Source organism: Apostichopus japonicus, chromosome 5 (assembly GCF_037975245.1).
Source record: "Apostichopus japonicus isolate 1M-3 chromosome 5, ASM3797524v1, whole genome shotgun sequence".
Classification (NCBI taxonomy): Eukaryota; Metazoa; Echinodermata; class Holothuroidea; order Aspidochirotida; family Stichopodidae; genus Apostichopus; species Apostichopus japonicus.
The window spans coordinates 9,121,668-9,193,756 of record NC_092565.1 but is presented as its reverse complement, the minus strand read 5'-3'; the positions used below and the strand labels follow the sequence as shown (position 1 = coordinate 9,193,756).

The 72,089-nt window shown below is 36.6% G+C and overlaps 2 protein-coding genes and 1 long non-coding RNA gene across 13 annotated transcripts in view; 2 read left to right on the top strand and 1 right to left on the bottom strand.

The window, feature by feature from the left end:
• The window catches only part of LOC139967560 (uncharacterized), a 4,143-nt gene extending 973 nt beyond the window's left edge, over window positions 1-3,170 (bottom strand). The window contains exons 1-2 of the long non-coding RNA XR_011793040.1: window positions 2,649-3,170; window positions 1-1,264 (exon numbers count right to left, since the gene is read on the bottom strand). The exon at window positions 1-1,264 is cut by the window's left edge and continues 973 nt beyond it. This is a non-coding gene — a long non-coding RNA (uncharacterized lncRNA). The remainder of the gene's footprint in view (window positions 1,265-2,648) is intronic.
• Window positions 1-18,622, top strand: part of LOC139968159 (uncharacterized) — a 63,212-nt gene extending 44,590 nt beyond the window's left edge. The window contains exon 9 of the mRNA XM_071972556.1: window positions 18,066-18,622. Within this exon, the coding sequence (XP_071828657.1) occupies window positions 18,066-18,244 (179 nt within the window). The 3' untranslated portion in view covers window positions 18,245-18,622. The remainder of the gene's footprint in view (window positions 1-18,065) is intronic.
• A 16,065-nt stretch (window positions 18,623-34,687) lies between these two features.
• LOC139967561 (heparanase-like) lies at window positions 34,688-71,865 on the top strand. Of its 11 annotated transcripts, none has more exons than XM_071971480.1 (12): window positions 34,688-34,836; window positions 38,436-38,558; window positions 39,502-39,621; window positions 40,029-40,168; window positions 41,351-41,524; window positions 43,260-43,443; window positions 45,652-45,930; window positions 49,393-49,516; window positions 53,365-53,492; window positions 54,708-54,851; window positions 57,022-57,180; window positions 71,359-71,865. In XM_071971480.1, exons 1-11 carry the CDS (start codon window positions 34,805-34,807, stop codon window positions 57,173-57,175), a joined length of 1,602 nt encoding a protein of 533 aa, XP_071827581.1. In that variant the 5' UTR covers window positions 34,688-34,804; the 3' UTR covers window positions 57,176-57,180; window positions 71,359-71,865. The 11 variants fall into 11 exon arrangements, with proteins under 11 accessions (XP_071827581.1, XP_071827580.1, XP_071827579.1 ...); XM_071971479.1 differs by having other exon boundaries at window positions 39,499-39,621; XM_071971478.1 differs by having other exon boundaries at window positions 34,697-34,965.
• The last annotated feature ends 224 nt before the right edge of the window (window positions 71,866-72,089 follow it).

Here is a 72,089-nt window from a genome sequence, read left to right as displayed (position 1 = left end):
CTTTAATGTATGTCGGCCTCTAGCTGAAAAAGAAATTTCACTCGAGAGTCGACTAAAAAATTGAAAACAGTTTTGACTCATTACATCACTAAAATTTAAAAAAAAATGGGGGGGGGGAATAATGAGGAAAGGATATTCTCAAATGGAATTTTCTACAGTTACTGACTTTATAATAATCAGGTTACTTGCTTTTCATGGAACAAATTATGGAATATTGTGCACAATAAATAATATTAGCTTAATTAATTGCTTAATTAAATAAACCTTCAACATAGTGAGTGCAGTGAAATGTAGGAACATTAAAGTAAACATTAAAATAACATGCTCGAAAAATCATACAACAAAGTTTTTTTGGCAACTAGGTGTTTGTTTAATTACATTCATAATTAGATCAGTATCATTAAAAAACATTTTTAAAAACCAAAAATCAATTAAATATTTATTTCTGGAGCCCTCCCTATTCATATAAAACTGTTTGTAAACTCCGGGTAATCAATTTAACGTTTTAGGGTATGTGTTAGTTACTCCTTAAAGGCATTGAAGATTTGTCCCAAACAGCATGCAGCCATCTGAAAAAGTTAACTTTCTGTTGCTTGCAAGTGATGTTTGTTCGTGTCGCTAAAAAAGACAGACAGTAATGAAACGTGATACCTTGATATCTTTAGCTGGACCTGAGATGTTCATCGCTGTATCGTTTATACACTGTAATGTGGGTATTGACCGTAGCTGTATGTACTGACTGTACACTGGTGTCTAATTACCGACGGTAGCAAGCTGTGTTTGTATTTTCTGGGATCGATGGCAGTGTGTAACACTTCTGTTACACCTCATTCGAAACTAGGTCAGATTACCGGCATTAGACGTTCTTTTTGCGCGAGTCTTCACACCCTTTTAAAGCTACTCCATGCTGACACACGTGGTTCCGGACTACAGAGCAATAAAAAAGTAACATTCACTCCTTGAAGTAACTCCATGCTGGCTGCCCTTATAGATGTGGCATGGATACGGACGAGAGACTTCACTTCTGTTGGTTGCAAAATTCCATACACCATGGAAGCATGGAACTCACAAAACTAGTGTTGTAGAGGGGGAGCATAGTCTATGTTAAATGTATGTTCTACGCCTCTGTCCCAGCTGGAATGGCCAGTTTATCTGCCACAATGAAGAATTGTTTGGGGTTCAATTCTGGTCCGAGAGATAGGATGAAAGGCTGTCAATATTGTCCTTGTCTGCCCTGTGCTGCACTCTCAATATCTGTGCCCTCCTGTTTGGTGAAGATAAAAATAAATGTGATAAAGGACAAGCAATATGGTATAAATCAAAACATTCTTAAAAAAAGATATGTTGAGAGGTAGAGAGACTAGACTAGAATAATATTTAGGAGAGAATGGAGAAACAAGAACATGATTGGCATTGTACAAAGGAGATATATCAATTCACGATAGGCAGCAATATGTCATCCATGGCGGGTGAGATGTGTTATGTGAAGGTGGATTCAAATTCAACCTAACATTTATGGGTTATCATGTTGATTTTGGCAGGTACATGGTTACCAAGCAAGGTTTGTTGTTAGTTGTTTTCAGAAATTTCTCTTTTTAAGGATAAATTGTTCATGACATCTCCTGATTCCATTACATCAGCATAGAAAACCAGTGAACAAGGAATATGATTTACATTTTAGCCTACTGATTTCACTAATATGTCTATCTGCTTGTAAAAGAAACTGATTTCATAACATTAGTGAATGGTAATATTACTGTAAAATCTTATAATAAAGACTGATGGCCCACTATATGTTTAATAAAATAACAAAAGCATACCAATTCTTTTCCAGTTTCCACATGATTTAAATACAATGGTAATGGTTTAACAGAATCGTGTTAGCTTCATGCTGTAATGGCTGTAGAAGTCACTACATTTTTTCAAATAATTAAGGGTGCTTACAATCTATGCATAATAGTACTGTGTTTTGCAATTTCTTGAGCATTATTATGTTCAAGTATTTGTTATGAGGTTAACCTAGCCTAGATTCATTTGGGACGATCGAGTACATATTGCAGTCCTGACAAGCGTGCTTATTCGCCCGACGATTGGGTTCATATGCAGGACAGGCGGGCTAATTTGCCCAACGATCTGGTACCGTGATAGCTTCATGCTGTAACGGCTGTAGCAGTCACTACATTTTTCAAATAATTAAGGGTGCTTACAATCTATGCATAATAGTACTGTGTTTTGCAATTTCTTGAGCATTATTATGTCCAAGTATTTGTTATGAGGTTAACCTAGCCTAGCCTAGATTCATTTTGGGACGATCGAGTACATACTGCAGGACAAGCGTGCTTATTCGCCCGACGATCGGGATGTATATGCAGGTCAGGCGGGCTGATTTGCCCGACGATCGGGTACATACGCAGGGCAGGCGGGCTGATTTGCCCGACGATCGGGTACATATGCAGGACCGGCGTGCTTATTCGCCCGACGATCGTGTTAATAGGCCCCACCAATTATAACAACAGCCTAGGCCCTATTTGCTATAGTACAGCCTAGCTAGGCCTACCTCGCGCACAAGCCTAGAATAACTAACGTTACGAACTGCCAAGCTTTTATTCTGTATTAATTGGAAAACAACAAAAAACATACATACATACCCTCGAACACTGTTATCACTTCTTCGTGGAAACCTTTATTTGTAAGAAAAGTTCTTAAAGACTCAGCCATTGCTAATTTATAACCTTTACTCTAGCTTAGACATACGGTCGTCTGTCTCGTTCATGCCTAGCTGTGTGTACGGCGTGCGTACGTACAGTACAGCGAGTACCTGGCTAAGCGAAGAATATAGTAGTATATATGTACACAAGTTGTAGCGCTCGTCGTCACACTTATTTTTGTGCGGCGTATTTGCAAGTTTTCGGATGACGTAGGCGCATTTCTGTTCTTTGATTGGATACATTTTTCAGTGGAATACAGAGACTGAAAATGGTAAGATGACATGCCACATGTGATTAGCTGATTGGTTAATAAAGTCAGTCCAAAACAGCGACTGAACGGTGTAACTGATAATACAGTCTAAGTAGAGTGTTTCTCAGTCTAAACTCAGTGTATAACACTGAAAAAAATTTCAGTCTCAAAGAAGACTGAATTCTTCAGTCTAACATTTTAAGAGAGTGTTCCCTATAGTTATATGTTATTGTCGTTGATATATTAGTTTGAACTCCTCCCTAACTTGACAAAGCAATATGGAAAAATGATATTGCTTTTTAAAGTACTAAATAAATGTCTAAAGGGAAACACATGATTGCCACTTTGCCACTGTATTGCAACAGTATTAAAAGTCATATCCCTTTAGTTTAAGCAGGGAGTTAACAACTCTCGGCTTAAGCAGCTGTTTTGACAGATTGACAGGTGGTTGTCACTGATCGGCAGAATTGATAACTTCTTATTAGTTTACTGAATGATATATACTAACTTACTGCGGGTCTCTGGTGGTGAGAATAAATCTCATTTCAATGGTTAATGGGTAAAAAATGACTTTGTCCGACTACTGTTAATCCCCACCCCCAAACCCCCCCCCCTCCAACATACAATATTCTTGAATACATTTATAAAGTAGAATCTGACACATTTGCCCTATTTGCATTTTATTTAGTAATCCATACTTTGACCTCTATTGACCCTGAGGTTCCCCCACCTTATGCACACTTCTCACAACTAATACATAGCAACGTATCTTTGACATAACAAACTTTGTTCGTGATAGAATTCCTATGATATGGTTTTAAAGACGACTTTGAAATATTGACCGTTAATGACCACCAATGACCTTTGACACGCACCAAACATAGCTGAATTCTTGTTATGCTATGAGATCTGGTACCCCTTTTCCCTTCTCGAGACCACGTGTTTTACAATTATTTCGTTGTTTATGGCGAGACTTTGATAACCATCATGAATAAAAGACTCATTATACATTCAATCTTGACAAACGAAAGATTTTTTTTTAAATTTGGGCGAAGAAAGTACATCGTCGTGGTTATTTACTAAACAATAATAATTAATACCAACATACGTTGTACAGTTAGGGATTGGTAGGTTGTGTGTAAACTTGAATGTATGATGAGGCAACAAGTAACTGTTTTTTCCCCCCATGAACCTTAGATTTCCTTTAATGATCGAGTGTGATCTAATTGTGGCAAGTTCAATGCAAATGCGTCCTTGGTAGGCAACACATGCATGTTAATATCAAAAGCTTCCGTGTTGTTGAATGCATGCAGGCTCATCATAAGAACAACCTGACCCTGTACCCGACCTAGTTTTAAAACAGTTGATTCAACTATGTATACCCCTATAAAATTCGTCGTTGTTAGACAACTTCTTTGCTCCACCGACCCTCGAAATGACAGAGGGAGAGAAATAAATCAACGTTAAGATGTTAAAGGAGTATAGGCAGCAACAACGACGAGCGAAATACACTACCGGGTAACTTACGCAATGTAAGTATAATACATACAAGTCAAAAGCGGTCACCAGTATATGCTTGAATGACTTGTGTGTACATAGGTACACGTACATGATTTCTTTGGACCCCCAACCCACCCCCTAGCCCCTACACACGCCAATACACAAATACCAACTTTGACTGTCAGTGGAACATGTGACTTTGATTTTTGAGGTAATGAATCGCAAAATCATCACAAAACTTTCCGACAAAATGGACCCTCTGTGTATTCTGTTCAACAAATTCCAGCATTTGAATGTTTTCCAACCGGTCAAAACGGACTTGTTTTTTTAATGCTAATTTTTCATCAAATGATCGATTTCTTTATGCGAATTTCTACATTAATCAACAAAAGGTCACGTTTTAAATATCAAAAGTTCACTTATTTAAGACAGCCATGGAAAAAGGGTGAAAACTATCCGCCTATCATTCACAACAATGGGTTCTTAAAATTTATGAAAAGGGGCACTTTTGGGACTTTTCACAAACCTAGGGAAGGGCCGTACCCCACCCTACCCACTTCCCTCCGCAATACCCATCACCACTGCCCCTGGATAGTACCCTTAGGCACAGGGATGCAACTGGGATCGACGACATATACACACTGAATAACACTCAACAAGTCTACGGTAGCTTTAATATCCGACACGTAAACAATGCAGTATAGAGATCAAGTTGGCAATAACAGAGTGTGTCGAAGTTGATATCTGTAAAAATTTGAAATTATAAATGTCACAGTATTTGTTATCAAGTTTCCCTTTTTCCTTAGGACAACCTTAATGAGGAAAGACGTAACAAATAGTCACTAAGATGTTTATTTTGTATGATATATGTTAATTATAACCGTAAAGGCCTCACATGAATATTGTTATGAGCTAGACTTTGTTTTTTTCGACATCATTCTGCCCCCGTTGATATATTTCAAAAATGACGTATTGCTATATAAAGGTACCATAACTGCTCTTCTTGTTTATGACGTCACTTTGTCACTTCCCCGTTTCCCTTTTCACGTCACCATTTGCATTCATTAAACCATTGCGTTTTGTTTACACTCGTATAGTAGTATTTTAATTGTTTCGTCAGACGTCATATTAAATGGGCTATCAGGCTCATTTTCAATGAAAGCGTCAATTTTTTGGTTTCGTAAACAATTAAACCAAATCGAGGTCTGCTTGATAAAAACTTGTAATTCATCAAAATAAGACGCCTTGCTAGTTTTTTTTTTCTTTCTCCATCAAATGAGTTTAAAAAGAGCGAGTTATTCTTAAAGTTTAATTGAGCTCGAAACTTTCGTTACCGGGACACGTTTTCATATTAATAGTATTAATCACTGATAAACGCAACTTGCAATTGTTTCCACTTTTTCTGATTTTTTTTAAAAGGAACCTTGATTAATGTAGCTAATTACCTACATGATTATGGCGTTATGCGTTTTGTTTTTATCTTCTTCCACTAATTAGAAATAGTAACGAAATGAAGCAGTTTCCTTTTACATGCTTATATATATCAGGTTTTCACGTTTGAGTTTTAAACCTAAACATGCATGACGAAACCATTACACTACAACAAGTTTGACAATAATGTCATAATTCTATCATAACTTGAAATTGGATTGTTTTAAAGAGGATGATCAGTTATAAATGTTAACTGTGTTTCCAAAACTCTAAGTCTATGACCTTTTTAATATCTAACACTTGAAAATAAAAGCCAACATCCATTTAGCTGAAAGTGCATCTAGACCCATGATACACTATTCCTTTGTTTTTAAAGGTTTTGGTGTAATTTTACTTGAAGTTAGAGTAACTAGTATAAGGACGAGGTCTGTGTCTGTACGTGTGAGTGGAGTAGGAGCAGGGTAGTGGGGGGGGGGGGGCTGGGTTGGGTATAGGGCGGAGATGCGTCCATAACTCTCAGTTCTCTAAACGCTTTGTTGTTATTCGCGCACAGACTTTGCTTCGAGATTGCCGAGAGTATTTTTTTTTTAACTGATCAAAATTTGTTTTAAGTTATTACCTCCACCTAACCAAGCCACACCCCTGATCCACCCCTATCTGTATGCCTCGTGTACCGTGACGTTTGAGCTGAATTATTCCGTGCATACATTGTTTCACTGAGCAGCTTGTAATGAATAGATCGATATGGTTTCTTAATGTCACGGGTGGACACGAAATCGATCTTACCGGTCACAGTAACATTTTTACCCAATTCGCGGGCCACAGTATACTTAAAGATATATGGTACACCTATCCCATTTTAACAAAAGAGAAAATATTCCATTATTAGGGATATGAACGATCGCATGTTGAAATATAATATCACAGGTACATAAATACTATAAGGTATCGTGTGCAGGCCATATAGGAACATTTAGCATACGGGCCGCTGGCTGTTCTTTGCCCACCGTTGCTTTAAATCAATTCTTAACGTTCGATTGCCTTGTTTTTGGCCATGTTATCGAATCTTTACCAAGTGCAACTGATTGTCAGAATACAATTTTTCACAATACGGGGCTCTTGATGATTAAGTAGTAATGAAAGGTTACTTAATCATTAAATATTTAAGGATTCCAATCTAAGACAAAATTTTCTTTTCTGGATTCCTTGTTTTTTTTTCTTCATATATCAAAATTTAAACCAAATTCCACATCTTTCTTCACAGACTGTTACAAACTATTTCAACAGCATAAGTAGAAGTATACACTAGTAGAATTTTCATTGGCATGAGTACGAGTATACAGGGACGAAGCTCCAAGCCCGTGTACTAATACTTCATTTTGTATACCATAGTACGCCTAGCTATGCTGGACTCCAAAATGCCCCGGGTATCAGTGCGAGTACAAAATTACGATGGTGCACCTATACGATTACAGGCGACCTAGCTATAGAAGAGTACCAATTACTGGACACATTACACGAATATATGAAAGGTTATTTGAGTGGTTAACTAATAATGAAAGTAATGAACTTTGCTAGAGGCTTTTTGTATTCAAACTTTACAAGAACACATTCACAAACGTTTGATTCTTATTTTGCACCGCAACATGCCAATACCTATAACAACATATCCTATGGATAAAAGTACGTCAGTTGTAATCTTCAATGAAAACATCCATTACTTTTGAAGATTATAACATATGTAAGGCGTACACTGCCTCGCGCGTGAAATACTCTCGCGCGCGTGTCATCATAATTATGACGACCAAATATATTTTGGCTTTCTGGCAATTGACAACTGTATAATGGAGTGCTATTTTTATGATTCTTTCGCAAACTTTTTTGTTCAATGGATCATGAAAGAAATCAAAATTCCGTTAGGTTTAACAGGAACTCATGGCACAAAAAGTGCATAGAAAGGGTTCGTTATTGGATGATAAATTTAAGTCGTTTCTCATACTGCAAGATTACGCAAACTTGACACGGAAATACGTTAAAATTGGTTAGTTCCACGTACAGCCTACGTCATAATATACATATATGGAATTGCTAAGAAAAGTCCAACATTTTATCCGCAAATATTTAAAATTCTTGTGCAACAGTTTTTGACCTGACGACGTTAAGCATATATTTGTGTGGCATTTAACCGCCTAATTCGGTAATTTTTACCTTCCTGAACATGCCGGTTTATGCAGGATTGCGCCCATAGAAAGCTAATAGGCCTATCCATTTGAGAATATTTGTCAATTCAACCGTGCAACTAACAATTTGATAATATCAGCACAGAAGTTTTCGTTATTACAGCAACAGCAACGTATATTGGCATTTCAATGCATGTCATATTTTAAGTTGAATTCTTAGCTGAGAAATATATACAAACCATCTAACTTCGACGCAATGAGTAGTGATCATTTTAGTTTATAGTGGTTTCATTTTTACTTTGATTTATTCATTTTATTAAGGGGTGAAGGGTTGGTGGTAGATACTTGGGGCTCAACTTGGGGCTCACTTTCATGATTGAAGAACAGGAATTGCTTCAACATGGCGGCACCACGAAAATAAAGGCTCCTGCATTCTTTATTGCTTACGGGTTTTCTTGGAAGTTGCACAGACCAAAACTCTATTTGGCTATATAGACCTATATTTACACCATGCGCTTTTTAATATAATAAAATGTCATAGCCTGGCGGAGAATTAATCTTTTTACATTTTTTTGCTTTCAACGTTAATGCGTTCATTTTACATGAAAAGGAGCCATCAGCCTTATTTAACAGAAAAACAAGGAAACGAGTTCTACCGTTCCGTCATCCAGCGGTTTCTGACAGCAAACAGATGGGCTTGTGTTTAGACACAACCGATATGCAGACAGGAAGCAGTAATGATACTTCGTTATGAGTAGTAATATAGAGCACATAGCCCTCGGGGGCAACCCTATTCCACGACACGAAAAAAAAAATCAAATATAATAATAGTAAATCGACAATAAGACAACAACACATTCGCTACGGAACTCGTGCGTTAAACCTATGAATATTATATTCCATGTGTAAGGATTTTTTTTTTTTTTAATGAAAAGCCTATGATCTGATTGTTATTTCCTACTCTCAATAAAAAGTAATCCCGACTTGTTAAGCCTCATCTCCCATTTCAGTTAACAAATTCCTAATTGCTTACAACGAAGTTCAACACGTTAGACTGACAATAGAGATATCGTAATAACCAGAGGCTACGGGGAAGTTAGCTGTATACATTGGCGATCACGGCACGTGGCAGGTTTTCATCGTAGGCCCTTGGGGACAAAAATTGTACGACGCAAGATAGCTTATCCAGATGGCGCACAGTTCAATGTATATCTGTACACGGGCTTGAACCGTGGAGTAAGATCCCAATAAAACTCGATGACAATATGAAGATAAATAAATTTCATAGGATAATGGGGAAAAACTAGAAACGAATTTTGACGGAAAGTGGCAGTCCCTAATCACAAATTAAATAGACTGGCGTTGAATGAAGAAAGAACGATGATTTAAGAGGGTTCTTTAGGGGAACTTTTGGGGATTACAAAATTTCAAACAGCAGGATGGTATACTTTGATTTCGAACAGACGGTTATGAAATCTAAACAATAAATCTGATTGCTAGAAGTGGTTTTCATGATTCTATATTTTTTAACTCCAAATTCAATTTCACACTTCCTTGAATCGTCTCTCTTGGCAATTTAAAATATATACTAAAATTGTAAAAATTTTGATTTGATTTTTTCACTTCATAAAATGAATAAATATTTTGAAAATGTATTAAACTAGTAAATGTATTTATGTATGTATACAATGCATGTAGGTATGTGTGCATATTGCATTGTAGATACACAAGTAACTGTCTATCTATTGTAAGTGTACATATATTAAATACAACGTGCATGATTGTTATTTTTCGGTGGATACGAGTTTAAAGATGAACACAATATTAACCTATTTAGCCTATTGGACACAACAAGACAACCCTCTACACCTCCCAAAGGCTCTATTCTTATATTCATGTTACCTCAAACTCCAAACCTACAATTTCATTTCTCGTTGCATCTTCAGCTCACTATGCGAGTCATGATAACGATTCTACTATACCTTGGGTGGAATGTTCACCCATTTTTCTATTGGTTTTGTTCTACACACGAACAATATGGTTAACATTTACTTCAACAATTTTCGTTTTGTATACTTGCATCGTCCGTTCATAGATAATCATAAAGTAGCCTCAGTTATGCAGAACCATTGTCTATGTAAGGAATGGTACGCTGATGACCCTGTTCAGGAAAACGGGAGAACATTCAGTATATGTCAGTCTTACTTTGTAAGAGAGCCATGTTTCTACCCCTTTCTCTTTCAGAAACTTTCCATTTGAAAAATGAAATTATGAATGAATAGTTAACGTTTTTCGAGAAAGAGCCTCAGGTAAATTGTCTTCCAAAATATTGGGTTTAAATGTAGCAACCATATATAACCCCATGCTCATGATCCAATCACGTGATTTACCACGCATGAGCCTAACAAAAAAGTAACGTCATAGTTTGTTGGGCTGTTTTTTTCTTGCTATGTATTTGAGGTGAATGTCCGATACGTTTCGATACCAAATCCCTTTAAAATTAAACCCGTCGTAACAAAGGAGTTCGCGTGTCCATGATATAAGCTTCATTTCCAACAGTGACGGAAATATACAGACATTTCCAAAATTCGCGATTTTCATTCTCATTCCGTTAATTCTAATATGAAGACGAATCACGAAGATTAAGGAAGTTATGGAATTATTAATTTTACGAAAAACGGTGACATGATGTACATCTTCATATCCATGGTAAATATGTTGTTACCATATTATAAGGTGTTACCTATATGCTAAGTATGCAGTTTATATCTATATATAAATATAATTGTATAGAACCATTTGTTATGATACATAAACTACCCTTTGTTTTTATCCCGAGTGAACGCGGATCCAGTGGGTTGCGGTGTACAGCCTACCCCCCCCCCCACCCCCACCTTCCCTGCCGCTCCCCTTCAGCGTCACAATAAAGTTTAAAAGTAGTAATTAGTACAAATTTGCGTTAAGAGAACCTAAATACGCCCAGAATGCACCGTTCGATGTAAAAAAAAAAAACATTCAGGGGTAGTAAAACAACAAAAAATCTGGGGTAAGGGGCCCTCCTCACCCCCTATATACATGAGAGTCGCCCTTAACGACCCTATAGGTCCATCCCCTCTTTTACAAAATACCTGATCGGCCTCTTTCCCAATACAAATGCATGGGGTTGTGTAACTTTACAGAAATAATCATATTTTTATGTTTATGAAAGATTATTCATATTTCAATATCCCGCTAGTTATATTGTCTATATACCCGGTGTCTGCCAGCAGTATATGACTCATCGCTATTAGAGGGTTATTAGACAGGCACATCAGAAGGACCCATTCAGTCATCGGTTTGAGTGAATGGTTTTCTATTTTTTCTGTTTGGATAACTTTAACACTCTGACTTGTCAATAAAAAAGACTTCTAAAACGTTTTACCAACCCACGTAATTTGACTGCGGTTTACTTTCAAGTATACTACCCGGGTCTCTATCGGTTTATCGCAGGATATTGTTTTCCTCCATCCACACGTTGCACTTTTTATAGCACTTAAAAAAAAAATTTGAAGAGATATAACAGTTATCCCGGATTTTGGTGCCATTTCGTGAGAGGAATGGAACAAATAACATTGAGAGGATATAGAGAAATATTTTTTTTTCTAATATTTTTTATTTTTTCGTCTTATTAAAGACAGAAACACAAGGTATTATCATTGACATTACCTGTGACTATTACAGAGGGCGAGAATTTCTCGTTTTTCTATAATTTGTGTTAACCTTTTTGTCTTTAATTGATCGTAGTCAATTTAATTGACAATAGTTCATTGCTTATGATGTAATTAATGAGGATCAATTGAGGATATAATTAAATTTGCTATCATATATATATATATATATATATATTTCGATGGAATTGATTGGTTGAAGAACGCGAGTCCACCGGTCCATTGGCTTTTAGGAAGCATATCTTCTTCAAGTGGATTGAACTAGACCTACATTGGAATCATTGTGCAGTCTTTAGTAATCGAACACTTTCGAGTCATGTACCTCAATGCAGATTGTTTTACTCGACTTAAAATTGATTGGTCTTCCAATCAAATCAATTTATTTAACCTGTCATCCATGTAAACGTTCTGTTTATTTTTATACAAGTTAGTAGCACGAGTTTTCTCTCTCCTTTGTTTCTTCATTTCTATGACAATATTGCTCCGATTTGTTAAACAAACACAAGAGGTTGCACAGCAGCCGAGTCTCTATGAATATTAATATAAACAGGTCAACACGAGCTGGCACTATTTTTGTGTGGATAAAGTTATCTCCCAGGATAATGTAGACAAAGATGATCTGCAATTTAATTCAGATCATTTTTGTAAAGAAAGATCGGTCACTTATAACAGGAAGATGCTATATTTGGACCAAGAAGAAGCTCCCTGACCGTATTACAACTTCATTTGACACTTTCTGATTTATTATATTTTTAAACTCTATTTAGGTTTTATTGACGTGTTTGTTGATGTTAGTATTGCCTTAGTTTAATAGGTCGTTCACTGACTTGTTATTTTGTTAATAGATGTCATTTGTTTATCCCTGTTTTTAGTCACTTTATTAAACTGCCTTAATCGTTACTTTATTCAATTTTCTTTTCATTTTTCTTTTTTCGTCTCATTTTATTTCTTCTATTTTCACAATGTGTTTTTAGTTTGGCTTTCGTGTATTCAATACATATACAGATATAGTTGTATATGCACATCAGACTTAATTGTATATCATTGGAACGACACTTACTCTTAGATTGGTTCATTCACACCTACATCTACCAGGCTGTCCATTTTTATTTTGAAAGTAGGAAAGTAGTCAGATTTTCTCGTTTCTCTCTTCTGTGAATGTCAATTATTAATCCTGATTCCGCTATATATATACATATACAATATACCTGTACACGTTTTTCAGTTGAATCTTTTTTTAATTGCCAGTTTTCACATGATATTCACCTAATTAAAATGCTTTAATTTTTATTCTTTCATTCAAGACAGAATAAAAATTAAATAGTAAATGTCTACGAAATAAATTTGGAATCTTCTGTAATAGCCTACTAGTTTTGCTTAAGTTTTTTTTTTTTTTTTCGTATCATAATTTTGTGACATGACTAGACCTTAGTATTGAAATGCCGGGGGGTCACCATCCATTCTGAAAAAGCAAGTTTCAAAAACACAAAATGTCTAGTTTCTTTGCGTCAAGACATAAGGCATGACATTTTCCACCCCAGTATAGCCGTGTTTATTCAAGTACAAGTCGCTGTTTGTTTACCCGGTTTTTTTCTCTTTACTTTCGGTTATAGTTTTGTGTTCTGCGAAATTTTAACCCATCTCTGGTTGTTATACAATCAACTCTCCTTTCTAAGGGTCTTCCAGTTTTTTAACAATCGAGGAGGACTGAGCGAAAACAAATCATTACTGCCTTTTTTTTTTATTGTATTCTAAAAGGAATATAAACCTGTCTCGAACAAATCGACAGCAGTTGACCGCGCGGTTTGATTTACTTCGTTCGTTTTTTTGTGTTAGTGTTATCGTTACACGAACGTTTGTCATATATTGTCCCTATATACCACCGAGTATAGGAAAGGAGCTGTAAATTGTCAAAAAAAGGTTCTTTGTTTTTGTAGTTCACAGAGGTGTATATATATATATATATATATATTATATTTATATAACAGGTAGCTCGATGAGTAACTGGTAAAGAATGTATAATTCGGGGGGGGGGGGGAATTACATTACTATGGAGAGTAATGTTAGCCGTGGAATTTAAAAACATTAAAACTTTGTTATAGTTTCGGACACCATATACTGACATGTAGATAAGTCCAAATATAGAATAATGGGTAAAATGTGGTAAAGGTTTAATGCAAGAAGTGGGCTTATTTATAGTGTATACATATGAGAAAAATGTTTGCATGTTGAAGATAATTATTTGTTTTAAATAATAAAAATACATTAATTCGATCTTGTTAACGCCTTTAAGCTGTCCAAAGAAAAAAGAACAAGTTTGACAATTATTTCACGTTCATCGAAAAACAGTATTTCAACAAATAAAATCAGTCCTACCGTTATTTCGTTATGCATGTATGAGCAGATCGTCCCTGTAGGATTATGAATGACAACACAATTTGTACGATCTTTTTCAGTTTATTTTATACAAGTGATGTAGGACCGTTAGTAATGTATTACAGCTTCGTTTAGAAATGGAAAAAAAGTAATGACTTGTATTCTTTCATCTCAGAAGCTAAGAAACGAAATACCAAAATGTCTCTATAAATTCGCGGTGTTCGGTTAACCTTCATAAAGAAGTATACAACAAAGTTGCAAGCGTTGTTTATTAAATGAAAAAAATAGAGACTTGTATCAAAAACTTTGAAAAAACGCTGATAGGTTAGATGATTGCCTTCATATTAATCTATTAGACATTTTGTAAACTTTATCCAAGCTTAATAGTTTGTCTTTTCTCCAGCAATGGTTCTTCCTTGTTTCTTTAAAACTCTTTACATCCACATTATTATGGCCATCTGTGTAACAATAATACTAAAATCCCACAACAAAGAAAGGAACACAAACTGCATCACCATGCAGTCTCCTATTGTCTAACAGTAATGAAGAAGAAAAAAGCCGCCAATGAAATGGACTCGTTATGTTGTCAATTTCCTAATCTATTTTTAATTTACATTTAGTTTATTACAAGTCATTATGCAAATTACCTCCGAAGGTGTCAAGTATTTCTCAGGTCTGGAGCCAAATTAGGTCTTGTCTTGTTAATGTGACTATAAATTACCGAAAGTCATTATAAAACCTAAGATGTAATTTACATAAATGCTATGATTTGGACCGGCTAACCTTATCATTAGAATAAAACTCCCTTGTATACTGAGTGCACACATTTACGTAGAAAATGTCAAAACAGTTCCTTGTATAGAACCATTGTTTTTTTTTTCATTTGTTTTAATTGTCTCTAAGTTTATTATCCCTGGTAAATATGTAAAAACTATCAACACCTTTTCCTTCTTTTTCATATTTGTTATAGTTGAAAAGTCGAAAATTTCGAACCAAAAAAATACATGTAGGGCCTATTACATGTAAGTAATTTATTGTAAAGTTATGTCAAAGAGACAGGGTTTTCTTTAAATAAGAAAATTGGTAAATAAAATTAATGCAAGCATATAATATAAGAAGGTTCTAACGAGACATAGATAATTCATTAATTAATAATTAATAAAACATTCAGTTTTATTTCAAACGTGTCAAGATACTTGATGTAAACTTCGGAGGATTCAAAGCTATAAGCAAAATACATTTCTGTCTAATTTACAATTATCGCATCACTCACGATTTCATTTTCAGCATCATTGAAAGGACACAGCGCTGTAAGTTTTTAAATTGCCTCACAGAAGAAGAAAAAACTTCGACCACACCTTTTATTATTGCATCTATGGAATATTTGAACCAAGGCTATTTTATAAGTTGTATTTATTATAATATTAACATCTTACAGTGTCATAATTAATCGTTGATAATTAACTTGTGGTTTTCCTTATAAACATACTAAAATGCTTTCAGGCAAACCTAAATTTATACGTCCTTCCGTGCATACATAATATACACTAAGAGCCGGTCCTTGGTATGTATTAGAACAGATCAGAGAGTTTTTCGTAAGTCACTTAACTGGAATGGAAACGACCATGCACGTTTTATAACTTTGTTTTATCATAATACTTCATGTCTTCAAATATTTCAAATAAATGAAGAAAAGTTTTATTACCGAAGGTCGCATGGGAAGGGGTGGAGGGTGGAGCGGAGGATGGGGGGGGGGGAGAAATACACGGGAATGAAAACAATATAAGTAGCTAACAAGAAAAAAGATAAGTTTTTAATCAAAACAATGGGAATAAATTAATTGTCCAACCTAATAGCTAGCGAGTGTTAGTCGTCATGTGTTTTAACGAAAGCATAAATGCCAATACAAATAAAACGTTAAAAATTAATATTAATATTTAACAGACTAGACTCCTTCGAATTTTTTATTTTTGGGGCTTTTGTTTTATTTTGTTTTTTGAGTGGGAGAGTGCATTTTGGGGGGATATAAATTTCTTATTCAGACAAGCTTTATCATAAAATATATATATATTTCTTCGTTAAATATGTATGTTATTCTTGTTATTGGCAACTCTCAAATGTTGTGCCAACTGTTATAACTCTATGGAAGAACGGTTTCCTTTTGTTATTATTTTTTTATTTTTTTTATAGGCTGGTTCTAAACTCATTTAATATAGTTTGTTAGTATAAAGGATCCCTTTAACTCGCGATGTGATTTAATTTTATTGTCCTCACCAACAACAAAAGGTTCAAAATTAACTCACTAAGGCAAGTAATATCTTTCTCATTAGGCATAAGTGTCTTCAATAAATTGGGGAGCAAAAGATCTTACATTTTCTTAATACGAATGCTATCCAAATCGAAGTAGTTTGATTAATCTTAATATGATGCATTGAAAGGTCAAGCCATTGAATACATACTGTCATGTCATTTGTAATATGTAGGACAAACTGGTCGCTGAATGGCAATTTGCAAATCAACGAAAATTGCATACTTTACTTATACGCCGTGGGAATCACACCCCGCTACTCATTTTAGCTCGTCCTAGTGCGAAGTGGTATAGTTGTTTACACAACAACAAATATAAGCGGTAAACAACCGATCTGTTATTTTCATTGAAGTCAATTTCGTTGGCTTCAGATTCTGTATTAAAGGTGACATACATATTTCATTATTTTTAGTTTATTTTGAATTCTTCTTTAGAAACAATCTACTATTAGCATTACATCTCTTTAACTCGACCAAAGGGGTTGCAGTGGTAAACCAATTTGAAGAGTTCTAACCTTTTTCTTTTCATAAATAAATATGATAACTAATTAAGAAAGACCGATTGTTTTGCTCTTGAATTAACAGATGAATTTCTTGCAGTCATGAAAAAAATACCATTTTGTTAGACTCACCTGTGTTGACTCGATCCCGTAGGAGACGTCTGCCCTCCATCCATGGAAACATGGAGGGTAGATGTAGGCTCATGGGAAGGGGTCTGTGGGCAGGGACACGAATAACACTCCCGTAGCAGTCTATATCGGCCCGATCAAACAACCCCCTGGACACTGCGCTCTCATAGTACGCTTTCTCAAAAGCTGCGTGGTCTGGTTCAATTTCATGATATTTTCCTTTACTTGTAAAATCGTCCTCTTTTTTAGAAGAAGGTAAGCGTAATATTTTGTCGATACCGAACGATAAATCTCGTTTCTCCCCTTCTCGTTCCGTTGTAATTTCTGCTTCGCTCTCGGCTGGTCTTCTCAGAATTGATTCTTTCTGCAGGGTCTGGGCCTCACTAGACACCACATACGGTTCAGGCGTTCCAACCTTCATTTTGTCTTTACTTTACAAGTTTTTTTTTGCTCAAGTAAACTATAAGCACTGGATAAGTCTGGACAGACTTTTACTATATTTATCTTTGAAGTTTGAAATTTTAGTGGAAATAAAAACACTATTTTTGTTCCATTTTTACCAAACAATTATCAAAGTTTTACAGAAGTCTCGTTGCTACGTCAAAGGTTTTCCACAGCATGGTCTAGAAAGGACCAGTTTTATTCGTTCATAGTTAATCGTATTTAAAAATGACTCCAAGTTTGGGTCTTGAAAGTCCAACCCCGCACGTTCAATGGTTCTGCGATATGCTCATGTCAAACCAACAGCAGTTCATCTTAAATTGGTTGTAAACCCCTTCAAAAAAGTTTTCGTACCCAAAATCAGCCTTAAACCGAAACCGTGAGAGAGCTAGTTCAAAACAAACAAAAATAATCGAAAGTTTGGCTGACGAATAATTGTCTGTTATCCAGCGTTGTATTCATTGCAGTCTATCGCGACAGACCCCCATTTACTATCATATTCTTCTTCTTTTTTTTCTCTCTTTAATGGTGGTTAGTTGACGTGCCCACTTATGGACGCAGACGTCGTATTTCTCTTGGAGTTGATTGGTCGTCTGTTGCAGCGATGACAGCTGTCGCGCATGCGCCGAACAGTCAAAACGATAAAAGTTACTTTTTTTTTTTTAACGGGCGCGCTAGGGCTGCCCATTATCTTCACGGTTGGTTTATGCTATAGCGGAACAAGGCGTCGAAAAACAAACGCCAGCCTCCACTTGGATGGGGTTTAGCCTATTTTGTGCTATCTCTTGTTTTGTTTTTCTTTTTAAGGAAGGGTATAAAACATTGTGTTGTATTTTCACATTAATAACTATACTTATCTATATTAATCTATATTTAATATAAAGTGAGGAGTATACACGTGTACTCCGGTATGTAAAATGTTACGATAATTAAATCCGTTGGCGTATCGTATCGAACGGAGTACAAAGTTTACAAAAATGAATTAGATATTCCAAACAACGCTTGGGGTCTTCTTCAATACCAACAATTAAAAAGTTATATTGATATTTGCTAACACCATTGTTGATGTATTGAAGAGATGGACTACAATGCAATAATGATCATTGATTTGAGGAGTGACATAAAACAAATTTAGCAATAAAGCGAAAATATCCTCTACTTTACAGCTTCTTCCGCGTGAAGCCACTCGCCGGTATAACAGCGAAACTAACGCCTTGAACAGAGTGATCTCCCTGGGTATAGAAGTCTCACTCTTTGAAATTAAGAGTAGATACTTTAAATAGGCCTGATGAGAGTGGCTCATACGAGGGATGCATCCCGGGGGCCGGGGGCAACTTGGGGGTCACAGAAAATGTGGAGGGCGCCTGCGAAAATATGAGAAGAAAATAGTGTATTCCATCTCATAATAAATTGAAGGAATAGTACAATGTGAAAGGGTGGGAGAGGGGGGGGGGCTGATGTTAAATCCCGAGACCAAACATGGCTATCGACCCCTCTGCGTTTAAACTTAGCTTTAAAAAATCCAGTACCTGAATGGCTGTGTTCATCATCAACTACTGTACTGTTTCATATTTGAATTATTTACTTTACATCAACTTGGTTGCTGGAGATTTTCTTCTCTTAATTCTAGGACAATTCTGAATTTCTGAAAATGTTTTTTTTTGTGAAATAGAGAGAATGATATAATCTAATTTCCATTTGTCTGAATTGGGGTATAGGTATAGATCACATTAAATTACTTGTGATCATTTGTTTAATATTCCGTCCAAGTTGTCAATAAACTCCTTTTGGAGATTATATATGTGATAAAATTGGCGAAAAATGCTTTTAAAACGTTAGTCCTTAATATGAATGCAGGCACCTGGCTGTTATACACTAGAGGAATGTTAAGTACAAAGAAGAGCAATCGATGAAGTACTGCAAAACTTCAGAATTAAGATACGGAATTGATAATGTCAATTTTATTTTCTTATGAATACGGTGATGCAAATCGTATGGTTGAAGTCCAGTAAAAGAATAAGATCATAAAGAATAAGAGGGATCCTGATAAAACAAAATGACTGGATTCATGTCATCAAACTGTTTAGGTTGAGTTTTTCTTTTATTTGTTTTATAAACATTTTTTGGGGGGGGGCGGGTCGTAGATTGTGGTCAATTATCGAAACTACTCCAGAATAAAATCGTCCCAACAATGCATTTCAATAGCTTGAATAATCAAATTTCTTTTTTTTGAACGATGCTTAATACAGGACGGTGTTTATGTGGATAAGCCAAACGAACAACGACAACGATTACAAAAATCTCTATTAGATGATCTTTCTTTATTTATGTTTGATACTATGCAATAGTGATATCCCTTATCATAACAAGTGCAGCCGATGAGGTATGTAGCCAAAACGTGGAATACTGAAAATAATAAAGAAAAAATGCATATGATTGAAAGTGTATATCATATGTTGAATTGAGCGGAACGAGCATTTATTGAGAATCGATGTTCATGTGGTTAAAACATACGATAGGTTGGGTAAAACTGCCTACAAGACTTAAAAGCACCTAGTTTGCGTCACTCTGCACAATTAAAAGAAAACAAATGATACAAATAGAGAACAATGTGTCTGACAAAACGCAGATGGTAATAAACATTGCTTTTTAATGTTTAATTAACGTTGATTCGATTATCAGGGACGTGTCCCCTCCCCCACCTTCGATCAAAAAACTGAAAGTTCATATACCAGCCCCTGCCACCCCCCCCCTCTCTCTCTCTCCTCCCTTTCTGATGCAATCCTCGTCCACCACCTTTGATCAAATACAAATAAGAATATTAATGGTGCGATGAGCTGGTAACTATATCAATAGCAATAACAATGTCCGCAATTATTTTGTTCATGTAAAGTAAGAAACGCTGTACACATCTGCTGAGATAGTGTCTTGTGAAATGATTTCAAACAACAATGCATTTTACTTTATACGCATGCGCAACGAGCTGCTGTAACTCTGTTATCGGTTCGTTAACTTTTGTCACTGTGGCTAACCGTTATATTCACACATGATCGGAATAATGTTTACACGTACCTACTACCTTCATGGTCTTCCCTTTATGATAACCCATGATGGTACCGCTATCATTAACCATTCATGCTGGTGTATCTCTAATACAACACTTATTGAGATAGGTATAATATTGTACATCACTCACGATAGTTTAGGAAGACGGGTGGGGTTCGTGAGTCAAACCACATCAAGGGACCGGCCATCTAAGGGCTGTTTGGAGAGGGTTCTGTAAAGATTTAGCTCGGGTACCCACCCCCCCCCTCCCGTGAAGTCATCATCCTAGGGCCTCGTTCTCCTGTTTCCTATTTTTAATCTAGCGGGTTTGCTTTTTTTTTGCGACAGCTTCAAATCTGTGTAACTTATTTTTATTGTCCTCAACTTGTATATATTCAGCCACATTTAGGCAACTCTTCAACGTTAGTTTATATTCTCACCTGCATGAGCTTTGCCCCCTACACTGCCCGAACATGATTTCCACCCCACCCCTCACCTCACCCCGACCCCTCACCCCACCCCTCACCCCCTCCGACTACACGCCACGACTATCGACAATACAGCAGATTGCAACACGACTAAAACAGCTGCATAACGTATATAACAATCATACACACACAGGTGATGAGAGTATCATTAAGGTACGTCAGTGTTGGCTCTTAACGTGTCATGGCCACCACCACCTTCATCGAGTTAGTGACGAACATCGTCATTTATTCAGGTATACTCGCGAAGGTGTGACCACAAACCAATCGAACATCGCTCAATTAAGATGTCAGATCTGACAGAGTTTTACATGAACAAGAACCAATTAGGGTCCATACTGAGTTGATGGGGTACCTTGATATCGATACATCTTTGTCAAGTGACTGCAATGCCAACATTTCCCCGGCGATCAGTCCTATTAAGCGTTCCCTAATACCTTCTGGAAGACATAGTCATAACTCAGACCCACTTTCGATGACAGGCTGTAGTTTTTATTGACATAATTTACCCATAAGGACTGGCTGAACTCTTCTCTTTCTTTGACTATACTTTTTGGTTGGAATCGCTGTTCAGTATCATTGCTACATAAATACGGGCTTTTATCTTATCTCGGTCTTCACGTTTCGTAATCAAACTCACTAATGGTGTTTCGACAGGTTCAGTAATGATGAACAGTCGCTTGAAGATATTTTAAACAGTCTTTGATAAAGAGGTTTATCCAATGATCTCTACCGAATTACTTTACTATATGTTACTAATATTTGCTATCATATATAAATATCACTCCATGACGTACACGCATACCATATATATCAACGAGAGAAAAAAACTAAACTATTCCATTTATGCTATTTGTTCCAAAAAACAAGTAATTCCTTGTATTCAAACTTATTTGTTACTTTCTATTAAAGCACACACATACATTTGACAAACATTTGAGTCCGCGCGCGACCACCCCCCCCCCCCCCCCCCGAACTGGTAGCGTATTGCCAATACGTCGAGATGAGCAAAGCAAGGGACCTATTTGACATGGTATAACATGAATGTATTCACCGCAGACTAGAACCGACAACGTTCACTTTTCAGAAAACAGAAATTGCGATTTCTAATCTATGTAACATATTAGCCAAGTTCCAGAATACTAACTGTAACGACATAATTATTACTCAACCAACATTGTTAGTGAATTTCGAATAAGTAAACTTGGAGATCAATCGACGTACCATTTTGGGTTGGTTACTACAGTAAAGTTGCGTATGGCTGTGTGTTTACGCGTTTATAAACAAAAAAAGTGTGACACGAACCCCTAACAGTTAGGTTGAAATGATGAACTTAATGATTGAAATGATGATGGGTGTATACCTGGGCACGGGATGTGACCTTCATGACCTATCACGTCATGGATAAGGTCAAAGGTCGGAGGTCAAAGAAAGTCAGCATTTTGGCCCCAATACCCATGTAGGATATAAGACTCGGTATTTACATCGTACAATAATTAACGTAAATTGTCAAAAAGTTCAATGAAGCTCATAGGTACAGAAAGGAGCGTCGCAACTTCCACGTAATCATAATGCACATATACTTTAACATGCTGGATGTATGAACACGAACCTCCAAAATGACGTCATCATAGTAACCATACAACCAAATTTTGGGATTTCCATCATCATGATTGATCTCTAGAGTAAGGTCAATAGGTCACAACATTGGATAAGAATTCAGCTAAAGCATTTGAGGTATGTCAGTTTGAGAAAGCATACAGCGTTTGATTGCAAGCCCTATGACTGATATTCCATGAGAATCGACCAACTTCAATTCCTTCAAAACACACCAAAATATATTCAGACAAATTCAACACAGTACTACCTATTTCAGTCTATGTTCCCAATCTGACGGGCAAGAGAGAACTCTAGCTTCTAACTGGTATCTCAACTATTGAGCTCGTTTTAGGAGAACCTTCTCCATCATTGATATGATACCTATCATGATCATGAATTATCATGAAAACATTGGCTGCAAATATATAAATGTAAATATATATATATATATATATATATATATCATAGAAATGGAGAGGTTATATATATAAAAATACTTTAAAATAAAAATAATATAGAGGAACCTTAAACTTAAAATTCCCAACTTTTTTAGTCGTCGCTCAGATGGGTTACACCCCCCCCCCCCCGTATTTTACCCATGCATCACGTTGACTATATATAGTCAATGATGGGATGTACCATCATCAAACTTGAAAAGATGAATAGGGTAAGAATTAAAATGTATAGACTATTAATACCATGGTATTTGTTTGTGGCTCCCGTAATGAACGTAGGCCTACGTATACAACCGACAACTATGAAACAAATGATTCCATTAGCAGTTATACATTTTGCTCTTGTCTATTTTCGTCTCGCCCCATAAATATTTTCTATTTGCTAGTTACAGAGCTGAACAACATCATCAACTGTCACATCGTCTTTCCTTTTACTCTTCTTCTTCTTTTTTAGTTTTTTTTCTATTTTGTTGTTTCACAGCACCTTAGCAGTGTATGATAAAGAGACAACCAATTGGGCACGTTCACCGGCTGCTGGGTCGGGATGGGTTGAAAGACGTATAGTTTAGAGTTCGCAACAACATTTCTTGTTCGTTTGTTAACATAAACTGATAACCCTTGGAATGCGATTGAACATAGATTGCTGGCTGATGGATGAAACAACGTCAAAATCCCGACGCCCATGGAACGAAACCATATCAGCTTTTGAAAGGGTGGAAAAGAAAACTAAACTTTATGATTGATGGAAGTTTATGGAGTATTTCTTATGTCACGGGTTACTATTTGGTGCACACAAAATGCGGGAGTTGTGCAAAAGTCTTGCTTCTATTACGTAATATACGTAGATTGAGACTCATTCTAAGTAAGGGTCTATGGGTGAATTCTAAGGTAAATATAGTCGTATGTCAATGTGTGAATTCTAAGGTAAGTATAGTCGTATGTCTATGTGTGAATTCTAAGGTAAGTATAGTCATATATGTCTATGTGTGAATTCTAAGGTAAATATAGTCGTATGTTTATGTGTGAATTCTAAGGTAAGTATAGTCGTATGTCTATGTGTGAATTTTAAGGTAAATATAGTCGTATGTCTATGTGTGAATTCTAAGGTAAATATAATCGTATGTCTATGTGTGAATTCTAAGGTAAGTATAGTCGTATGTCTATGTGTGAATTCTAAGGTAAGTATAGTCATATATGTCTATGTGTGAATTCTAAGGTAAAGTATAGTCGTATGTCTATGTGTGAATTCTAAGGTAAGTATAGTCATATATGTCTATGTGTGAATTCTAAGGTAAAGTATAGTCGTATGTCTATGTGTGAATTCTAAGGTAAGTATAGTCATATATGTCTATGTGTGAATTCTAAGGTAAGTATAGTCGTATGTCTTTGTGTGAATTCTAAGGTAAGTATAGTCGTATGTCTATGTGTGAATTCTAAGGTAAGTATAGTCATATATGTCTATGTGTGAATTCTAAGGTAAGTATAGACGTATGTTTATGTGTGAATTCTAAGGTAAGTATAGTCATATGTCTATGTGTGAATTCTAAGGTAAGTATAGTCGTATGTCTATGTGTGAATTCTAAGGTAAATATAGTCGTATGTCTATGTGTGAATTCTAAGGTAAATATAGTCGTATGTCTATGTGTGAGGCATATTTCAAAGGATAAGTCAGACTAGATTACTCTTTATTATTATTCTTTTCTTCAGAAACAGTTTACCCGTAGAGGCGTTAAGTTCAGCGCTTGACGATTTACTGTCAGGAATAACATTGCACCACCTCATTTCAAATAACACATTATCGTATGATATTACATTGCCTAGCATGATTGTACCTCAAATTACAAGACATGATTTGATATAATATGGCATGACATACAATCACCCGATCATAAGTACCTCCCAACCGGTCACGGTCAAACACATTATAGGGATAGTTAAACCCCATCATATCTTTAGTCATCCACATCGCATCACAAAAATTCATAACATCAGAAACACATCGAAACAGTTGGATCACAAAACATCAGTTTCCATCATGTCATGTGAAAGCATTATGCTATGAATATGGCAAAGACACAACATGACTACACGACATTACATTACATGACACTGCTCAGCATGACAAGACATGACACGTTATGCCACGACACCACGTGGCGTCTGAAATCTCAATCCCAGTGCATATATAGGATTACATCACAGCGCCTCTTATCAACTCATGTTAAAAGACAATTGACATCACATCACAAACTATTAACTAACATCGCATTCTTTAACACCAAATCATATATCATATCGCATCGTATCCTATCGTATCATATCACGTCGCTTCATATCGCATCGAATCGTGCTGCATTTCAATAGGTGATTGAGAGTTGATCATCTCGCCATGAGCTCTCTTGATAGATATATGTAAATAATACCAAGGTCATCACATCATATCTCCACAGTGGATACTGACTGTAATCACATATCCCATCCTTATTTTAATTCCGCCGTATCTTTTCAACGGGTCCGTCAAATGACATTAAGATGTCATTACCTCACATCTAATTTCGTTGCAAAGTTTGGCAATACTTTCCTGCTGGTGACATCTATCATATCTATCTATCCACCCACCCAATCGATTCATCTAAATGCCAACTAATCCATTTAGGGTACAAGTTAAGCCCTGCGTGTATACACTGTGGTTAAATCCAAAATACACATCGTGCAATCTGCGATTTGGACGACCCTCACGCGTGGGACACTCATGTAATATAAAAGTCTGACGTTTGCGTCACGGTGTAGCATATATCTCGAGCTCGTTAAATGTTTTTAAGTTAAAAGTTCAAGTGTTATCGTTCGGCGAATTCTTGACAAAATATTGGTATGAAGAATTATGAGTTGAGTTTAATCAGTTTACCTTTAACGAACCGATGAGCTAGAAGCATTACGAATTACGGGCAAATCTACCTCAAAGACGTCTATCCGATTATCGATAAGGCAGACCACACAGTTAGATATAAACCATGTGAAGAGGTGGCGCTCCTCTAACTCACTAGGTCAGAACTTCATCATTGGTGAAAACACCGATGAAACGAATGCTTCGGCTTCTTTAAGCAGTCGACCTATATACTAAAGGAGATGCCTCGTTAGCTTGGACAGTTAAGTTGGCTCAGTTGGGTTTGCAATTCGCTCAACTAAAACCACCGTTCGAGTAAAACAGCGCCGATAAAGATCATACAGTGTGTTGTTAGCTGTACAACTGCATACAACCATACAAGTCCATCGTACGATGTTGAACGAGGGTGCATTACGGTTTGATCAAACCGTTTGTTCAAACAAGGGTCATTTAAACTCCCTTTCCATGCTTCCCGCTTCATATCTCTCGTGGTCCTCCTTAGCCCTCTACCGCTACAGCATTTATACAAGTTTGATATTTTACGGTAAGAAGCTGTTTACTGTTATAAAAATAAACAAAGTACAATCATACATGGATTTATAAGCTGTTTGCTTCTGGCTTCAATTTCATTTTTACATGTGGCCATTTGCAATATCTCCTTTACCGCGATGTTTCTTCAGAAGGGCCGGCAGCAGAGCCCGGTTATTTTATTAGCGGTATGGGATGTGAACACATGGTTGTCGAAGCCCAAGCCCATGTGGGTCCCCCCCCCCCCCTTTGAAAAAGACATTTCCAAACTAAAACCTTGGTATATATAATTAGGTCTAACCGCAAAGTTATGCTAATCAAAACTTTTGAAATTTCTGCAAGAGGTTGTGGTCTAATTCTTTCCAGACTGCTTCACCAAATGGTCAGATGGCGCTATGACTGAACGTTTGGTTAATGATCGAGCGTTTCCCTGACGTCATAACCACGAAGACAGGATTTTTTGCACGTAGATATCTGTCTAATGTCAAGAGTGTGTAATTGGTAATAAAAGTGATGAGTGTGTGAGGGTAACGGTGTCGCCAAACGAATCCGTTCCTTATCTTTCTTTCATATATCATTCGTGCAAGGTATGAACTATGAATTGAAACTTAAAAAATGACAATGTCTTTTTCCTCCGTTCAGTCAAGCATAAGAGGAAGTTACACGTTTTATTTTAGTAATCATGTTTTCTTTCACCGTAAACGAGGAACAGAAAGATGGGGGGGGGGGGGGGTGACACAGGCGCAGGTATATATATATATATATATATCAGCGTCCATAGCCTAGTGGTTAGGGTGTCCGCATATAAATCGGGAGGCCCTGGTTCGAATCCCGGTGGAGGCTGGAAGTTTTTTCACTGTTCTGCATTTTCCAACTCATTACGGTTTCAATTATATATATATATATATATATATATATATATATATATATATATATATACATACATACATAGGCCTACATACATAACGATATTCAGGTACTGGCGTGCTGCAGAATTGCCAAAGTATGCATTTTTACATTTCAACTGGGAATAACGATTTTAGTCTGGCGTGATTTTCATATCGCGACATTATTTGCTCAAGGCATGTTTTGCTTTATGTATTTTTCATCACGAATAAGATTTGCTTTGAAATATTCATATTGATTCGTGACTTATTTCCCGATCTGGTAAATTTCACGTAGAAGGATATAATGATTTTGTTAGTTCATGAAAGGGGGAAATAATAAGACATTTGTATTACTATAATGTGGCAGGCCTAAGAAAACTTGATAAAATATGAAAATAATAATTTCAACACAACATGAAACGTTGACCATAACGGGGATCAGTTGGTAAGAAGTGATAAACGAAACAAAGCCTTATATTGGTATAGCTATTACGTTTAAGTAACACAACAACGTTTCATAGCGTCACGCGTAGTGTTGGGAAATAAGACTTATATTCAAAGCTTTCATTGCATCAAGGTGACTGGACATATATACATGATCACCATAGGTCAATTTCATTGATGCTCCACCAAGACGAATGGTCTCATACAGACACGTCAGAGTTTGATGGCCTCACGTTATTAGATATACGAAACGTATATCCGACATTGTTAGTGTTAAGTGTCTTCGATGAGATGCATCCGAATGTTAATATCAAGTGACGAGGACATTATTGTTGATATGTAGGTAATAATATATTCGGTAAATTTGACAATGCATGTACATTACTTATCACGTGACCGTTTGTCAAAGGTCGACGTCATCATCGATTTCTTGGCGTTACAGTAAGATAGCGTGATACCGCGTGTCTCTGATAATTCCCTGCAATTTGGCCAAAAAATAGAATTTTGTCTGAAGTTCTTTATTTTCTATTTAATTTCATGCATTGCATTGCCATGGGATTTTTTTGTGTCGACTCTTGTTCAGTATAGAACAAAATTAACCCAAACTGTAGCTTTAAGGAATCATTTTCTGCAGGAAATATATATAAATAATAACGGTGCTGTGGCCGAGTGGATAAAGGCGGTGGCATTTGAATCAATGAGGCTTAGCAATCGAGAGGTTCGGGGTTCGATTCCCAGGTCATATATAAAGTGGGTTTTTCTTCCAAGAGCAATCTACGGTTTTCCCATCTGAAATGACTTTCTAAATTGAATAGATACAAAATGTGAGTTAATGTTGAATTGGAAGCCACCCGACGTGTAAGTTATAATCCATAAACCCTTGCGGGTTTCTCCCACATGTGGTCACTTAAGGGTCGTAAAAATAACTGCTGATTATTATTATATATGAAGAAGAATATTGTGCCGACAAGAAAAGAAGAACGGGCAAGTTCTGCTTTAATGTAAGCAATCTAAATATTTGCTCACAATATAAATGCTTTTCTCCTTCTAAACCTCACATTAGTTCACAATACTTTAATGAAAAGAAACACTGATTAAAGATATTAGGAGGAATTGCCACACTTCCCTCTTTATTTAGTAAGAAACCATTCCGAAAAATCATTTTCAAAGAAAACATCTGTGTGTGGGTTATCAATTACCAAAAAAATAAAAACTTTGTGACGACAAAAAAAAAAAACGTTGCTCATTATAAGAAACGGATTTCCAAAATGGTAATCCTTATTTATCTTACCGTGAGTAAGCCCAGACAGTTATAAAATATGGCATTGCATTTCCCCATTATAATGCTATTAGATATACCACTCACCCAAGCACTAATAACGTCCACTTAAAATTTAAATAGCGTATTTAATTGACTTGCACCCTGTTCAACGATGACTTTCATTTTATTCGTTTACATGCTAAGACAAGTGTGAAAGTGGGTTTGTAGGAGAAAGGCTCTCCTTGTCCCCAAAGGACATTTTTTTTTGAGAAAACGATTTCCAGTTGCTTAAGCTTACGGTTCTAATACGAAATCGACTTTGACACAAAAAAATAGAAGTAACTTCACTTCATTAAATCATTCCTTCATTGCTCATTGAGTATTAATGACGTCGTTGAATAAACTGCCCAAAAATGCCCAAAAGGAGAGTCGTAAATAATTTATGAAAGAGATCATTTATGGAGAAGCAATTTTGGTATGTTTAATTGAATTTGATACTAAATAGTATATAGCCAAAATTAATACGTAATTAATAAGCAAAAAGATACAAGTCAATGTTGAACAGTATACAAACAACTTTGTTTATGGTTTTAATCACCATGGTGATCATATTGTATGAATATATTATCTCGTCAACCAAGGTATGTGCATTTTATTTGTGTATACACTCGCTAACTTGCTGCCCTTTAATACTTTTTTTATTACATTTTCTAGATTCATCAAAGTCATGATATAATTATAGAGATTTGCCTGAAGGAAACAGAACATGCCAATGTCATCCTTGCTTAATTGCGCGTTTTTTTTGTTGTTTTGAAAACTATAACAAAGAGAAATGTTACTCTTTCAGATATTTATGATTTAACAAACTTCATGGCAGTATCTATTTTATATATTTAGGTGTTTTCCTGCCAACTTTACAATCCGCTATCAATAAAAAAAATCCATAGTAAATGATGACACAGGTTTACCGACTGGGCCGTGTGATTTAAATAAATTAGTTAAAAGAATGTTTGCTTGCATCATTTATCTCTCGAAATGATATATGTTATAACATTATATAACATTAATAACAGTAATAACATTCACAAAGTTCATATTTTGTTTTATAGTATATCATATATGCACGTTCTTTACTTAAGTATTGATTCAAATTTGTTTTCCTCAAAGCTATAAGTGAAACAAAATTGATGTTACAACTATATGTCATACCAACTTTCCAACTTTTTCAGACATAAATTCTCCCCCACCCCCCCCCCCCCCCAAAAAAACATTTCGGTAGTGATATTTTCACAGCCAAAATGTAATCGTAAATTATAAAAGAAAAATTGAATTGTATATCAGAAACGTCACCACATGAAATGTAAAGTTGCAGCTGACATATGTGGGTATATATGTTTTATGAAAGTATATTTTCACACATGTACATGGTCAATTCCATGATAAGGTCAACATCATACCAAAAAATTTAAAATCATTGTACATTAAAATTGTATAAGTTTCCAATAAATAGAATACTTGTAGTTACTAAAAATAATTTTTTCACCCCTGAAACATCATTTGTTTGATTATGGGGTCAGTTATAACAAATGGTTCCCGTTGTAACTAAATTATGAAAAATACAGTGAAATTTCATTTTGTGCAGATTTGTACATAGTAATCATAGATATCATCAGTTTTTTGGACTAATTATATTTGCTATAGCATAGTGCTCACTTAATAGCTTCAATTTTTTTTCGACATCAAGGCATTAGACAATAGTGGTGAATTGAAAACACCCTCCATTTACTGTCACGCGAGTCACAAAATTTACTGTTTTTGTTTTTTTTCTCCTTGCCTGCACAATAGTTTTACCCCAAATAATGAATATCAAGTCTTCACATAGATACCAAAAGGATTACTGAATTTTCCTTTCCAGAAGATATTCAAATTTTGCGGAAAATCACCCTTTATGAATGTCACGCGAGTCACGTCACGCGAGTCACGTCAAATCAAGATAGTGTTTCTACCTATTTACTGTGTGTTGGACTAATTATATTTGCTATAGCATAGTGCTCACTTAATAGCTTCAATTTCATTTTGATATCAAGGCATTAGACAACAGTGGTAAATAGAAAACAGTAAACACCCTCGATTTACTGTCACGGAGTCACAAAATTGACTGTTTTTGCTTTTTTTCTCCTTGCCTGCACAATAGTTTTACTCCAAAATAATGAATATCAAGTCTTCACATAGATACCAAAAGGATTACTGAATTTTCCTTTTCAGAAGATATTCAAATTTTGCAGAAAATCACCCTTTTATGAATGACACGCGAGTCACGTCACGCAAGTCACGTCAAATCATGATAGTGTTTCTACCTATTTACTGTGTGAAAATTACAGGGATGTTATCTAGTTTGATGAATGAATCACTGATTAAACATATCATATATGCATTCCCCTTAAATTAGGCAACTTGAATAATATGGACACACATAATGCAACTAATTATCAAAATTTCATTTGAAATATCAGAATTTAAAATCATGAATATTTATTCGCAATATAATGCCTATTTTATCACCACGTTTGGAAAGTTAGCACATGTCATTGATTTTTTAGTATTATACTAAAACATAATCTACATTTTTATCTGGCAATGCCATGTGCTATGACTTGACAACCTTAAGGTCTTAACTGCTCAATCATTCCCAAAATCCTATGAGCAAATGTATCTTCTCAAATATTACACTTTTGGTTTATTCAAATATGACAAATGAGAATGGTAATTTGAATCACATTTTGATAGATCTGTTTCTTCTATAACTTTCAAATGAGTGACTTCAACAGACTAAATATTGTTATAAATATTAATTGACAAAATACATTGCCTGAACAACTGTACTACCCGTACAGTATATTACCTACTGTCTGCAGTCATGAAGGTAACTCGGGGACATTAATATCATCTGGACATTCCCAAGGGAAGTACCTTTTGGACACTTTCTAGACCAATGAATGTTATATTTCACTATGCAAGATCTGTACCCTCAATTCACTACTGCATTTGGTCTAGAACTATCCGAAAAGTGAACTTGTCACGCGAGTCACGTTTTCTTGTCACGCGAGTCACAATACATCTTCATCGTTATTTTCATGCGTTACAACTTTTTTTCAAAGTTGCATAGCAATTGAGGTAGAGGTATTTTTCAACTTCGGTATGATTATAAAAAGTGATTGGAAAAATTTTAATAAGACATAAGAAATCGAACATTTGTGTGTGCATTCTGATTTTTGCTAATAGTAACTGTCACGCGAGTCACGTTTAGTTTTTTGCCAATTTCACCCCCAATACTTGAGGTATAAATATTTTTTCTCTACTGTTGTTTAGCATTAAGGCGTACATTCACTGCTACATTAATGCTTTTCTCCCAGGTAATTTCTTTATTTGTTAAATGATATCAAATAGAGAGGAATTTGAGTAAAAATGTCACGCGAGTCACCATGGAATTGACCACATACATATTAAGACTTGAAGTGTGTGTAACTTTATTTCCTATTCAGTGAATATTTGACAACTTGAATCAACAAATGTGATTGCTCGATAATGTCGTTGTCGACAAACGTGACAAAACATTTGCAGTGCAGATTACCCATTTCGTACCTTACTTCATTAATTTCCGAAGTTAATACTACACTGGAGATTTCGTTAATCATAACAATAAATGTGTGAAAATCACATCCCAAACTATCTCTGACGAAGTCCAACAAAAATATGAAAAGTTTGATGATAAACAGGAGAGCTTCATAAAATATAAAAAAAAAAAATTGGTGAAGCTACTCATAACAATTACTAATGGCTTTGTGAAGTTTCAGCAATATTAATCTAACTTTCAGTGGTTTTATATGCATGCGATCATTCATCATGTTGCTCTCTTGGGATATTAATAACGTCATCATTACGTAATTAAAACATCTATTCTTTATGGTAGCTTGCACAATTTTCTGGCAGTAAAAATATTCCAGTCTCATCTGTAATTTTGGCAATAATGCCTTTTGAGATATAGTTACTCTAATAATTTGATGTGATTGTTATTAGCTTGTTTTTCAACAACTACAATTCGCTTTTCAAAATCACTTTTTGGCCTGTTTACTCTTAGTTCAGGCAGTTTATAAGATTTTCTCTGTATCACTTTCAGATATACTTGCATGTTCAGAACTTTGTAAGCAAGATATATCTTTGTTTTCCTCCATCGATATTTTGGTATACCCAGTCATTTTTTTAATACGTAAAAAAGGCTGGGCGAATGTATACTAAGGGGCAATTCCGAGTTACGACGTGATCGGTGAACCTGTGGTGCTTGGAACAAATTTAAGTAAAATGTTAGAAGTGCAGCAAGCATCACCTTCGTGTTTTGATGGATGGATTGATGACTTTAGGCTCAAACTTGTGATATGTTCTAGACTATTAAAAACCAGCGTTTTCAGTCCAGGCTGTATTTCTCAACACTTTAGTTTTTGAGATACGACTTATAAAAGCATATGAAGTTCATGTGACGATGAAAGTGGCTGGACTACTTAGTCCAAACACACATATAAATTGATTTGTTCCTCAAGATGCATCACAAAACTCAATGGGAAACGATAACTTACAAATGATATATATATATATATATATATATATATATATATATATATATATATATATATATGTGTGTGTGTGTGTGTATGTATATATATATATATGTATATATATATGTATATATATATATGTACCGTATATATATATATGTATATATATATGTATATATATATATATATGTATATATATATGTATATATATTTGTATATATATATATATATATATTAATGGTAAAGACATATTCCCTAGCCCATTAAATTTTGCCTTGATGTGCACTTCATGAGGATGCGTTTTTCCACTGCAAGAACGCCCACTCTAAGCTTTCTGCATTCCCCTCACTTTCTTCGGTTCACTTTCTCCCCGACCCTCAACTTGGAATTTCTGTTAACATGAAGTTAAAGTACATGTTTTCGTTTCGAGGTATCAGAATTCATAAAACAGTGGCTTAACATTAATATTTAGGGCCGCACTGAGGAGCAGACGCCATCAAAAATTTAGATCTAAAGAAGCATTGCAAGGATTTAGCACAGTTTAAAGCAGGCGCGTAGCCAGGAATTTGCCAAGGGAGGGGCGAACCTGTAGGCAAACTATCAGAGCCGTAGATTCTGCATTGAAAACTATCTTAGCATAGCGCCACCATGATTAGCGCGAAGCGTACAAGAACATTTTGGCTGAAAATGCCTCCCAGATCGTTGGAAATGGCACTTCCCAGGCCTTGTAAGTTACATCTAAGCTTGAAATTACTAGCGATAACATGAAAACATACAAAAAAAATATGCTCAAGGGGTGCGGTGTCCCCATTCTCGCCCCCCCCCCCTTGGCTACGCGCCTGGTTTAAAGACGAATATGTCTTGAAAACCAGAATAGCTGTACCACTTTGTTTTGTTTTTGCATGGACTAAAGTCGTTGCCAAAGTAATGTCCCATTTTGCGTTCCATAAAAGCGCATTTGTCCTTCGAGAGAAAGTTTGTTTACATCACTGATCTGTACATCCGGCCTATACACCGTGGACTTGCACTAGCCCTCTTGAGTATTATGTAGGGTCCATCTAGGCTCCATAGCAGTAAATGATCTGCTGGTGCTACTGTCTCAACTTAAGGTGAGGGCAAAAAGTCTAAGAAGCTCTCCAAGAATACCACGAAGTTCAAAGTGAGTCAGGAATCAGTCAGGGCAAGACTACGGAAGTAATGATGTGTTCCGTTGGCAAGTTACTTCGGTGGGCGAGGCAGTATGTGAATTAGACCTAACAATAGGCTAGGGCTGTGTTCTACTTACATGCTTAGGCCAGGCCTTAGAATTATATACTGCCTAAGAGTAAGACTAGAGACAGCCTAGTTTGGCAGCATAGACTAGGCTGATCTTGCATGTTACACAGACTGAGGCCATATTAGTGTAAGGCTTATTTTAGGTAGTTCGGGAACGGTAAGCCGGGCCTTACACTGATGACGTAGAACCGAGCGTGAAACGTGAAATAATCAGGAAAGCGGGTACTGGATAATATATGTCTTCTTTTATTGATTCTGAATAAAACTGTAACTTTAGATAATTAAAATGTAAAGAGCCCGAAGACTACAGACGTAAATATAAATTACGGAGCCTACTGTTCTACGTCCGTAGACTTCGGATGATAAACTTCAACTCCTCGATATGTCTTTATGAAACACTTAAACCCCTGATTCCAAAATAACAAATTAAGACGCGTTGCACAGGGCACACGCTCTGCCCGTGAACCCGATTGGTGTAAACTTTTAACTCACCCCTCACCAAACTCTTGATTGGTTGAGTGCCAACCTGATATGCAGATGAGCATATGCAAATGGGCACTCAACCAATTTGAACCAGTTTGGCTGTCTTCCAACCCCGAATCATTTAAAACAAAAGATAAGCTTCTAATAGCGCGTGATTTATATCCCGCCACACCACAGCGCAAACCACCAATGCGCGAGCCATGGGTGACGTCATAATAACAATAACTAGAATACGCTTCACAATAACAATAACTAGAATACGCTTCACATTAGCGGTTTGAATTCCACTGTGTACGGAGCTAGAAGATCGTATTCGCAGTGCAAACTATTTCCGTGAGCGTAGCCTGTAGATATAAACCTGATGGTCACATAGCTAAAACAATCAACATAACCTACCCTAGGTCTAGCTTGAAGTTCGGCTAAACTATGGAACTGTCCAATGTATTATTTTTGTTTAACTCTCCATTCTTGTAGCATGGTATAAGACCACAACATAAATTCTTTCTAACTAAGGTTACACAGATATATTGCTCATGTAATGCCCAGGTTTGGAAAGTGATTTTTCTGTGCAGTATGAAATTGAAACTATTTTTTATCAAGGAAAGTGATGAACAACATAAAGCATGTCACAGAATAATGAATATGCACCAAGGCTTATTTGATCTCAAACTATTCAAAAAGGGTAGCTTGGCTTCTATTACATTAGGCCTCCTGTCGTACTTGGCCTATAAAATACTAGCTAGGTGTGTGTGGGGGGGGGGGGTAGGCCTTACAGTACCTCACTGCAAATTGAGCCGTAACTCGACAAGCGACTTCATACATTCATCCAAGTTTGTATTGTCATTTTAACTGAAAACTTGTGAGCTAATTTTTTTAACTGTTACTCCTCTACACTTTCTAAATCAAAGTGACCTTAGGCCTATATGCATTGAAAAGCTAAGATTGACAAAGCATCTCTCTTCCACTTGCAACCTGTATCCAGTGAAAATCTGTAATCTCTTTTCAAAACATCCTGGCAGAGAAGGATCGCAAACTTTTTTCAAACTCCTTAAATTGTAGTATATTTTACAAAGTATAACCTATGGCATGTAGAAAATGCCTCAAGAAATCACTTAGGTGTTTGGCTTCCTCAATTGCATTAGTCATTGAAAGAAAAAACTTAAACTTGCTTCAATTTTGCCAAGGTAGTGCTTTCATCATACTGTGCATGTTTGCAATGATGATGTTGCTATATTTGGGGTTTGACTAGTCTACGACTACGAGTCACTTGCCAAACTGTCAAGTACTGTATAGTGCATTTAACTGTTTGCCAGAGCTGAAATTCTACTCGCCATAACAAGTTGGCGAGCGTATTTGTCAAGGCCTGCTGGGAAGCAATTTATGCTTCTTTGGCAACGAAACAAACTTTGGAGACCGTTTGCAACACAGGGGTATTGATCATCAGCATTTCAATTTAGCCTGTAAAAGGCAAGTTCTTTTACCAACGGTACGGTGATAAATTTGTGATAAACGTAAGACAGTAATGTATTGAACAGCCAACTAGACAAATATTTTGAAACTGCATTTAGTCTGTTGAATGCTTACTTTTGATTTTGCAAAAGTCAGGCCACTACAGTACTGTATGTATAACTTCCGCGTTGTACATGCAAGCTGTTAGGTACTGAAAGGATGTGCGTATTTACAACTGGTATGAAAAAGTTGGTCAGCTTGATAAATTACAAAACTATTTACATTTCTAACAAGGAAAATCGGCCGGGTCATAGTCAGGTGCATGGGTCTTTCATCCAAGAGCAATCTTGGATCATCTGGAAGTGACTTTTCAAATTGAAAAGATTCCAATTTGAGGTAAAATGTTGAATTGGAAGCCACCCCACGTGCAACTTGCAATCCATATATGAGCCCTTGCGGGTTTCTCCCACATTTGTGGTTCCTTAATTGTCGTAACAATAACTGCTCATTATTATTGTTTTTTTTTCTTGGGTGATAAAGATATGTTATATAAAGCAAATGCACCACATTCCATCCTCTGCTGGATTGTCTTCTGTATGTTGTTTAAATGACCTGACCTATTATGATGTTGTACAGGTTATGACACTGATTTAGAAATTCAATGTTTCAACCGTAGCAACAGAAGTTAGCCCCAACTTAAAGTGTGCTAAGTTGTCCCTGCATGTTTTTTTCTTCTTCTTCTTCTTCGGTGAAGTGATGTTAATTTGCACAATTACTGTAGGTGCAAACCTACCTATCTTCCTTATATCAGCTCAATTGTTAAAATTCATAAAACAGTGGAAAGAATGAAAGAAATGAAGACTGCCCAAATTATACTATGTAGACCTTTGTATTGAAGTTTGTGGTATTTGTATTAAAATGAAGCATAATTTGTGTAGCTGTATTGATGTCGCACATGTGAATTCCAATTGCATTGCACATTTTTAAGTAGACTGCTCTGTAATTCGTTTCAACACATTTCCACTATCGAGGGAAGATACTTCTAAAGAAATTGCCCACAATTTCTTCAATTTTTTTGTCAAAATACATAAAAAATAGATGTGTTAAGACTTTCCAAAGGCTAGATATTCAAAATTTAGGAAAAATAATTATTTGACATTTCCACTTCCACTTAGTACCACGAACATAGTAAATTACATAAATTTCTGCAGGGTTACACACTTTATATGACAAAATCGTCCTGTGAACACAACAGATATTCACTTAAAACTTCTTTCTTTACTTCTTTGGCCTAATTTATACCAATGGTAGATACCTAATGTATGACCGAGAGAGGTTGACCCAGATTGGACCTCAAAAGACTCAAATAAATTGAGCCAATTTGATAGATTTGTTTCCGTTTTGCACAGCAGGTAACATCGCAACCCAGTGGACAGTTGCGAATATCGTACCTGTGGAATGAATAGTAACGTACTGTCAACATTTTTGCATTTTTTGACAGCATGAGAGCTTGCACGATCACGCAGATCTACATACGAAAAATGATGGAATGTCACAGGTTCTGTTTCATTATCCTTGCTGTTTGTACCTTCAGTTATGGTGTTGTGTCAACAGAAGTAGAAAGGTAAGGGTCGTATCCTTTCTTTGTAGTGCTATGTTTTGTGCTATTCATTTACTACACATTTTCCTTTGTTTCCCCACACACATACAGTACTAGAAAGACCTAAATGGACACTTGTACAGTAGTTAATTGGTACCACATCTTCCTCTGGCTCGCTTTCTCGCTGAAACATTCATCTAGACTAAGTCGAACCGTTCAATGTGTGAGAAAGGTTTGAAAGCTGGTCGAAAGTACAGGAACTTTTGGATACCTTTAGCATTTTCACCATGGCAGATATTGCGGGCAAGAAAAGGAGTCTGATGAACAAAATAACTAAGTCCTGTGCATACCATCGAATAATAATAATATCTGGTATTGTATAGCACAGGGTTGTCCAACCTTTTGCAGAGGAGGGCCACATGGAATGATTATGATGAAGGAGGGGGCCGCATGAACCCTACGCTCGATTTTCGATTTCAAGGCAACAAATGTGAGCACTGCGTGCGGAGCGCACTGATTTATTTTCCTTCATGATAAAACAGATGAATAAAGTTCAGCCGCCCCCCCCCTCCACTGAGAGAGTGTCACACAAACTGATCTGTATGCAGTTTTTTGGACCCAGAAGGTTCGAATGACTGATTATATAAATCAATAAATCTGCTCACTAAAATTTCGCACAGTAGAGCATCGCTGGCGGGCCGGACGCAACCCTGCGGCGGGCCGGACTGTGGCCCGCGGGCCGTAGGTTGGACAACCCTGGTATAGCAGTATGCTACACAGTCATTGTCAAATTGTGCCATTTGTTACAACCAAGATTTCTTATTTTAAACTGATTTAAATATCGATGAGTTGAAACAATTGGTAATATAGCTCTGGGCTTTGAACTTTTTGTAGTTTTTAATTTGTCTTTGTTGTTTTCTTTTGTGCTATTTAGTTTTAATTTATTTTATATGTTTTCTTCCAGTAGACAACCAACTCCAGTAACAGTCGATGTTGATTCTTCAAGGGTACTCTTCCAAGTTGATCCACGGCTGTACTCATTTGGGTTGGGCTGCAGCCTTCATTATAAAAATCACTATAATTTAAGGTTTGTACTCTAGCCATTCATCAATCATAAAACAGGTGGAAAAACTTTCTCTTGAAGAATCATTGCTGTTATAGTTTGCATTACTTTGTTGATGATTTTGTTGTCTTTATACTATGATCTTCACAATGGTCTAATTAAATTCCCATCTAGAACATAATTTTGTTCTTCATAAACGTATATGTATATATAAACTTCAGTAGTAATGCCAGCAGGAGAATTTTCAGCTATAGGCCTACTGCCCGTTCCACACTGTTATTTGAAGAATAATCCAAGACAAAAATGGAAAGCTTTTCTGTCACCTATAAATATTATTTTCCAACCTTTTTGTAGGATGTTGAGATGCCATTTAATAGCAAACTTGCCCCCTAATGTTCCTTTTCTTATTGGTTTTCATGTGTACTTAACAGCTCTCCCATTCTCAGAAGTCTTTCAAAAGAATTAGCTCCAGCATACTTGAGACTAGGGGGTACTTATTGTGACTTTCTCACCTTTGAGGGAGAAGCTCGTGAAGAATACAGCAAGACGTTCAGCAACAAGACTTTGACAGGTCAGTCAGATGATGTAGGAGATTGTTAGCATACAATGTAAAATAAGATGTCATACATACACAATGACAAAGAATGCTTATGATAGCCCATATGATATGAACTTTCAACCCCTTCCCCCCCCCTCCCCCTCCCAAAAAATAAAAAAATGTGACTACCAACCTGCCCAGGTAACACTTTACTGTGGGCAGTATATTTTTAACAATTTATCCTTTGAAACTTGGCAGGCACATGGTTTGTTATTGAAGAAAAATGTTTTTATAGAAATAACAAATAATGGTGTAAAATTGTCATATGCAGCTCTAAAGGGTTCTTCCACAGAAACTTTGTTTAACTTAAGTATCTGGAACTTGGGATATCCAGGTTCCAACAAAAGTTATGGAATGTGCACTATGGGAATCTCCAGCCACAGCCTAAATCAATAGAGGGCGCCACTGTCATATGGGTCCTTTCTAGTTCTGGGAAATGTGACAAACTGCATTCCCTAATTCACACATAGTGTGACATATTCCAGCTAAAATATATGATCTTTACCACTCATAATTGGCACATTTTAGCAACAAAAAAGTTGCTCACCATTCAGTCGGTAACTTAACACACATCTGGTCATCAACCAATCAGAAAGCTTCTTTGAGGTATTTTTGATCATGTACGCTAAACTGAGGGTTAGCTTAAAAGAGCCAGTATAGTTGTATCCAAAGGCCCCAAAATGGAATGTACTGGACATATACCTGTGAGTTCTTCAAATAATATTTGAAGATGAGATCTTTTGCAGCTTATACGGCCCCTAGCTAATGTAATCTACTGTTAATGTTTAAGAGTTGCCCAAACCTACTGGTTTCGACAGGAAATAATGATTCGGGAACCAATTTATTCTGAGAAAGTTTGTATATATTCCCAAATTTTTTAATGAGTTAAGATACCTCTTTTCCCCCTTACATGCTCAATTCAGTATGACATTGAGTTACTACCATTGGACTACACGAATGGTAATTGTTAACTGCAATTTGGTATCCAAATTTTACGTTTCTTTGATATTGTTTTATTCTTTTTGATAACAACAATGTTTATAGCAAAAAATGAAGATTGTCACAGGATAAAAATTCTTCTCCAGCAAATAATGGTTTATTTCATCTTCATTTCTGTTTTGTTAACAAAAATTAATTACTTTCACTCCTCGCCAGGAGAAATGTGGGATGAGCTCAACAGCTTTGTGGAGGATGTCGGATTTCAGCTGGTCTTTGATATCAACGTGTTACTTCGGACACCCGAAAACAAATGGGATCCTTCAAATCTAGAACAACTCTTGGACTATAACTCCAAGAAAGGTCACAAAGTCAACTTCCAACTAGGAAATGGTGAGTCAATTTAGTATCAAGTGGACCATATAATGATGGCTATCGTAATGGTCATTTAATGACGGTACTAACATGTTGAATGCTCTTGATTAGGTAACCACTGCAAGCTTCGCTTTATGAAAAGATTTTGTATTCCATGCTGAAGGCAAGAGGGATCTGTTCTATGGTGAGGGTGTGTCAGTGCCCTGGTGCATGTATGAGACGCCTTGGCTTGTAAACTACATTGTGGATGAATGATCTTCATATTTGCTATGTAGATGCACCTTATAGCGTACAACAAATCTATTGAAATTGGTGGAGGTCAAAGTCTCAAGTTAAGTTTCAAGGTCACTTGAGGTCAACAAAGGTCAAAGTCTAAAACCCTTGTAAACAACACATTTAACTCAAAGAGGGAAGCTTCCATAAATTTCAAACAACTTAATATGTAGATCCAGCTTGGTATTTAAATTACAAAAACCCTATTGAAATTGGTGGTCCAAGATCATTTTGTGGGCAACAAAAGTCAAACCTTGGAAAATTGTAAACAAGATAACTCATCAAAAGTGGTGGAATTCAAAGGTCATTTGAGGTCAGTATATAGCAAAGTATGAATAGCTTAACAACAAGATAATTTGGAAACTATTAGCTCGGATGAACCTCATAATGAGTTTGTGGATGTGCCTTTAATATTGAGTACAAGGACCCTATTGCAATTTGTGGAGGTTAAAGATATTTGAGATTAATATACCTCAAAGCTTGAATAAATAGCTTGTAATCAAGAAAAGCTTGAAAAAATGTTCATATATGGTTTGTAAATCTACCTTGATTAGTACAATAACCCTGTTGTTCTTGTGTGTGTGTGTGTGTGTGATCAAAGGTTATTTGAGGTTGACAAGAGTTCATTGGCTGAAAACCTTTTTATCAGAAGAACTCCAAAAGTAAAACTTGTATGCATGTCATACTTGGTGAGTTGCTCCACCTCAGTAAGCACTAAAGCCTTCTTGGCAGTTTATACTAATTGTTGTCATGTGAAATTTGGCAAGGAATCATTCTAAGCTGGTTGGATCTCTGGTTATATTTATTATGATGCATTGTAATTTTGTAATTTAGAAAAAAAGTAATTTCAGTGCATCCCTTGTAGGAGATGAATTTTTCCATGTCGCTATAAAGGCTATTTGTGTAAAGTTTTCAAGTGACCAAATGACTTACATTCTTATTAGTTTTTATTTGTTGAAAGACTTAAACTTAATTTGAGAATCAATAGGTTTCAAAGAATTGTCCGACTACACCAAAAAATGGGGAAACAAAAAGTAAGCCCCAGGCAAAGATAAACAGTTTGTCTTTATTTGCCGACATTGTATGATCCATTGAATGTCTCTATATGGGTTGATCTTTTTAAGGACAGGTAATTAGAAATATTCTCATTAACAATATATAAACACCCAATACCATTTTCCCTAAATAATTATAATTTGTGTCAGTGTGACCTTTCTAAGAAAGGATGTGATTTGACTGATAAAACCTTGTTGAATCAAACCAAAAGTAATATGTAGCTCCTATACTGCTGTATGTAAATCTAGACATGTTCACAGAGGTAGAACACATGCATTGCAATAAGGTTTTCACTTCAATTGTCGATCTTACAAAGTGTTGCTTTTAGCTGACAATCTTTCAATGATCTTTGTAAATTGTTGTTGGTCAAGCAGTCTAAATGTTTTGTATACTTTTACATTGAGCACTTTCTATTTTCCTGTAGAACCAAATGCATTCAGGTTAATAGCCAACATAAGCATCACACCAGAGGCACTGGCAGATGATTTTAAGACGTTACGAACAATCTTGAAACAAAGAAAGTTATATCAAGAGTCCTTGCTAATTGGTCCTGATACAACCAGTCTGGTGAAGCACATGAATAGTGATGCTAAGGAGTATCTGCAACAGTGAGTACACTTACAAGGGTACAGTAGATGAGTACATTAACAAGGGTAGATGAGTACATTACCAAGGGTAGGTGAGTACATCAACAAGGGTAGATGAGTACATTAACAAGGGTAGATGAGTACATTAACAAGGGTAGGTGAGTACATCAACAAGGGTAGATGAGTACATCAACAAGGGTAGATGAGTACATTAACAAGGGTAGGTGAGTACATCAACAAGGGTAGATGAGTACATTACCAATGGTAGGTGAGTACATTACCAAGGGTAGATGAGTGCATCAACAAGGGTAGGTGAGTACATTAACAAGGGTAGGTGAGTACATTACCAAGGGTAGATGAGTACATCAACAAGGGTAGATGAGTACACTAACAAGGGTACAGTAGATGAGTACTTAACTAGGGTAGATGAGTACATTAACAAGGGTAGGTGAGTACATTACCAAGGGTAGTTGAGTACATTAACAAGGGTAGGTGAGTACATTACCAAGGGTAGGTGAGTACATTACCAATGGTAGGTGAGTACATTACCAAGGGTAGATGAGTACACTAACAAGGGTACAGTAGATGAGTACTTAACTAGGGTAGGTGAGTACATTAACAAGGGTAGGTGAGTACATTAACAAGGGTAGATGAGTACATTAACAAGGGTAGGTGAGTACATCAACAAGGGTAGATGAGTACATTACCAAGGGTACAGTAGATGAGTACTTAACTAGGGTAGGTGAGTACATTAACAAGGGTAGGTGAGTACATTAACAAGGGTAGATGAGTACATTAACAAGGGTAGGTGAGTACATCAACAAGGGTAGGTGAGTACATTACCAAGGGTAGTTGAGTACATTAACAAGGGTAGGTGAGTACATTACCAAGGGTAGGTGAGTACATTACCAAGGGTAGATGAGTACATTACCAAGGGTAGATGAGTACATCAACAAGGGTAGATGAGTACATTAACAAGGGTAGGTGAGTACATCAACAAGGGTAGATGAGTACATCAACAAGGGTAGATGAGTACATCAACAAGGGTAGATGAGTATAATAACAAGGGTAGGTGAGTACATCAACAAGGGTAGGTGAGTACATTACCAAGGGTAGGTGAGTACATTACCAAGGGTAGGTGAGTACATCAAGGGTAGATGAGTACATCAACAAGGGTAGATGAGTACATCAACAAGGGTAGATGAGTACATCAACAAGGGTAGATGAGTACATCAACAAGGGTAGGTGAGTACATCAACAAGGGTAGGTGAGTACATTACCAAGGGTAGGTGAGTACATCAAAAAGGGTAGGTGAGTACATTACCAAGGGTAGGTGAGTACATCAAAAAGGGTAGGTGAGTACATCAACAAGGGTAGGTGAGTACATCAACAAGGATAGATGAGTACATCAACAAGGATAGATGAGTACATCAACAAGGGTAGATGAGTACATCAACAAGGGTAGATGAGTACATCAACAAGGGTAGATGAGTGCATCAACAAGGGTAGATGAGTGCATCAACAAGGGTAGATGAGTACATCAACAAGGGTAGATGAGTGCATTCACAAGGGTAGATGAGTACACAAACATGGACAGTAACAATGGTGTAAGTACAGTAACAATGATGTAAGTACAGAATCAATGGTGTAAGTACTGTAACAATGTTGTAACTAAGTACAGTAAAGGCGGTTTAAGTACAGTAACAAAGGAGGTAGACAGTATCGTCAACAGTGAGTAGCATTTTACTGTTATATTTTCGACAGTGTTCTATGAATCATATCTCTAGGCATTGGCATGTTAAGTGGATGCACAGAAGCACACTCACCAAAAACCGAGTTATCCCCATGTTCCAATGGATAAGTATACACATTTAAACCTGTCTGTTGCCTACAATGTTAAGTACATACAACTATACCCGTGCAGACCTGAGCTACCTCTATATTTATTGGGGAGTTAGTATTGAATTCATTATACCTAGCTCCAATGCATATTTAGTAGGTATTTAAAGCTATCCCTGATCCTCAGAGATAACTTGAAAAACATCTCAGATCATTTGCCACATAACTACAGTCATTTGGTTAGATCTTTATAAGGTAATGTGTATGTAAAATCAAATATATATATATGTGCAGTAGTCTGACCCATGAAATATCAGCATAGCTTTGATATTCCAGTATTTGACTGACCACCTCATACTCCTCACCAATGTCCATTTTTCTCTTGGTCAGATTTCTTGACAATATTGGGGATGCCGTTGATGTCGTTTCAACTCACTTCTACTACAGACCGCTTTCGAAAGCAGAACCCGTAGTGAATATTTTCACAGATCCTTCAGTATTAGACCAATTCCTGAAAAACACAGTAGCTTTCAAGGAACTCGTCGAAAGACATGATCCACCAAACCGGCCAAAACTTTGGTATGGAGAAACTGGTCTCCTTCCAGGAGGCTTTTTCACTGTTGGAGGGTCTGGGATGAACTATTCAGATCGATTTATTTCTGGCATGGTGTAAGTAAATCATCATTTCATTCAACTTTGTGTTTCTTTCAAACATGTGTAAAATGAGGGTATAGAGACCTGATAAAAAAAAGGTGTCAACAAATTTTAAAATAAGTAACCTAAAATCTTTTTCATCAGAACAGTGATGTCATGTCTGCATTTTGAGGGCTCTACCAACCGCTTTGGAGCTATTCAGTCCCGAGTTCGGACCTAGTTTATATGTGGCTTTGTATCTATTCTTCAGGGTGCATGAGGAGGACTGGATGGTGATAATAGTAGTAGTAGTAAGTTGAGTTGGTCTATCCGACATGCTCAGTGATTAACCTCTGCCACGTATCACGATCTTGCGCAAGGTTTATTGCTTCCTCCAATTGTTAATATTAACGTCCTTAAATTGCAACTTTATTTTTCCAAGCAAGGTAGTCACAGGCCTTCCTACTGGTTTAGCAGTATGTCTCAATGCTTCTCTTAAAGCAACCTTTGCTGGAGCGTCCTCCTGGGGTCTTGCTACATGACCGAAAAAATCTCAATCTTCTATGTGCGACTATGGATGACCAAGGTGTTTGGTTGGTTTCATTGTAGAGCTCATCGTTTGATAACCAACTGTTATTGGTCCATCTAATGTTGAGAATATTACGAAGTAGTCTCCTTTGAAAAGTGTCAATTTTGCGATCAAGATCCTTCGTTGTGCCCCACAGTTCGCAATTGTACAAAAAAATACTCTTTAATAAAAAAGCCTCCAAAGTCCTAAGCTTAATATTCCGGCTTATGTTTTTGCTTTTGAAAATACTTGACAGTGTGTTGAAAGCACCGTTGGTTATACCAATTCTTCGGTCCCCAGCAAGCTTCCAACATATTTACACTTCTTCCAACTTTCATTTCCTTTTCTTGTGATTGATGGTGATAATGGAGTGTGAAAAATCTCTCATATTTGTCATTGAGAAAGAATGCTTACAGCTTTCTCTGTAGATGGATTGAAACTACTAAAACCTGATCTTTTTTAAGTTCCATATATGACACCTACCATTTTCATATCCAGAAAATATGACCTCTGTTCCCCTCTTTTCTCACGAAAGTTATAGTGGATATATGAGAGGAGGGGGATGAGTAGATGCTGGGAGAAGGGAGAGGGACATAAAAATCAGTCAATAATACCAATTAGTTTTACTCAAACAATCTGTCAGGAAGGAAATGGGTGGGGAGGGAGGGTGGACATAGCTTGGGAAGCAGAGAGATTAGTAAATAAATGTTACTATAATAAAAACAGGTGCTCAATAGGGAAACATTCAATATTGGTTTCTTGTGATTGGTTACATGTGATATTAAAGGGAGTGAAGACTCGCGCAAAAAAGAAACGTCTAATGCCGGTAATTTGACCTAGTTTTGAATGAGGTGTAACAGAAGTGTTAGACACCACCATCGATCCCAGAAAATACACACACAGCTTGCTACTGTAGGAGTTAGACACTAGTGTACAGTCAGTACATAAAGCTGCGGTCAATACCCACAGCACAGTATACAAAAGATACAGCAATGGACATCTCAGGTCCAGCTAAAGATAACAATTAAGGTATCACGTTTCATTACTGTCTGCATTTTGTAGGGACACGAACAAAACGTCACTTGCAAGTAACAGAAAGTTAACATTTTCAGATGGCCACACGTGGTTTGGGGCGAGTCTTCATTGCCTTTAAAGGACAGGACAGTCTTGACCTTGATGGTGGCAAAATCGCGATCAGTCAAAGTCTATCAATTATTTTCAACGTTACAGAGTTGACTAGTATCGTTGTCAGTCGGGCAGAATGCAGCAAGCTTTACTCTGATTCAATTTCAATCTTATTTTGAGTGAAACTAGGTAGGTTTGGCAAACGATGTAAACTCAAAAAGCTGCTTTAAGGTGTTGTAAACTACATGTCAACTGTACGTTACAGAAACACTATTATTTGTGGAGAAACCTAACTGGTATCTGCACAGCGATCCACCACAGTTTTTAACTTTCTATAGATATGAAATTAAATTACTTGAGGGCAGCAAACTGTTTCTGTTAGTTATGACCATGGCGACCTGTGTTTGGGTTTAATTGAATTGTTATGGAATGAAACTTTTCACAAGTTTGCCTCCTCTTCTGGGAAAAGCCTAACATTTAGACCATTTTAGTGAACAGCAAACGTTTGGTTCTTGAATCATAACTACGTGTTCTGCATTTGATGTTGTTATAACTTAATCATGGCTCATTGGTTTGCAATTAATGTTGGACAAAAAATGACCTACTGAAGCCTATTTTGGAAATCTTCATTTTACAATTTCAAATTCAGTATTTCAGATGGAAAAAAAGTTGCGAGGTACTCCTGGCCGATTACCAAATATTGCCTTTTTTTTAGTTTTTTAGAACGAGCTCTTGTCTTTATGCATGTTACTATTTTTAGCTCATACCAGCATGCTGGTGTGAGCTATTGTTACAGTGCGGCGTCTATCACTCTATCCGTCAACAATTGGTAAAACCGCTCCCACTCGCACAGTGTTTGATGGAATTTCATGAAACTTGGACACAAGGACCATTGGGTATAGGGCCATCAGAGATGGTCCAAAATTTGGGGTCAAAGGTCACCTGTGGGCCGTAATGGGCCATTTTGTGGAAATACGCAAAATGCTTCTTCTCCTACAGATTCCATGGTACAATGTTGAGGGTTTGTCACGATAGTACTATGGTAGTTTTACCTTCAGGGTGTTCATGAATTTGAGATCAAAGATCAACTAGGGGTCTTTTGTGGCCCGGGCCGCGGCCCTATATTTTCAAATTGCTCCTGTTCGTACAGTGTATGGCCAATTATAATGAAACTTGGTCACAATGTTCCTCAAATGGTCAAAAAATTTTGGTCAAAAGTTAATTAATTACAATTAATCCCCATTGTTTAAAAAAATCTGAGCCTTCACTTCTTGCCAAAGCTCCTTTAATTTGTCTCCCAGTCTCTGCAGTGTTTGTTTACATTTGTGGTTAAGCTCTGCAGAGGCTGTTAGTGGAATTAAAGCAGGACTGGGAGTTGTTATTAACTGTTGAACTGTAAGCATGAGAGCCCTATAGCCAATCAGCACTTGCCGATTCTTAGAAGTCTTTGAGCCTGAGGTATGTAGGCAGCTTGTGAAGTTATGTCTTGTAGGGAGTGCTTGTTATGTCTGCTAAGGTAGAGGGGAGAAAGTTTAATAGGGTAGGTCAGTGGTATTGTTTGAGAGAGTGGGTAAAATAGGATTTAAAGGGGAAAATAGGAATTATAGCCAGTGGTGTGGCCAGGATTCTGCTAACGGAGGGGGGGGGGGTATCCCTCACGGGCCCAAAATTGGTTTTGTGGGCCCTACATTTTTCAGCTCGAAAAGGTATGAGCTTCTGCACCATTGGTGCTCTAGTATTAAATGGAGTTAATAAACTATGAAGAAACCATTGATGAGGTTTTGTTTTGTCCTTCTCTCTTTCAGGCAACTAGACAAGCTGGGTATCTGTGCATCACATGGCATTGAAGTTATGGTTAGACAAACACTTCTTGGGCCAGGTCATAGAAATGGTAGAAGGCTCATAACTGATGATTATGACCCAAATCCGGTGAGAGTCCTAATAGCATCTTCTTTATTTTAACATTTAATGCAAAACATTATTTCTCTCACAAGAAGTATACAACGAGTAGTAGTGCAAGTTGTTGTTCACGGGTGTATGTGTGTGCGTGCGTGGATGGGTGTTGGCAAAAATGGAAAACTGCTTTCTTTGCCAAATGGATTTCAGTGTTTTAGAAAACCGCAAAATAATTGTCCCTATTCTTGGTGCACCTTCTACCAGCCTGCTTGATTTCTGGAGTGATGTGAAACCAAAGAGAGAAAACCTATAGCAAACTGCTTATCTATTGAACAAAGCATGTGTAGGTTAATATGTCAAAGTTCGAAGGCATGATGTTTCATTCCTAGCAAGGCTGACAGGATCTTCTCCAGGGGCTAACTGAAGCCATAACAGACTATAAACTAAGAACATTATGTACAAAAAAAACTGACAGGGAAATGTTAGACATTGTAAAAGAGCAAAAATATCTACCGCTAAAATGGGATTTGAACCCTTGACCTCTGGGTTACGAGCCCAGGCTCTACGGACTGAGCTACCTAACCTTTAGTTGATGACAATCCCTATATAGCCTCTGTTTACTAGTGGCGGGGGTGGGAGGGAGTCTGAGACCACAGTGCCAGGGATTAAGCCCCAGTTTCATTTGATACATCCCAGAAAGCAGCAGGTGAGGGATTTGAAGAGAAATTCAGCTTTTTTTCCCAAATAGAAAACTGAATTTCTCTTCTTTTCCTCCAACACATATATTTCAAGGAGGTTTGATAGACAGTATATCTTGGACAATAGAGCAAATTTAACTCAAGAAGGGAAGGTGACACCAATTTCATATTTGATGTGTGGAAGTACCACATTAAGTTAAAGAAGCCTATTGTTTATAGTGGAGGTCAAAGGTCATTTGGGGTCACCAGGGGTGAAATTGTGAAAACATGTAAACACGATATCTCCTGAAGGAAAGCTTGGACTAATGTCATATTTAGTCTGTAGTTGTGACACATTGAGTTCAAGACCCTTATTATTTTTGGTGGAGTTCAAAGGTCATTTGGCATTACCAGGGGTCAAATTGTGGAAATCTTGTTATACTTGGCATGTGCATGAATCATATTGAGAAGAAGTTTATTGATAGCATGGAGGTTAAAGGTCATCTGAGGTCATCAGATGTCAAACACTGAAAACCTTGTAAACACTTTATCTATTAGGAAGCAAAGAGATTTAACTTGAGATATATTGTTTACAAGTGGCATGCGGATGCTTTATATTGAATAGAAAAACTCAATTGCTTTTGGTAGAGGTCAAAGGTCATCTGGGTCACCAGCAGTCAAACTCTGGAAACCATTTAAACATGATACCGTATCTCATGGTAGAAATCAGGACATTTATATTATATAATAGCTATTTCTGGTGAATAAGCAGAAGTCTATTGCAATGAAGCAATGGAAACTTCAATGCATTTTTGCATTCTGGTTAAGAAAATCTGAGGTTTTCCTTTGGACAAGCTTGCATACACGTTGCTTGTCATACGTGCGTGTGGCCGTGAGGTAGAAAGCATGCGTGGTCGCGGCCACCAGGGTCTGTACTCTGTAGTGTATGAAGTATAAGGTACTGTACGTAACCATTAGTGCATCCGTACAGTATGCACATACAGCTAAAGTGTAGGATTTTCCCCTCATTACAGAGTGTAACAAAATGTGATTTATTGCTTATGTTGTTTCTAATATGAAATGGAGGGGGATACCAACAAGCTTCTATCATTTTGCAGGGGTGGATTTTTATTTGAAAGAATAGGAATTTTCCAAGTTTTGTTTGAAGTGTTGAACACTTTCGGAAAATAAGCTAGTCGCCCGTCGGACAACCTGAGCAGGGTTATGTTGTCAGACGTCTCGGGCGATCGGACGATCGTTTAAATTTGACCCCTGGGACAGCTGATAAACCTTCAGTTTTGTTTCATGGTTTCTTTCAATGCTTGTAAACTTCTTACCAAAGGAGTTACACCGTTGAGCAAGACATGTAGTATTCTGACCTACATCTGCTCCCCTCAATCCTAACAGGCTGATCTGTATGCTTACAACCATTTTGTTTGCTCCTAAAATGCAGGGTCACTTGCCAGTTAATGCAGTACCAAAAAAAAAAAAAATTGTGTCCCACAAATTTAAGCTGATGCTTTGTATTATTCTACTCATTGGCACACTTGGAGATTTGATATTTTTGTGAAGTAAAGTATTAACAGATAACATGTTTATGTAGATTTTATTTTCTTTATCGCACTTTTGTAATTAACTTGCCAGATTTGTAGCAGCTTAAAATCATCAAAGTACAGCTTTAAAGTTACTCAACTTTATTGATAATATTTTAGTTGTTTAAAGAGGCCATGACACGAAAAATCCAACAAATCGAGAGTAACTTCCTCTGAATCTATGAGAAAATCTATGTTCAAAACTATCCTCATCACCTTGAAAACCTCAAGGACTAATTATTAATTAACGTTTCAATATTCGCATCCGAAAATAGATATCTGAAAATGCGATTTCACAACAAGACAATGATGACGTCATGTCAGGAACACAAGTGCCAAGCCCAGGCATGTACGACGATCATACCGTTCCATATACACGCACATTTACACTGAGAGAACAACCACTGTATTACGCTATATCGCTACAAATTTCAAGTTTGTTTTACAACTGTTGTAAACTATCCGAGAGAAATGCTTGTCCGTTGTGTTGTATGGGGCTGCATAAATATCATAACCCATGCAATTAGCCTTCATCCATGGCTGAAGGACGAAAAAACACGGTGATTATGACCAAGTTAGTGCAAAACACCAGCGCCAATTTCACTGGGCCTAGCCAGTATACAGCTCGGTATGTAGCGAACACTTCACGAAAGCATACGACGATCCCTCCTTTTTTTATGAAATAAAACAAATGGGCTTTAACGGGTCGACATAAAGGAGTTGTTCATCTGTCAAGTATTCCACATTTAAAACTCCGAAGACCAGATTGGAGAACAGGAAACCTCCAATGTGGCAAGTGGCGATCCTTGTACATGTATGAATACATAGCCAACACACTGTACATATGGGTTGTAAGTCACCGTAACACAACGCACAATACGGTTTAGGGTATTCCGCGAATTCCAACAACACATGCACAGAATGGACTGGAATTTGTTGTTAAATGCTTCGTTAATAAATTCTTACCACGTTGTATGTTCCTTGCGATAGTTCCGAACGGGTTTCTTCTTCGATATGTTGTGGAGCTTCAATTTCGGCTCGTTTAACAGGCTCGAACTGATACGGTTCTAACACCTCAGGTCCACCCTCAACGTACAGTTCAATATTGGCCTGATCATCGCCTTCACTCTCTGCTTCGAATATGAGAAAGGGCACTCTAATTATAGCCCAATTTTACTGCCGGGTGAAGAACCACGATCAATTTGAACTTCGGTTGCTGCATTTGGTTCTAAATCTGACATTCCACGGGAAATTTTCGATCTGATTTCGCGCCGACTTGTTATCGACTGTTTTGTGTATTTATGTACACTTGTCGTACTGTAAGTATGATATGTGTTCGGAGGAATCAGCGAGTGCCGAATCGTGTTCATAACATGACGTCACATGACGTCATGAGGTTAGGAAAATTTTCGCCGAACGAACTTTTCAAGCCCGAAGAGGGTAAATTAAATCTCAATTTTCGAAGGGAAAAATCAAGTTTTTAACTGGCAGAATTGTTGATATATGTTCTAGAGAGCATGCCTAGATGGATCCCAAAAAGACAGGACGTTGAAATTTTTGTGTCATGGCCACTTTAACAAGTACCGTATGTATGGAAATCATTGATTTGCAGGACTATTGGAGTGTGGTGTTGTACAAACGATTGGTTGGAGTCAAGTCACTGAAAGTTACTAAATTTGCAGCAGATACTGATGGAATCAACAGAGTTAGACTCTATGCTCATTGTACCCAGACTGATAGGTAAGTCTCATATATTGGCCTATAAATCATTGAGTTAATTTCTTAACAAAGTTTCAGTTACCTGATGCAGGCGCGTAGCCAAGTAGGGGGGGGGGGCGAATGGGCAGCCGCCCCCCCTTGAGCATATTTTTTTTGTATTTTTGTATGATATCGCTAGTAATTTCAAAAGAGAAAATGCTAAGATGCAACTTACAAGGCCTGGGAAGTGCCATTTCCAGCGATCTGGGAGGCATTTTCAGCCAAAATTTTCTTGTACGCTTCGCGCCAACTCATGGTGGTGCTACGCTTAGATAGTTTTCAATGCCGTTTCTACGGCTCTGATAGTTTGCCTACAGTTTCACCCCTCCCTTGGCAAATTCCACGCTACGCGCCTGACCTGATTTTACTACCATGATGATGTTATTAATGATGTTATGAAAAGAAGGTCTTGACTAGCAGACAAATTATTTTAGTCAATTTTAAAAATATTTCTCATACATCCGAACCTCTAAGCTTAATGCTTTATGATAGTTTGTTGTTGTTCAATCATACCAAAACTTATTATTTCATATTTGGTTGAGCTGAAGGTATGATCTCGTCTGTTTAGTTATAGTCATTCCCAGCTAAGTGAATCACTGTAGCACTGGCTTACATATCTGCACTTTTCTCATTGGTCCTTCTTTATAATCCAACAAAGTTAATATAAAAAAATATTTAAAAATTGATTTTACAAGGTATTTTCACCGCATTATTTGACATGGGAGTTTATAACTCAAGCTAATGACTTGCATTAATTATGGAAGTTGACAATTTTTAGGATGTCCTCAAAACCTGATACTTAACAAATGATAATAAAAATAGCTTGAAATTGTCTGAAATATTTCATAAATAATTAATTATGTATAACACTGAACAAACTAAGGAAATGATAGCAACATGACAGTTCTGTCTTCTGTCAAAAGTTTTTTCTTTTTTGCTTTTTCAACGTCCTTTTCCTTTTGTTCCAGAAGCTAGCTTGGGTAGTACTAATAAAGCGAGCCGAAAAAGAAGATTTTAGCAGTTTCTTGTCATTACTTGGAACCAGCCTGTTATTTTGTCATCATTGTTATTTTATTTTAATATCAAATAGAATAAAAAGATTAACTGAAACCAACCAGAAAAGCTGCTGGGTGAGGAAAGCAAGTCTGATATTATTTCTAGGGATATGAAATGATGCTTTGCTTCTCTTTGTTTCAGGTCAAAGTATGGATACAAACCTGGTGCTGTCACAGTATTTGGAGTTAACTTTAGTCAGCAAAAACCGGTTCAATTGTTATTTAACTCTAACAGTGTTGACCAGTTTCTACTCACACCAGCCAGGACTAGTAATATTACATCAAAGTGAGTATTTTGGGGGGTTTCTCTTTCAGCATGTATGTTGGATGAATGCAGATGCCTCAGTTGTAGCCTGGTATGAATACACCCCACCAGAACAGAAACGATGATGGAGTAGAAGTGCTTCCCTGACTGATGGTCAAAGTGTGGGCATAGATATTCCAGTTACCCCCCAGCCCCCCCATCCCCACCCAGTGAAGTAATTTCATAGTAGGTTTCACCATTTTTGCTTTGCTGTCCAACTGTAGAATATCCTTATGTATTCGGGCCATATATATTATTCCTGCGATGAATTCATTTTCCCTGCCTGAAGAAGCTCAGACAGGATTTTCCCCCAAACCCCCTGCCAGATGCACCCCCTGCTCTTACATATGTCATAGTCTGTTACAGGTTCAGTGTATATCTCCTGAGCTTCTAAAGTGTACATATATATGGTACTTTTATTTCTGACAACATTTACAGTATTATATTTGAAACAGTATTTATGAAACCGTGACAAACTTTACAACAAAGATGATATTAATAGTAATTCGTCTAATTCTGACAATATTTGTTCAACTCAATTATATTTAGTATCAAAAGCAGATGTTTTACTGGAGAGAAATTAGCACCCTAAAGAGGAGTAACTTCATTTGAAGTGTAAGTGGAGTGCCTGACACAGCTCGGGTACTTTTGTAGAATAATTGTATCAAAAGTCAAAAAAGTACAGCTTCAATGCTAAATGTTGAGGTTAATCTAGTAATAAATTATATATGAGCTGATAATGAAGTCAGTAAGTGAAATTCAGGAAGCAAAAGTCAGTTAAATATACAGATTTCATGATGAGTGGTACCGAATAGTAACAAGCTGGATTCATGGAAGAATGCATTAACAGAGTATTTTGTGTGAATTAAGGCCATTTAGAAATTCAAATTGACCCATTGCAACATCTTTAAGCCTCATTATGTATTCCATTGTAAACATGAACTAACTGATCCCTGACTAAAAATTGAATTCTGTTTCTTTCTTGTTTCTTTGGGTACTATTGTGTCATTAATAATCGCAAAATCATGACAATGCACTCTCGTTCAGGTTGTTTTGAACATCTATTGTGACACTAGAGCATGCAATGAAAAAATATTACGTTTTGAGACATTACATATTTACTTGGAACCACACATCTCATGAATGACAGTGGTGCTGAATTTCCTACATCACATCTAGGTCGTACCGTCGGTACAATTCTTGAAAACTTGAGAAAAAATATCTGTACTTTAATTTGTGATTGTTTGAAAAGAATTTGCATATTCAAACTTGATGCACAGGTTATGCTGATACTTTGAGATCATATACTGACCACTTGGCGTTTAATTTGAGACCATATACACACCAGTTGGGGTTTGATTTGAGACCATATACTCACCATTTGGGGTTTAATTTAAGACCATATACTCACCATGTGGGGTTTGATTTGAGACCGTATACACACCAGTTGGGGTTTAATTTAAGACCATATACTCACCATTTTGGGTTTAATTTAAGACCATATACTCACCTTTTGGGGTTTAATTTAAGACCATATACTCACCATTTGGGGTTTAATTTAAGACCATATACTCACCATGTGGGGTTTAATTTGAGACCATATACTCACCATTTGAGGTTTAATTTGAGACCATATACACACCAGTTGGGGTTTAATTTGAGACCATATATAATCACCACTTGGGGTTTAATTTAAGACCATATACTCACCATTTAAGGTTTAATTTGAGACCATATACTCACCATTTGAGGTTTAATTTGAGACCATATACTCACCATTTGAGGTTTAATTTGATACCATATACTCACCAATTGGGGTTTGATTTGAGACCATCTACTCACCTTTTGGGGTTTAATTTGATACCATATACTCACCATTTGGGGTTTAATTTGATACCATATACTCACCATTTGGGGTTTAATTTGAGACCATGTACTACCAATTCGGGTTTAATTTGAGACCATATACACCATTTGGAGTTTAATTTGAAACAAATATACTCACCATTTCGAGTTTAATTTGAGACCATATAATCACCATTTAGGGTTTATTTTGAGACCATATTCTCACCATTTGGGGTTTGCATATCTCACTGTTACTTTTCCCTAATCCTTTCTGCAACCTATAATTCTCCATTCTTTTCATTTCCAGATACATTGCTCTCAATGGTCATGAACTCTCAGCGATTGGGGGCGCTATTCCTGATTTGCCTCCCCAACAAGTCTCAGCGAAGCCTCTCTTTCCTGCTGGATCGATGGGGTTCTTTGTTCTGAAAGATGCAGGGTTTAAAATATGCAAAACCTAAAGATGGTAAGGTGTAGAGGCAGGGGAAGGGGAGGTTTATCTTTGGTGGTGGGGGAGGCACAAATTTGGAATGAATGCATTCAACAAATGGCACATGGCACAGAATTTCCTTAAATCTCTCAACAAAACAGTTGGTACCAATAAAAATCCTTGTTCATTACGAAATGGAAATATTGTAGCACTGAGTACTACTAATTTAGGAAAAGGGGAACTTTTGAAGTTTTTCTCAAAACAGGGTCACATACCACCACCCCTTCCCCACCCCCTTCTCCTGCCTCTCTGCTGCCACTGGTATGGTGTGGGTGACAATAAACTTTGAAAAGTAGGTGTGCTCACCTGAGCCATTGGATGAGTCATGAGAGTGTGTACTGTATAGGTAGCTCTTGAAGATTATTTCTTCAATCGTTGTTGACAAATTTCCCCTCCAGGCAATGAGAACCCAAAGATAGAGATTTTATTAAGCTCAATTATTTGAAACCCCTTTTTTTCCCCTACACAATGAAATTTTGCACAAGCTTTGAACACTGCAACGTTATCATTTTCGTAGGTCTGCCACAAAATAAGTTTCTACTATAATAAATATCTATAAGCAACAAATTAACAGAAAACTGCTGGTTTCAGTTCTGAAAATATGTCATCATTAATTTAAAGTTACAGAAAAATGTATATAAACCAAACATTATTTGATATTTCAGTACTTAAGTGATCTTTACACATGGTTCGATTTTTTTTTTTGTGCGTCTGTAAGTACTCTTGTATTTAACATCGCATTATATTTTTAGATGATGTTTTTTTTCACATGGAACATCTTATTTATTTTTGAAATAGCAAGAATATAATAATCTGGTCATCAAATTGTAATTGTAGCTTGATCAGGAATTTGTGAAAATATTTTTGAAAAAGTTCAGACCTTTTTGGCTGGGACAACTGTTGATTAGTTTAATTTTTTGGTTACTTGGCTGTTGGGAGTCAATTGGCTGAATGTGTTTGGAGTGGGTGGGTGGATGTATCTGTATGATTGTCTAGTCTGTACGCACAATATGTCAAGACGGTTTACTATTGTGTGAAAGTAAGTGGGCCTGACGGTTCAATCCTAGCAGGATCTTATTCAGAGGCTGAATGACAAGTAACAGAAACTACAAGGGACAAGATACAAGCACAGAATACAGATAGGTTAATGAGCATGGTGAATGCAAACAAGATTCATGTAAAGAGGATCAGTTGTGTACAAGGTGTTACACTTGACATGTGTCTTTCAGATAAATGGTACAGGTCCTTAATGATGGTGGTGAGGTCAAAAGGTTGTAGATATGAAAATGTGAAATCTCTATACTTCAATGATCATAACGTGAGAATGTTTTGTACATGTATAATAGGTTGGCCTAATGTGCAGCAAGTCTACTGATTGTTAATGAGGTCAAATGTCAGTTGAACAGAGGGCAGAACTTGAAAACCTTGTAAAACATGATATTTCAAGAAGTGGATTGTATACAAATGTCATACTTAGAATGTAGCCCTTTTGAATCCAGCCTTATGTTTTTGGTGCAGGTCAAAGGGAATATGAGGTCAGAAGACATTACAATTTGAAAATTGTCAAAGCTCTGTAGTTGAAGCAGTTTGGAGTAGGCTTTTATGCACAGTAGTTCGCTTTATAACATGCAACAAGTTAAGTTTTGGCAGAGGTCAAAGGTCATGTGATGTCAATGTTGGTCAAAATTTTGTAGACCGGACATCTCAAGAAGGGAATTCGACAAGTTGTTTTGGTGGGAGTCAAAGGTCATTGGAGTTTGACAGACTGAAAATTTAAGTTATTTAAAATGTGGCCTTTACTCTATTGTACCAAAATTCCTCAAGGAACAATACAACATGGTCAAAACATCAATATTGTACTGGACTAAACTTATGATAACTCGGCGGGTGTAGGGAGACTAAGGACCAAAATAAATGATAATATCCTCCCAGGTCCTTTAGTTTTACCGTTTTGTGTAAGTGTTGCACAAACTGGGTATAATGACACAAAAAGTGCAGGATTTAAACATGGAAGATCATACAATATATTACCAGTTTAATCTGATACTTTGTTATGTGAAAATTAACTTTTTGTAGGGTCAGGTCAGTTGGGAATATTCTGCACCTGTACCCCTGTAAGTTAGTCTGTCGTTAATTTAAATATGAACAAATACCAATCGCTTGTACAGCATCGTTGCACAAATAAAAAAAAACAGGGTCTTAGGTTTAGCTTATTTTATATATAGCCTAATATAGGGTTTTGATTCTGGTAACATAAATTAACAAATTATACAAATATAGAAGATATTGTTATATAAAATAAGAAGAGAGCATGAAAGTAGAACAGGAATAAAAGAAAGAATTAAGCTAGAAAAGTTGTCACTCGGTGAAGTGAATTGAATGTGGGGAAAAGTCATCAGTATACTTCCCGGACCGGCATACGTATAGAGTTAACAGTCAATTATACTAAAGGTTTCCTTTATTTTAGAACAAAATCTATTTACATTACAAAGGGCTCTAAGGGTAAATAAACAGCAATACAATGATACTGGATTTATAGAGTTAAAAGTCAATTATACTAAAGGTTTCCTTTATTTTAGAACAAAATCTATTTACATTACAAAGGACTCTAAGGGTAATTACACAGCAATACAATAATACTAGAAGATATTGAGAGCAAGTGTTCTATGCAAAGTATTCTATTGAAAATTATCTTCCATTTTCCTGTTTATTATATTTTTACTTTAGCCAAGCAGTTGATAAATATATGCACATTACTTAATTTCCATTTTTCTGTTTGTCTTTTTCATGCCACACAAGTCAAATTATTCGCGACTAGATAAAGATCTAACTTTTCCACCAATAAGTTTGTGGCTTGGTTAATATATATATATATATATATGTATGTATATATATATATATATATATATATTTTATATTTTTACTTCAGCCGAGCAGTTGATTAATATATGCACATTACTTAATTTCCATTTTTCTGTTTGTCTTTTTCATGCCACACAAGTCAAATTATTCGCGACTAGATAAAGATCTAACTTTTCCACCAATAAGTTTGTGGCTTGGTTAATATATATATATATATATATGTATGTATATATATATATATATATATATATTTTATATTTTTACTTCAGCCGAGCAGTTGATTAATATATGCACATTATTTAATTTCCATTTTTCTGTTTGTCATTTTCATGCCACACAAGTTAAATAACGCGCAAATAGATAAAGATCTAACTTTTCCACCAACTAGTTTGTGGCTTGGTTAATATATATATATATATATATATATATATATGGCTGGTTGAAAGTGATTTATTTGTGCCAGATGACTCACTACTTTACCAGATGTTACAATTGTTAGGTCATTGGCGTAGTACTGTATGCGTGTGAGGGCGGAGCGAGGGGGGGGGGCACTGGGGATGATAGTAAAGGTCATCATCATGTAGAGGATACTGTATTTTCTTGGCGTTATTTCTTCAACCAATCTTCATCTTCCGTTTTCTTAATTAATTTAGAGTGGAGGGAATAATTCAGGACGGGAAGTCCCTTAATTCCGATTCATTCCCATGGTCTACAGACGTAAAATCGAAATGTCGTGCACGGCATTGCGTCATGTCTATAGAGAGCCTGCTTATTAGAGATGACCACTCTTTAGTCTTACAAGTACAAGTTTGTATAATAATACAGAGGCAGGACGGTTTAGCCACACACACACTTACATGTAGTACGCTAGTATCTAAGTGTGCAGGATTGCCAGTTATTAATGGCAACATTAGTGAAGTAATCCCTCTCGCTTATAATGCACATGCCCAAGGGCAGTTGTACAGCTATACGTGATCATGATTGGGTCTAAACCAATGAGTGCAATCATTAAATATCGTACATCATGAACTCCATAAATTACTTTAAAGACTGAGCGATCTACACCCCTCCTACCCCCCCAATTCCCTTCCCCCCTCACTCACAAATAAAAACAATGCACATACGAGGCATGAGTGTAGTTACACATATCTTGGGTGCATTATCGGATTTGTATTATCTGATTTTGTTTGACTGATACTTATAAATGGTTACTGTAGCAATGTTATTCCTCTTTCATATAACGCACATGACTATATGCAGCTGTACAGCTTCAACATGCACCATGGGATCTACGATGATAAGCCCTAGCGAACGGTGTCTGCCATGTAGGGAATGCTATTCATCATGGACACGATGAGCGGCCGATGAGATAATACAATCGACTTCCCCCTCCTCTCCCCCTCCCACCACACCCACATCTTTCAATGAGGTATATAATCATTAACAGTGAGTGAATTCTTAAGTTAACTGAGACTTGTGCAACTTAATATAAGAAAAGGATCTGAACACCATATACTAACTTCAATTATGATATAACTGGTATGAATAGGTATGTTAATGATAATCGTTCATCATCATGCAGTCGAAGGAAGAGTGGTCACATCTTAGAGGCTATCTGAGATCATTATAATCGCTCTATTTTCACTATAGTGATATAGTGTCCTGCAGTGAACCCTACTGTTAATCTGTTAAACTGGAAAGGAAACTAATGGTGAGAGTGATTACAGATAATTGATGATAGCTAAGAGGAAGTGACCAATTATTAACGTCCCGTTATTGCTAGCACTACCTTAAATAGAAATCCCGTCATACAAGGAGTCATTCGCGGTATAATTAATACTTCGATGGTCAGTTCTTGATTCAGTAATCGTACTCATATACAGATGTTGTCTTTATTGTATGCTCACATACTAGAGTGCAGCTTGCTTTCAGCTTCTTGTATGTACTAGCTTTTTTGAAACTTCATCTGCTTTCGAAAGTCTCGAAAACTAAATTTTGTTTGTCATCGTATCATATATATATACTTTTAGCTTGGTAAGCTAAATTTGATTTTCCTTTGAAGACTATTAAAACACATTGGTATCATAGTCAAAGTTGGATTCTGTTCCAAATTTAATTTTTGATAAATGACCTTTTAAACAAGGGAGGTTCATCAACCCAGAGAGTCGGGTCAGCTCCTCGGATCCAACACAAAACCCAGTGGCCCAAAAGATTCCTATGGCCTCAAATGACATGTTTACAATACATTCCAAACTTGTCAAGGACAAATTGCGTCGAATGGCATCACGTGATCATCAAAACAAAAAAAAAGAAAAAGCACGTGAGTCACGTGACCACATGTAAGTGAAGCGCATCGATATATACTCCTTCTGCAAAAATGGTTTTAAGTATAGAGAAAAACGAAATGCACGCCCTCTAGACCAGGAACTCTGACTTTAAGGGTACCAAAGATATTCAGGAAGTTATACTTAAGGATGGCAACAGACTTGTGGCCTGTAACTTGTGAATTAAGTTGCTTGTATATACATTCATAGTGGTGTCACAAATGGGGGAGGGGATAGTATATTAATCTTCACGGGAGGGGATAATCCCTGGCTGGCCACGTATACCTCAGCAAATACTTTATTAATACTTGATTAGGTAAAAGGAAACGTTGGGACTGTTCAAGAAATTGTGTAATCTGTAATGACATTACGGCATAGGACAAGAATCATTCTTAATATTCCATGCATACTAATAATAAACATGTCCACAGGTGCTCAACCAAGATGGAGGTCGTGCACGGTTAAGACACTTAACTAAACTCTACCAAAGTGAAAGGCTGTTCTGGGGACGGTTCGGAAAATATTAATTTTTATATCACCACTCGGCAAAGTAATCGAATCTAAAGGCATATTTTCCATGGGAGGATCGCTATACCCTTCCTCTACCCTTCTCCTTCACACCCTTTACCCTTCTATTTCCCTTCTCTTTCTCTTCCCATCCTAGTACCATGCCGCTTGCCCTTATTTGGTTGGATTTTATCCTAAGCACAACCGGATTTGATCGTTTGCCTACATTGTACTATAGTGAACCTATAATAATGTTTCCATGTAACTAATGTAATAGGCAAGATTATTGAATGCATAAAGTTCCTTGTCGCTGTTTTTTTTTTTTTTTTAAATAATTATCCATTCCTGTTTCAGATCCTGTTTTCATTGTCATCTAACGTATCATCTAAATAAACAGGATGCAATCTTGAAAAAAACAAAAGTAACTATATCCAAGTTTATAGTGAGGGGAAATGTTTTGGCTGCTTGAATTCAGTCTCAGTCATTTCGTATCGCTAGACGATATAGTGCAGGAAAGGTTACTAATGGTCATTCTTTGTGGCACCTTCACTAACAGAGATTTCATAGTCACTTTAGGGGCGTTGGTTGTAGGTTGTGAGTAATATCCCACGTGGAATAAATTACACGCAATTGTGACACAAATTAGAAAACTGGCAAGTTTCGGATTTTTCCGCTTAAGTTCACATAGATGATGTAGTCAAGTTAATTAACCACGGATTTAAGTATCATCACCATATGATCAACAAATCAAATGTTAAAATCATCTCAAAATGTTGTCGTAGAACTGGTTTTATTATGGCGGCACAATACTGTCAAAATTAGAATTGGCATTTACTTGAAAATTGTAAATGTTGTTTACTAGATGGCAAGAAAGGAAGTAGCTTTACAGTGTTGTCAGATAAACATTACATGAGTAGCCCATGCATGCATATACTCTAACGTTTAATGTTATAACTACTGTAGGGCCTGGCAGCAAGTTACTTTAGGGATGGATTGTACCCCCTAAAAATTTCTTTGTTATGCCGAAGTGTATGTAGGTTTTAAGAAGACGGTCTCGGCGAATCAGTTATATAGAAATAGTGGTTTTTGTTTTACCCACTGTTCTTTCCGTTGGCCCATACCGCTAGATCAAAGAAATCATGACACAAGTTGATCTATAAGTGAATGCATGTGCCTGCAGGTGAAATTTACAGCTGTGTAACATTGAATGACGTATATCTCGCATATGTTATAGTTCACATGGTGTTTATGCTAGAAGGGGCTTCTCTAAACAAGGTTTTATACTTGAGTAAACAAGAATTATATGATTTGTCACCAAGGATTTCATTTTGTTCCACTCACTAAAACATTTTGTGGAATACATTGTTTTACGAACATCTTGTTTAAATCACTTTAAATTCAGGACCTCCATATGTGGGCTATATACCCTATAAGTATAAGCATGAAGCTATAACATAGGCCTAACGATTTAGACATCACCTGTACGCATTGTAACCTATAAAGGCGAACAAAGTCCACCATGCACCCTGGGGAGTCTAATATTGAATGCGTGTCATAGCAAAGTTCAATGTCTTTCATAAGAATACTCGAACAATACAATAGTGCCAATGGACTCGACGCTTGGCTAATCATACACAAAATATTTGTATTCATACACTGAGCCTTATTTTAGAGATATTGATTTAATACCGAAGTGTATACGTATGACACGTAAAGTACACGTATAGTCCAAATATATAGCATGAGACAATTGGACTGTAATGCTATCAAACTCTATGCAGTCGCAATTATAGGCACCCGTACATAGATACATATGTAGATCTGGAAATCGATGAACTCACACTGTAATATGAAGGATACTGTTGTGCATGTGATCTGAAGTTACCGTTGATCCAGCCTGCTTGCCAAGTGATTGAATCATCGAAGGGATTTCATTTATTAAGAAGACGATTCTTGCAGTTAATTAATATCGCTGGATATTTTGTCACCCGCATGTCGTCCAAAACTCTGCATTGTCACCGCAACCGATGGTTATACTTATAGTTGAACACAGTAGCCAGTGGTTGTGGAATTTGTTTGTTCACTAAAGCACCAATTATCGCGAGAAGCACAAGAAATTTGTTCTGTTCACGGGATAACCTTCATTTGTGTTAAAATCCGTGTGTATTCATCACAAGCTTTGAAGCAAAACATAAACATATAGGATCAGTGCTATTTTTGGAAGCGTGTTTTGAAGCTCGAGCCACTGTGGATTTAAGTAGGCCTATTTCAGTTTAAAGTACAAAACTGGCGCTAAGATTGTGTCGTGTGTTCTATAGAATAGCCTGCTCCATTAAACTAAGTACATTTTCGTGTTGAATTTGAATTTGCCAGTGGCATACATACTGAAACGAAGTGTTTTCCGAGCTAGCATAGTACAGGAGTTATTAAAACAATGTCTTCTAGCCAGGGTAACCTCGAGAACCTACCGATACCAAACCCGAATGCAGTAGGGGCACAACTGGCCAAACCAGGGGAGCAAGTAAAGGTTACCCCGGAGCAGGAAAAAGTATTGGAGCAAACATTTAAAGACAATAGAAACGTTGATGATTTAACCATCGCCATAGTTGCTGCTGAAACAGACTTAACAGAGGAAGAAGCCAAGGTAACAATTGCATATATATATATATATATATATATATGTATATATATATATATATATATATATATATATATATATATATATATATATATATATATATATATATATATATATATATATATATATATATATGTATATATACATTATTTTATTCTTTATAAAAAAACAATTTAGAATCTTTATAAGAAGAATTATTCTTGTGGTGGATGGGCCATATATGATTATTAACTTGGCCTCAGAATATGGGTATACTAGTCTCCCTGAAAAAAAAAATCGATCTGAAATATCTTCACACTGACCTACCTAACTCAGTGCTTGTGAAATGAGCGGTATTGCCCACTTGCCTCTCCCAAAGTTACCATTCTAGTAATATGAACTTTGACCAGAGATCAAGACAGACACGAAATGGTTACAATCCATTTCAGCATTCCCACCCTTTTTCCTCTTCCTCTCTCAAATAAAGGAAGTGTCAGTATTGTGTGATCATTTAGATGTAGTGATCAGTTTGTATACGTTTCAAGTATATGTAGAGCGCGTTGAGGGTATAGGAGCCGTTGGGGTTGGGAGAGGAGCCTCGGGGGAATGAGACAGTATACTGATGAATATAAGTAAGGGCAGTATTTTCGTCTCAATATGACGCCACCCTCCCTAAATATTTCTGTACCTCTATGGTGTACTATAAGGGAGAAATCATATTCTAAGATTTATTAACCCCCACCCCCCCCCCCCCCAAAAAAAACACGTATTCATGGATATAGATATCAAGCGCAACCCAAGCTTGCATGTGCAATTTCGTAGGTCGTAGGTAGGATCTGGCCTAATCGTAGGCCTACAGATACTATAAGTATTCCAGTAAAATGGCTTGATTCCTGGTTTCAGCACTCTATAAGCTAGAGCTATAGTAGACCTAATCTACTTTCATTTCCACGATGTGTGAGTACTATACTCTTGGCATGCTTGGCGTATATCCCCATTTTCTGTGAGCGTGTTTACATAAATGCTCATGTTAAAAATGATGTAAATTGTGTACACAAAGTCTGCTCAAGCAGAATGAAGCCTCTGTCTGTCTCGACTCGAGTGGTAAGTCCAATGTACCATAAATAGCCATCGGATTATACAATAAACACAGCCCCGCCAAAAAAACCCACGTGTAAACATAAATTTCAAATACTATTTGTGAAACATTAGCTCAATTGACACCGAAATTGTGTACAGTACTTGGTTGTATAGATATAACGACATCGTGAAACCAGAAAGCTGCTTGCGTGAACTATAATTAGCAGTCGTACCATTAGTATATAGAGAGGTTTGACTGGTTTTCTCGACAAGACTCATGACGTCATATTGAGATGATATTATAGGAGAGTATACGGCGGTAATTAGTGTTAGCATGTCTACGAGTAAAATGCATCACACTGTTATCACGCAACAAGGGCGTATATAGTTTGTCAGCGCTATAATGATTAGGGGTCTAGGCCCCCAAATATTTGTCTGTTCCCCTAAAATATTGTCAGCAAACAGATTCTGCCCCCCCCCCCCCAGGAAAGCATTGGACCGGCCCCGCTCAAAAGGGAGTTGAGCTACCCATGATGTAGGTACCAGTTTAGTTTGGTACTTTGAATCCATCTGGCGGGGGAGGGGGGGGGGGGTAGTTGCTCTATAGGATAGGGAGGGCGCATGGGAATGGTACATGGTGTGCATGGTATCCAACATGATAAAGACTATAGTGCCAACTTCAATTTGTTTGGGTGAATTTTTATTTAATCTTTTAATAGGACATACAGATATAACAAGATCAACAGCTCCTGTAGTTTGTTAGGATAGAAGTTGTTTTGCCTAGCGTATGGATAGGACGATGTATACGTTTTAAGTAGTTTTTAAAGGAAGTTGAATAAAAAACTGAACAACTTTGTGTATCAAAATCAGTTCCCCTCACCGAGGAATGATTGTTGTGTAAATTTAACCCATGTAATTCTATACAATTATGTGTTTGGCATAGGCTTTTCACAGGAAATTTTTCAGAGCTAAACCTTTAGCTATTTTTAGCAAGCCAACATTTAGTGGCAAAAGCCGAAGTTATGTGACCCAATATGGCTGAGAGGTATAATATGAATGATTATTATTATAATTAATTATTCACTTTCGTTCCTCTATACAACCCTAGTAAACCAAAATATCCGAATCAAGTCTGAGCACAAATTTCATTAGTAACGAAATTAAAACCCTATTGCGGTTCTTCTGCAGTTTTGTCAATACTCTTACAAACAAATCGTTTAAATATTCCCGTGTATGGATACATAAAGCCTATGTAAGCCAATATTGTTTAGGCATACTGATAATGCTTACGACTGTGCATAATATTCTGCGACAGTCTACACAGAAAGCTGGAGTCATTGAAATACCGGTACTTTTACTGGTATAGGTACACGTGTAAAGCATCTAACTAATCCTGTATAGATGTATACGATCCAGGCACATGACAGTTCAAGACAGTGCCAAATACCAATATATATATATATATATATATATATATATATATATATATATATATATATATATATATATATATATATATCTATCTATATATATTCAACTCAAGTGGGCCTTGTCGTTTTCTCACACACTGTACTAGTGTTGAAACATATAGCTCTCGTGTTTTCAACAATTCCCTTCTATATATCACTATGCATGAAATATAGTAATGAATACAATCATCGAATGCATTGAACGATCTATAACATGCCCGCCTGTATATGTCAACACGCTTCATAAACATGATGAATGGCTTGTTTTTTATCTCATTAAAATTCCCTTCCGAGCTAACTCTTTCGTCACCTTTTTATAATCTTATTGATAGGGACAAAGAGTTGTAAAGGAGTAAATTAAATAAGAATTTGTATTGCAGTCTATAATCTATAGGATATACTTTGTTGTAAAGAACGTGCTATTCCTAATTATCATTGGTTGGTCTATAATGAGATAGTCGGAACCTTTGAAATGGTGGTCATTTGAGAGTGGAATGATGCTGTACTGGGCCTCTATAATATTTGAGTTTTGAGGCTATACATAAGTTACTTACCGTCGCAGTAAAATTCGTTACGGTTCGCACCGTGCTAAATATATTAGTAGACTTTTACCACCAGGCTGACCTGGGTAACATTAAATACCGTTTATTAGGTTTGCCTTAATTGACGGAGAAGTCTTGATAATCAGATTTTGGTCTTCCCTTTTCAGCTCCATTAGCAACAATTCTGTGTTGAATTTAGACTATACGGTGTCTGTTAGACACAGAGGTCAGACTACTTGGACAAGAGGTGGCCCATTCTTCTTCTTCGTTGTTTCAGTGTTGACCTCTCGAGTGCATACGTTCAGTCGGGGGGGGGGGGGCGGGGGGGGGAATGAGTGAATTCTAAACAAATTTTATGAAAAGTATATGTACTGAAACATACAAGTTCTGTATATATCATGTAACAAAATCAGTTTTTAGAGTAAAGGAAATTAAAATATTAAATGTCGCATACGGTTTGAGTATCATGTAATAGTAAACTTATAGTCATGCCATACACGATGTCGAAAATGAATGATTTCCTCGTGGCCTTGACCTCAATTAAACCTTATCCCTTAATTAAATATGGTTATACAGTAAGAGAGTTACAGTGCCCTGGTTATAAGGATATCGTCACCATAAAATAAGTGCGTCGTAACATGTTAAGATGTATATGCATGATGATCGTGTAGAAAAGGGTGATGGAGCAAGAGAATGAGGGGGGAGGGGAGAGGGGGAGGGGATAACAAATTAGTGTTTCCTATCATCATTATGTGTAACGGGTCCCTCCGGAAGAGGTTATACAAATGTAATGTCCGAGCGGAATGAAAGGGTACTGCCCGAGGTGGCAGTATAGAATGTGCTTAATGATAACAAACATTAAACGCCTTGGCTATGCCTTTTATCACAATAACCAACTGCGTATATACTATATATATGGACATTGATGAAAACCTAAAGCTGGGAAAGCAACAAAGCGAGTAGTCTATATGTTATCTTTGATAACGCTACTGTATACTCTCAGTAACGTTGCAAGCTATAGTAAGTAGAGAGATGAGAATACTTCAATGTCATTATTATTGGCCCTAAATAGGCAAATAATGGTCATTCATGCATGCTCAAAATTCAATAAGGGTTTTTACTACGGCATTTCATGCACTCTCGCGGTAATTAATAATTTAATCATCAAGTAATTGAACACTTCTAATGGCGATGAAATCTTTCAGGAGGCAGAACCTCCAGGTAACTTACATTTTGAAAACGTTTTGCTAACATTTAGGGCAAATACTGATGACCTTTAAGGAACAGCCGCCATGAGCTCGTGATGCTTTCCAGAATGAGGCCAGTAGGTAGTCATATGACAGGTTTATGGAATGCATCTGCTAACTTACATTGTGCAAGGCAAACTATTTTACAATCGTTATTTACATATGTGAGATCGTGATGTTTATTACTGTCATTCTTCATAGCGACATGTTTTTGCTTAAAAGGGTTATATAATATTACAGATGATATAGGTATTGAGTATTTAATTGTAATGAAATTTTAACATAATTTTAGTCAGTTTCTTTATGAGACATGTTTATGTATATCTCGATTACAATATATACCAGACTGCTTTCGATGAGTTATATATATAAATACATCAAAGAGTGTACTATATATGCATTATAAGACAATACGTAGAGATGCTGAACAATGTGTGTACTGTATATGCATTATAAGACGATACGTAGAGATGCTGAACAATGTGTGTACTGTATATGCATTATAAGACGATACGTAGAGATGCTGACCAATGAGTGTACTATATATGCATTATAAGACGATACGTAGAGATGCTGAACAATAAGTGTACTATATATGCATTATAAGACGATACGTAGAGATGCTGAACAATAAGTGTACTATATATGCATTATAAGACGATACGTAGAGATGCTGAACAATAAGTGTACTATATATGCATTATAAGACGATACGTAGAGATGCTGAACAATAAGTGTACTATTATATGCATTTTAAGACGATACGTAGATATACTGAAAAAATGTGTACTATATATGCATTATAAGACGATACGGAGAGATGCTGACCAATGAGTGTACTATGTATGCATTATAAGACGATACGTAGAGATGCTGAACAATAAGTGTACTATATATGCATTATAAGACGATACGTAGATATGCTGAAAAAAATGTGTACTATATATGCATTGTAAGACGATACGTAGAGATGCTGACCAATGTGTGTGTACTATATATGCATTATAAGACGATACGTAGATATGCTGAAAAAAAGTGTGTACTATATATGCATTGTAAGACGATACGTAGAGATGCTGAACAATGTCAAATAAATGGCATTGACAAGGTGTTTATTTGGGTTATTGGAAAATGGTCACACACGAGAGATGGGGTTTAGGTTATTGGAGATGATGGTGATGGATTCAAAGGATGGAAATTTCGAGCAACCATCCATACAAGATAGTATCATAAGTTTGTTCATCATTAATCTCAGCTTTACTTAACCATATACTAATCTTTGGAAGCACAGTGTAGTGAATCTGTTTGCCATCTTCATATGGGTATATAAAACGATGTTGTTGTTTGACAAACTATGAATCATGATAAATAAATAGTGACTCACGGCATTTGTTCAAACCTTCATAATTCTAGAAGGTACATATGCCCGTTTTACTGCGGTTTTATCCACAGCTTATTAACTCTCTCACATTATTAACCTTTTTTTCAATTTGTTATATCTTACAGAGATGGTTTCAAAACCGACAGGCGTTATGGCGGGAAAAGGAAGGCCTAAATCCTAACAGTCGTTCTGTGAATGACTAAGCAGCCGTAAGGCCTCCCCAAGGCTACTTTGAAAGATTCCTGAAATCTAATTTGATAGAGACTAAATGTCCCGGTGAAAGGAGAGTTTATTATGTTGGCCGCTGATTGAAAAGATATTTAAAAAGATTAGCTGGTGTTTTGGTTAAACGACTTTATTTGAAATTCTGAAGTTAAGCTCACCATGGTTTAATTAAAGACGGACTACACTATAGGGTATTGCATTGCCGACACTGGACAACCGAACGATCTTAGACAGTTCGCAAAATGTCGGCGTAATTTATGTCTCAAGAAGATGAACTCATCAATACACAATGCGGACACGCACAACAGTGATTCCAACGAAGTAACTGCTCCCTTTTGCAATACAACTTGGTCCCTTGATCAGTTTCGAAATTTTAATATAGTAACAATAGCTGACATTATCTTTCATTTTTTTTTCTTGTTGTAATCATTTATTGTCGTGAATATGTATAACCGATTTCATGATAGTTCAATTATCTTTGTTATTTTAATTTCCATATTCACAAATGGGGTGGGGCGGGGTGTCGAAATGCAATCGAAAAGACCAGACGTGAGAATGCAATAGAATTCTGTAACAAACAACAGATAAAACTACACAAGAAGAAGAAACAGAAATCAAACATGGAAACATG

Excerpts from the sequence above, each read along its gene's own strand:
- LOC139967561 (XM_071971477.1), top strand. The coding sequence starts at position 34,925 with ATGATGTGTTCCGTTGGCAAGTTACTTCGGTGGGCGAGGCA. Across the intron at positions 40,169-41,350 it reads CAGCAACAAGACTTTGACAG|GAGAAATGTGGGATGAGCTC; the intron begins GTCAGTCAGATG and ends ACTCCTCGCCAG. Across the intron at positions 41,525-43,259 it reads CAACTTCCAACTAGGAAATG|AACCAAATGCATTCAGGTTA; the intron begins GTGAGTCAATTT and ends ATTTTCCTGTAG.